A 72,089-nucleotide genomic window follows, 5' to 3' on the forward strand; every position below is an offset into this window, starting at 1 on the left:
TTACAAGTGCTGAGCATGAATAAGCAATCCAGATAGGGTCTTGGATAACATAAACACACTGCCCCCCCCCAACAGGTACACAATCAAATATCCATGTACACAACAGAGCCCATGTAACCACAAATATGCAGGTACAAGCTGCACTCAGGCTGCATGGGACCTGTCCACATCCCAGGTTGTATCATACACATATGGCAAAACAAGTTGCTCTACACATACACATCATGTAAAACATAGCTTCATGTCAGGCTGTGTACACACTGAATGGTGCACACCAACAAGTATCACAACCCACAAAGGGGGAGACACCACTGATAATGGCAAGTACTGCACTACTACCCTGCTGAGTCTGGTCTGAAAGGCCATGAACCTTGATCAACTTATTTGATGTCAGCAGTACAGATTTAGATGACAGTAAGGTTGATTTCACACTGCATATCATAACCTTGCCAGGTCATAGGACATCATCACTCATACTGTGTTCCACCTACATATACCAGATGTACATTCCTATGTCACAGAAGAGTTTTTTGCAATGGGACTTCTGGCAGAACCAACGCTATAGAATGTGTCTGAATAATACATGCACATCACACCAGTGCTAACTACATTAAGACAGGGTTAATTCATTGTACTCCCCCTCATTGTAGTCTATACCACACAGACTAATAGAAGGCATCTGCCTTTTGAAGTATGCGAATGACTATGACCTAGGAGCAATACCTGACTCAGAGTGTTGCGGACAACATACAGAAGGGGCTTTGTGGGTGAGGTGTGTGACATATGGCCACAATCTGACAGCTACATATTGCATTGTCACCCCTATGTTAATAACCCTGTACCCATGAACTACCACCTAGGCAGCGGTCAACATAATGGACACTGTGTGTAAGGGATGCAGCTAGGCAGTTGTCTTTCCTGTGATAGTTATGTCACCACATCTGTCAGGTAGTTGTATGTGGCAACCCTAATCATGACAGAGTGCCATCCATGAATATAGAGATCATTGTCCAGCCATACTCAACACTCAAGTGACCCATATCAGATCACATATTTCCTTTAAGGGGTATTAGCCATGTTCAGATGGCCTACACCAGCATTCCCAAACCCCATCTCCACCATGTAGCATGATGCCTACCCTGAATAAAGCCATGTCCAACCCAATGATGTTGGACATGCTACACGTACACATCCTGATCTCAAACACATACTTCATGGACATCCACCTTCCTAGTACAAGGATCACCACATGCTGGACAGATCCTTGTCCCATACACTTTACATACCCTTGTCATACTATGCATCCCTTTCCAGCAAAGCTGCACATTGCCCCCTCTCAGACATGGTGTGATGACCGCATGGTAAATGTATCATTAACCCTGTGGATCAGTTATGTGGCACTGCTTCACCTGGCCCCAGAAACCCACCTGTCGGCTACAGCTAGGCAACCTTTCATCCTAGATTCATACATGGCCCAGAGCATATAGCCTACTAGTTGACTTTGACCATACATGCTATAGTTGATATCCATCCCTGCAAATACCATCTGGCTAGCCAGTGTCCCATGTGTATCACATGTACAACACAGGTGATACATGGCAGGATGTTGAACAGCTGTACAGTGCTGTGTAGATGTATATGGCAAAACACATACATGTAAAACCTTCCATGAGAAAGTCTGCAGGGTCACAGGTCATGTCTGTTAAGGCAGTGTAAGTCTTTATATGTGACATATACACAGCATCAAGGTCAACTGCATTAATGTGGATACATCCAGGCATGTGCTGATAGGTAAGAACACCAGTACAGGCAAACAGACATGCCCACATCAAGACAGCATCCACATGGAGTATAAGCAATATAATCAGGTGACACACACACATATTTGGTGATAATATCCAATCACCATTGAGTGTCAAATGTGTGTAACACAAACATGTCAGTGGTGTCAGTGTCATGTAGATTTGCAAAGACAACTATTTAATTGTAATACATGTGATACACATGTATGTTCAGCTGTAGCTCTGTACATTTCTGTGAGTTACTGTGACCTGTCTTCATCATTATGTCTTCCAGGTATGCCATGGAGCAAGGCTACCACCTTATACCCGCTTGGAGGATGAAGCCCTCATCCCATACCTACATGATAATCATGATGTCCTGTTCAGCCGTGTGCCATAGGATGCACAGCAGCAAGATGCCCTGTGGAAGGAACTTTGCAGGAGGGTTAATGATGTGGGTGGCCACAATCGCACATACCAGCAGGTGTGCAGACACTGTACAGACCTCATTAGATGGGCGAAAGAGCGTGCAAATGCAATTGCTAGGGAACAAAATGCAACAGGTGGTGGGCCACCAACCCAGCCCCCATTCACACGTACCAAGGAGCTACTGGCCAACCTGGGGACACCTGCAGAACAACATCCACAAGCCTTAGCTGATATCGTGGAGGTGGGTGTCTCTCAATCACCGAGCATGGAGTTGCCTGGTAAGTCACTACTGCACCTATAACAACTATATTCCATATAGTTACATGTGCCACTGTACAATATGTAATGTAACATCATATGCAAGGCATGTATACACACATGCCGCATACCATAGTATGCTACTCTGTGTATGCACACATGTGCATACTACATAGTATAGTCTATATGTGTTAACATGCACATTGCACCCTGTAGCTATCCTACAGGCGTGGATAATGATCATACTGCTGTGTTACTCCTATTTAGGTACCTCTGGCGTTCCACTGCAACAGCAGCCCGTTGCAGGTGAGACTGTTAATATTTATCAGGCATGTTAATACACAGATCTATCTGCCATGTGGCCATTTACCACATGTACACATACTGTATGGTCCTGTCACAATATACAGGTCGGACCTGCAATGCATCACAATGGCTACCCATGTGCAATACTTGCAAACTATGTGAAACACCGACATGAAACCTCACAAACTGTCATTACCTGATGTGTGGACAGCTGTGCATACAATGGTGGAGGTGCTGTTCACTGTAGGGACATGTACTACAGATCAGAACTACACATGTGGGGAATACAAACAGTACTGCACAGTGAGCTGAAGTATGGCCAGCCCACAGGATTCACCCATGTGGATCATACCCCTGCTATGAATGTCACACAATGTGATGTGCTATCTGACATGTCCATGACATCAAGTGGGCTGGCTGCAACACTGCCTAACTATCCTGAAAAACATACCCCACATACCAAACATACCACCCTTTGTCTGCATAACCCTGCCGTCAGTGGATCATATGACATCTATGGGTGTATGTCATATGGGATAACACAGACATGTGAAATAGACACCCATCACGACCCTTTGGCCAACACATGTACACACATGGTCATGGAGGATGGCCAGAGGCATGAAGCAACACAGACAGTAGACATGATGTGCTTGTATGTACACCCTGTCATACATTGGCTCCACATCGTCCAACTATGGCCTTTGTGTAATGGTTATATTGCAGATGTGGAACACTAGACATCCTACAGGCCTGTGAACATCTTGTGTAGGCGTGACATCAATCCACCACATAAGATGTGTTGAACATCTTGAGTGTGTCACGACATGACAGCAGTCAACTGTACAGTATCCACATACATACACAGGCAACCACATCAGCTCACAGATACAATACATTCCCCTTGCTGGTGTTGGACATCAGTGTCATCCTTGCTCCTCATGTGCATGTGTGTGGTACACATATGTCATGAGGGACATGGTGTACCGACGAGTTTGCCATGTCTGGCCATAGTTGCCAGGCAGCAGCAATATGGTTGCAGATGTGCAGGGGTGACATCCGTATACCCTTCAGTGATCTGTGTCACACATTCCACATCATGGTTTAGTGTGTATATATACACCTCAGTGATGTGGGTCACATTCTACAGTATATATGTATTGTATCTGAACACAGTCATGGCTATGAACTGTGTCTGTAACTCACACTGTATAGCAATAGAGACGCCTCATGATTCCCTGCTGCACATCAGCTAAATGTGCAGTATATCTGTAGGGCAGACAGACAACACTGCATTGGGACTCCATTACCCCACTGTATATTTGACAGGACGCCATTGTGTTAAACATGTATGCATGTCATTGCACACATCAGCAGATCACATGTCATACTACATGTGATTGTCAAGGTCATATGCCACACATCAGGCAGGTGTACTGTTAACCTGTGCTGGTCTACATGGTGTAACACAGGGATGTATGCTAACTACTACTATGATTGTGTAATTTGCATGCCTTCTGCTATGACACATGCATGCTGTTGTGTGCAACCCAGGGATGTATGTTAACCACCATTATTATTGTCTGAGCTGCATGCCGTCTGCCATCTCACATGCATGTTGCATGCCTTCTGTCATATCACATGCATGTTGGGTGCCATAGCGTGTGTCTGTGTGCGTGTCTGTGTGTGTGTGTCTGTTGAATAGACTGTAATGTACAGTTCTTGTCTGCCCCTCACAGGTGATGTAGATGCATTCCCCTCCTGTGGTCCATCTGATGTTAGTGTCCCCACAGGCTCTAGCAGTGATGATGAACGTATGATTGAGGTACAGGCAGTGTTATCAGGGGCTGAATCTGTGCCATTGGTTGCCATTCCACCTATATCCCCCTCATCCCCGCACACAGTTCTCATGCCTACACATACCCCATCACCAGTGGCCATAGAGGAAGGACAGTTGGCGTGTGGTGGCTTGGAACAGGAAAGTGTGGAGGCTATGGAAGGTGTGCCTGCACACCATGGTGTCAACCAACTGACTGGTGATGCCCTTCACAACCATGTGACCAGTGATGCTCATAGGAGGACCTCTGGCCAACATGCCCCTACAAGGCAAAGCGCAGCAGCTGGTGTCACCAGATGCATGTTTCAGGCTGTAATGGAGGCACAGGCACATGCTGAATGGCACAACAAAAAAGATCAGAGGCTTCAAAGGGCTGCTGTCATTTCTTTAAACAACAACATCCAGGCAATGGTAAATGCTCAACAGCAGATTGCTGAAGCTTTGGACAGATGATTGGGTGACATGGTTGGAGTCCTTGACCATGGCATGACAATCCGCAAGCATGAGCTATCTGTGCTGGAACATCTGCTAGGAGTGAGGTGCTGGGCACGTGGACTTAGGCCTGCTACATCACCTGTTTCAGGTCTACGTGAACGAGCTACCTCACATGCCCGCTCCCATAGTGGCGGTAGCAGCAGCAGTGCACTTGGTGCTGTGCTGTCCACACCACGACACAGCAGGCCATGGGCACATGGACCTGGATGGTCCCAAAAGGGGCACGGGTCCAGTGGACATGTGTCATCAGACAGTACTCAATCTGCACCTCTGCCTGGTAGTGCCCATGCAACCCCTGGCAGGCACAGATCACGTGGCCAGACACCGTGAACTGTAAAACCTAGTCTGTACAGTCCACAGCTGTTAATAATACCCCTGTGTAGGCCAGACACATGCCAAAACTGTGTGCATACATATACGCACACACCAGAAACATATGTAGGGCACCGCAACACACACATGAATAACATCCACACATGCCCAATTAGATCAAAGGCCCTAACCCACACACATGATTTCATCCAATGGTGCAGCCTAGGCCTCTGGCAAACATTATCACCCTGTGCATATGACGATGCCTGTGTCACATCCCTGTCATCCACACCATCAGTGCAGGGACATGTTCATACGGTCTGATGCACAGGGTGAACAGACTAGGAAGATAAGTGTAGATTACAATTGTTGTGTACTGCTGACAGGCAGCAGACATACCATGTAGTACAGGTTTACAATGCATTTTGTGTTGTTAAAAGTATGTTTCTTGTGTCACAACAGTAACTGCATGTTGGTCATGATGTTCTGCTTTCCTCCTTCAAGTGTAATTGCATGTGCCGGTGGATGTCAGTCTTTGCAGTTAGTGTCCCATATGTAAATGTGGACTACTCACAGGTATGTATGAAAAGACCAGCACGCACTTTGTAGCTTCCACATCACAGTTAGAAAGTCACACGTTCCAAACATATCTACCAATCCAAGTGCATGATAGCTGTGTATTAAGCTACTGTGGCTACAGAAGTGACATCCATACTGGGTGACATCACAGGTACAGTTACATGGAGTTGAGAGGTAAGAGAGCGGTCTAGCTGATGACAAGGGTAGAGGCCAGTGGGAAGTGTGATGCCTCATTGGGAAGCAGTATGCGAACACACAACTGCACCCATACACTCAGGTATTCACACACATGTATTCAGAGACACAGTAACACACCCACACACTCACGGATTCACCGACACAGTAACACACACTCAAACACACAGTTGCTAGTGTTGAGGTCAGGACCCCTGCCTATGTGCAAATCATCATTACAGTACTGTGCACCTACATGACTCGCCACAGAGATTACACATGTACAGGTAGTCAGTATGGCCTAAGATCAGGGACATCAACACGGAAAGTAGATTGCATCGCCTGGATGGGGGGGAGGGGTCTTATCAGTTCACTATGGTAACATACATCCTCACTCCAGGGACAAGACAGCCATACACACATACACACACACTCACACACACACACACACACACACACACACACACACACACACACACACACACACACACACACACACACACTGTGGCATTCACTATTGAATACATCTATGTCACGCACATACAGATACCTCACATGTGTGAGATACACACTCCTGCCTATGTCCTGCTTTCTACATTGCAGTCTGTACAGATGTCTACAACAGTGTACAGGAGAGTGAGTAACAATTGAGATATATTCCCCACCATACGTGACATATATGGACACACACACAACCACACATGCCAGTACTGTGAATCAAACACGTGCCTATCTCATGATATGTATGACAGACTTACAGCAGTATTGCACACGTTACAAAGTGTTCTGACACTTCCTTTAGAAACTGTGCTGATATATGCACACGGGAGGTCTTAACTGTTACAGGTGTCAAGTGATTTTACCTTCGGTGTCACCCTGACCGCTGTCTATGTTGTGTGTGTTCCCCTTCAATTAACAAAACCATAGCTTAGCGGTTACACAGGTTATTGTAGGACTGCTTGTGACACACCTGTGAGCTGTCCTCAGCAAACATCCATCTGCAAAGATGCCCCACCACGTAGTTATGTCCACACATCTGTCCATACCTGAGGTACATCTTTCTGTACTTTCAGCATATTACCATATACAGTTGGAAATGTTGAGGCTGCATTGCAACTGCATAATGTACTAAGACACAAGGCACCTGCATACATCAGCAACTGCACACGCATGGTATCTGAATGCACACCACTACATGTACATGTGTGTAGGTCCTACAATCCTGTCATTTGGGCATGTTTGTAGGCATTGCAATTGGTGAACATGTGTAATGAGATATATGACACATGTACTGTTGTATGATATGATAGGTGTAATGGGTGACCAGTACAGAGGGAATGTTACATCTGTCAGCATTGATATCACACCTTATGTACTGTTAGCATTCAGCAGCCATGAACCTACATTCCATGTGCATGTGTGTAATGGCTGTAGCCACCTGTCTGCACAAAGGACAACAATAGCTATGCTATTTACATATATGTTGTATGTGTGTGGCATGTACATATCCAGGGCAGGTACATGTATGTCATATCCAAACATGAGGGTGTTTACTGGTGCACAGCAACAGTCATCTGTTAATGCTGTAAATAACTAAGGGCCCCTGGTATGTGTACAGCTGACCTGGTTACAGACAGTAGTATTGCATTGCATAAAACATGATGCAACTGTGTCAGTACATGGGTACCCTGCCAGTTGATGTAGAGCTTGGTACAGTCCACTGGTCATGGGTGACATGGTGGTGTACTATTATATGTCCTACCACATGTATGGATGTGTGTTGATAGTCCGAGGGCATGGTGCTGTCTGAGGGTTACATCCTAGAATGCAGCTTTTGACACTGTGTCGTACACCTGACTCATCTGTGATGCCTTTTGTGGGAGTACTGGTCAGTACATGTGAGTGGCCTTTATGTATGTGGGGACACCACCACCTGGAGTGGTCTATACCTGTGTTATGGCCCACATGTCTGGTACTGAGATATATGGTGGTAGTGCTATTGTGCACTACAGTGCCTTCAGCCAGGTGTTCCTCACTGCACAGATGTCAGTATTCCCCATTGTTGGATCTACAGTGAGCAGCTGTGATTACGGATGCTACACATCTAGCACTGATTAGCATAAGCATACAATGCAGTTGTCCTCTAGGTGTCAGGGTGTTATCCTGTGTTTAGGACATTTGCCTTGGAATGGCACTATATGAGCAAATGTGACCTAGGTATTATCCCCACTCCCTTGAATCATGGATGCATGTGATATGTGACAAAGGCCTGTCTACTTTCAGTCATGTCATCCCAGAATGACAAACACTGGACAACCTCGTAATTACTGCAGAACATTGGCTCATTGTGTTAGTCAAGCAGTTGCCACACCTAGCAAGACATCACTGCAAGTGGTAGTATTGTGCTTGGTATAGAATGGTACATCTAAGGTGATGGACAGCAGCAGACGTTGTATATAAGACCGGTGTCAGATGTATGTAGTGCAGTGCTCCTGCTTACAATGACAACTACTAACACCGGAGTCCATTACAATGTGTTATTTACGTCTAACTGTAATAGCATGGCCACTGTGGCCTTCCGTGTTTAGAAGCAGAGTGCATCCTAAAAAGCCCTGTGCTACTAAGTGTGTGAGCATGCCCAGTGACACCTTGTGTCGGGTATGTGCCTCTATGTGTATGGGCATGGCCACTGTAACCCTGTATAGTGATAGTAGTCCTCCATTCCACAGATGGGCATACTCCAGTTCAGGATGGATTCCTACTTTAAACACACAGGTTCACAGGTATGTACATCTTAACTGCCAGCATCCCTGTTGATGTCTGCATTCCTAGAAGGTCATAATGACAGCCTTGAAATGTGTAGTCTCTGTGGTGCGACTCGTAACTATGTAGTATTGTAATAGTGATCTGTAAATAGGCAGGTATTCTGTTCCTACCATTGGTGAGTGTGCGTGTGTGTCTCCGTCTGCCTGAGGACAGAATAATGCTTTTAAACTGCTCACACTCCATACAATTCCTATACCCACTTTTGGCAAGGTTGATGATGTCACCCACCTAGAAATACACCTCTGGGAGTACTGTGACCCAGTAATCTCAGTAGTGCATTCTGTAACTGCGTAATGCTGTAGTGTGATAAAGTAGTTAGGTTGGTGTTCTAATCCCAGACTTGCCAAGTATGTGTGTGTCTCCATCTGCCTAAGGACTGAATAATGCTTTTAGACTGCTCACACTCCATACAATTCCTATACCCACCTTTGACAAAGCTGATGATGTCACCCACCTAGAAATACACCTCTGGGAGTGCTGAGACCCAGTAATCCCGGTAGCACATTCTGTAACTGTGTAATGCTGTAGTGTGGTAAAGTAGTTAGGTCAGTGTTCTACTCTCAGACTTGCCAAGTGTGTGTGTGTCTTCATCTGCCTGAGGACAGAATAATGCTTTTAGACTGCTCACACTCCATACAATTCCTATACCCACCTTTGACAAGGCTGATGATGTCACCCACCTAGAAATACACCTCTGGGAGTGCTATGACCCAATAATCTCAGTAACGCGTTCTGTAACTGCGTAATGCTGTAGTGTGATAAAGTAGTTAGGGCAGTGTTCTAATCCCAGACTTGCCAAGAGTGTGTGTGTGTGTGTGTGTGTGTGTGTGTGTGTGTGTGTGTGTGTGTGTGTGTGTGTGTGTGTGTGTGTGTGTGTTTATCTCCATTTGCCTAAGGACTGAATAATGCTTTTAGACTGCTCATACTCCATACAATTCCTATACCCACCTTTGGCAAGTCTGATGATGTCACCCACCTAGAAATGCACCTCTGGGAGTGCTATGACCCAGTAATCTCGGTAGCGTGTTCTGTAACTGCGTAATGCTGTAGTGTGATAAAGTAGTTAGGTCGGTGTTCTAATCCCAGACTTGTCACCTGTGTGTGTCTGCTTGTGTTAGACAAGTACAGTGCTTTGTAGAGTATGCACTCTCTGTACAAATCACATGACCTTTGTCATTCCTGCTGTTGTCACCCACCTAGGAAATACACCTCTAGGAGTGCTGTAATCCAGTATTCGCCGTAGCATGTGCCCTAAAAGCGTATTGCTGCAGTGTGATATGGGTAGGGAGGGGTTCAAATACAGGACATGGCAAGTGTGTGTGGTTGGCTGTCAGAGCCTGTGTAGAAGGTGGCTGTGAGTGTCTAACCACTGGACATGTTGGGGAGCGGATTTTCTAGTTTTCCTATATGGCATTGGCCACCTCACGAGGAGTACAGCTGTCAGTCAGCCAGGGGACTGTTTTGGCAAGCCATACCCCTACATCTGGCAAAAGGCCTGATGAACAAATTATGCAACCCTGCTAGTACCCGGTATATGTCCTGAACCCATGTGCCATACACAAACACACTTGCCTAGGATATCCCACTATGTTGCTAGTACCATGCACATTGATGACAGATAGTAGGCATGGTGTGAATGCAGTGGGCTGCAGAGGACATGGCACCCTGTACAGCAGTACAGAAGGCACATATTTGCGGACAACGTGCCTTCATTATGTTCCCCACTGGATGCCTGCAACATATGTGGTGCCATCAAATGTGATCCACAGAGGCCATACAATGCCATACACATGTGCCGTGTATGGACCAATGCCACTGACACCAGGGAATACCTGTATCATACTATCAATGCAGGTGCAGGGTCGGCCTGCTCACTATAAGCAGGTTTCGCCACACCAGGCCAGTATTGGCATATCAGGGGATAACAGTCTGTGTACACAACATGTGCCTGCCAAACCAGGTACACCTGTACATGACACTGTACAGTATTGTGGGACATGCACATCCCAGGCAATGTCCATGTGAAGGACTATCAGACACAGACATGGCATGCATTGCAAAGCTATGGCAATACACATTGGTAACCAGGATGTCAGGGCAGGTCATGCAGTACCCATCTGTGTGGGACATTGCAGACACTACACCCCTGTACCGCAGTGCACACCATTGTCAGGTGACTCAATGCCAAGGATTACCCCTCACCCAGCCTTGTACAGCCAACCAATACACACCAGTGAAGCAATGCATACATGCATGTCAGTACTGGCACCTTGTGTCTGCATGTGGGTTATCATGCTCCCAACCACAGTCATTCCCAGTATAACCCTCATTGGCATACCAACAGTTGTCAAACACTTTCACATGCCCTAGCCCATAGAACCTCCAGATATCTCCTGTGGTGCATGTAGTCCTGTGTATTACTGCAGTGTGGCAAACTAAGTAGTTAGGTTGTGTATTTGTGACCCTGGCAAAATGTGTCAATGTGAGTACATTAGAGAGTGTGGTTGTGGTGACAATGGCATCCGTTCACATGGACAGCCATGTGTGCTACACCTAATGTATGTCTACTATATCTCTGTTGCACATGTCTCTTACCTACACACATATATGTTCTTACAGCACAGCAACATGTCGGCTTTGGGGCAGATGTAGTAACTTCATGCACATGTAATAGTGATGACTAGTCAGTCAGGGGTTTGACCCCTGTACTGTTAGGCATGTGACAGACAATATTTAGGGTTTAGTTTCCAAGCCCTTCTCTGGTGTACTTTGCCTGTCCCACCCACACACTCTCTGGTGGATGTGGAGGTGTACACCTGCTCAGCAGCAGCAGCATGTGTATTGTAAGTGATGGACATGATCAGGTGATGGCCTCTGCACCTATTGCAGTCCTCCTCTAGCTGACTGCATGTGGAACAGCTGTGATGGTGTTCCCATAGCCATTCGCATGATAAACACAGTACACTATCTAGGAAAATCATGTTGGTATTTGGCAATGACAGTCACTGTGAATGGTACCTGGATGTGGTGTTCTGAGACGGCATCACAGATGATATCTGGATGTACGTCAAACATCATACATAGTGGGAAATAGCCTAAAGACAGGAGAGTGATGTGCCACACATGACTACAACATGTAAGTGTAGCTATGCTGCATTGAGACAACTGCCTATTTAACATGTTGTGTGTGGTAATGGCTATTCTGCATGTTTTAATACAGACATGACAGTACTCTGTTCATGAGGGACCCCCATCTGTAGGGCCATCTGTGAACTGGTCAGTTTGTGGAACCATTTGTGTCCTGTGTTACACACTGAACACACATCTGTGCACAGCAGGAGCATAGTGTGAGGACTGCAGACAGTACATGATGATAGGGATGTGTTACTGCCATCGCATCCCTGACTGGACATATGTCACATGAAACAATGGTATGACAGGCACTGTCTGGGGCTCTCAGTGACAAGCCAATAATGGGCAACTGTTCATAGCTGCGGTCACATGTTTACTACACATTGTACAGATGTCATGCAGTATATATGCATGTGTTGTGCTCCCTCTGCAAATGTATACCATCTGTTTTGTTGGGTTGACGGTGATATCTATGCATACTGTTGTAGGTAATCCTGAATGCTATTGTCTATCACTAAGCCATATGTGGGTTTAAATTGCAACACCATAGGCTGTATGGGTTGGAGGTCCCAGCAGAACCTCCTGTCCCACTTCAGCTGACCATGGCACCAGGCACCAGCACATCTGGGGCCCAGCATTGGACTGCAACCTTTGTTGGCTCTGCACCACCTTCTGGTGGTACCACCACTGAGGATGGGGCATGTCTCCCCTGGGAGCAGGACCAGACAGGAACATGTCTGTTGTCGTGCGGTCCCGGACGTGTTGCGTTGGGGGCTCACTAAGGGGTTCCGAAGCCAGATATGCAAGCTCAAGGGTGGAATGTCATATTTACAGGGTGATGCTGCCCCTCCTGGATAGCCCCCAGCACTGCCTCCTTTGCAGCTCTTTGCGTGCAGTGGTGGCTGCCCATGGCTGGGGACTTCTGTCCCACTGTTCTCATGGGCTTGTGAATGCCAAACACACATCCCGGTCCGAGGTGTATCCCCCCACATGTGTCATATACCGACCCTGTATGCTGTCTTGTCTGTGATCCTACCCTACCTATCCTCCATGGCCATACTTACTCTCCTTCCCCCACATCCGACCCTCACCCTACGGAAACATAAGGCCAATCGGCTCCTAGGATAACATCTGCCCTATACACAGCTGTCCATTTCACACACGTGCCCACTGGACACATGTAACCCTTGTAATATGCATCACAACATACTCCTGTTATCCTCACCCCTGTCCCTTCAGGCTGACGATCCTGGTATGCACATCACTCATAAATGGTCCATGTACACGTGATGAGGATGACCCCATTGTACACACAACACTACCGGTCCCTCTATGGTTACCCCATTTACCTTTATCATGATGATAATGTTGCACACAACACCTTGCAAGAGTACTGTTCACACATAATGACTGGACAGGTACTGTTGTGTTAATGTACATTACATGCACAGAGTGATGTATACGGCCAATCTACAACTGTTTGCGTGTATGAATGACACATGTCTGTCTAAGGGAGTCTTGAGATTACATAGGACAACACCACTACATAATACAGGTGTCGCTGTTGTTTCCCGTTTCATTCATTTGTAAGGCTTTGTTGCCACATGTTATGTTCCTGATATATCTCTATATGTGTATGTACCTATATGCTGGACATAAACACTCCCATCTCCATCTACATGATGGGATACATTCCTATACTGTTGAATGACTGTGCTGTATGATATGTTTGTGGTACTGTCCATTGTCTGTATATCTGCCATGGTGTATTGGTAAATCACATCAGCTGTGTGTGCAGGGTCCTGGTTCCGAGCCTTGCAGAGGCCGTTTTTTTTGTTGCAGGGCAGAACAAGGCCATTGGATACGGAGGGAGTAAGGCACATTAAAGCAGTTGTGAGCAGGTGTGCGTGGGTTTGCTTGGTGTTAAGCAATGCTAACCTCTGGTTACAGCTTCTTGCACTCAGTTAGCCTCTACATTGCTTTACCAGTGCAATACTCGCATACTGGTAGCCAAAGAGGCTTACACCCGCTCGCTCCCACACTTGCAAATGCACTGACATTGGTGCTTGCATCTGACACTCACACCCCTGGGTGGGAGCGAGGACCCCAATATTACCTTGTGAATGCCTATTACATCGGATTACATGCCTACAGTATCGGGAATGGCTGCCCATTAGGCGACAGCATGCCGTTCGACTGTATGGAATCGGCGGCCTGTCCAGTGATTTATTCATATTATTTGTGTGTTCCTCTTACAATCTGCACCCATCTGGCTGATACATAGGAACCGAGACTCTTCAATACAGACAAGTAATTGGTTTTTGGGACTCACATCCATCAGCCGAGTCATGCTACCGCATACCTATTATAGGGTTGCCACTTTTTCAATTGCCCAAGGTGGGACTTTTATGTAGAAACACCAGATTTTGCAGGGCAAAACATACCCACAGCCAGTACAAAGGAAAGAACTTCACTGTCTTGTCTAAATAAAAGCTTATTCTTGCAGCATTATAGTTGCTTATTCTGTTTCTTATAACATTTAGGTGTTTCAGATACAAAATAATTGTTTTATGCAACTACTACAGACAATATAGGAAAATCTTTGTCCTAAAAATCTCAGGACATTTGGCATATTTTCAATTATTTTGCAGGACACAACGGCCCAAAGGGGACTGTCCCTCACAAAGGTGGACAGGTGGTAACCCTACCCTATTATTCTATCATCTTTCTAAGGTAGTCAGTGGAATATGTGCTTTCTATCACTATCAGACCTCTCATACGAATGGGAATAATGAACACTGAATCAGGGACACGCATAACAACATCAGGGACACATTTGGAAATTTGGTGCTATTAACCTGACACATTGACAGACCCAGAGCATATGTATTCATACACATTGTCTGAGGTACATGCTGTTTATGACTCTTAAATGTTGTCGTTATTCATTACGTGTATTCCACCACCTTTCCTCCTAATATCACTAGTTCTAGGAGGGTTTAGGTGGGACAGAGTTAGATTCTGAGTAGTAATCAGGGACGTGCCTGGTAATCGGGGACAGTTCAATGGTATGGTCCCTATGTGTTCCCCCAATGGTTTACGGACTATCCAGTGTATGTGCTATTAGGGGTTGGGAGGTATGGGCATCTGCTATGCCCACATCGGAATATTACTTACATCCACGGGGCGGTCCTAATATGGCTCTGCCAGCCAACACCTGCACGCCTAGGCCCATAATCATATACCCATAGTTCCCCCACCTGCCACTCCTCTACAGCACTCATCCTTACTGTGGGCGCAGGTGGGGTATAAACACACCACTACACACTGCCCACTCTCCCTGTGTTGGGACACATGTCGTACGTTGTGTCGACCCATGTGTTATCAGGCTTACACAACCTACTGGTCCGTGTACATCTACAGCCTAGTTGGAGAAATCATTATCGGGACTGGCTCTGATCATTAATTTTTGGTGTCCCACAAGGGACATCGATGTCTATGTTTCAAGTGTAGACCTTGCAGATCTCTCCCACTGGTAGTATCCTGCCAGTGGTCTGGGAAGCAGTGGTGTGTTTACCTTTATTGTGTGTCTGTATGTCTCACAGGCCTAGCTGGGGGGGGGGGGGTGATGCTACGTGTTACACGTTTGTTTATTGGACCTCATATGCCCGGCCTGTGAACATATGTTACTCATAACTGCTGTATCATATCCTAGCTATATACATGTGTATATTTACTGTAACATATATATATCTATTTACATTAATATATACAGATATATCTGCATATGTATGCATACATGTATATTTATATCTTGCTGTCTATATATATATATATATATATATATATATATATATATATATATGTGTATTATATATATATATATATATATATATATATATATATATAAAAATCTAATGACATATGGGTCTATGGTTATCTGCATATGTATATATTCATATGTGGGTATGTATCTGTATTCATTCTCTTTATATATACATTCGTACTATGGCGAGGGAGAGGCATATCTCTATCTCTCTATGGGTAGATATACACACACATAGCTCTACATATATACGTCTACATCTGGTTATTCCATTCCTTGCCATATAGATTACACTTTGTTTTAGTGGGTCTCACACTGGATGTGGCTGCTCATTGAGAGACGCCTTTGCCCAATGAACACATTCGCTTGCATCCCTAGGGCTGTCCATATTGGCCAACATCAGCCAACACCTGCACACCTAGAACCAAAAGTAGCTACCCATAGTTCCCCCACCCTCGCCTTCTTGACAGCACCCATCCTTACTCTGGGACCTGGTCGGTTCTGGACACACCACTACACGCTGCCTACTCTCCACTTCACGAGACCCGTTTCATAAATTTATCTCGGCCCATGGGTCATCAGGGTTACCCACCCTTGTATTCCAAGTCTGTATACACCGCGGACAAAACAGATGATCTATCACATTTGTATGGTTTGGTCAGTTTTTGGGGTGTCCTGTAAGGGATGCTCCAGTATATGTTACATGATTAGAAACCACGGGTGCACTGTGTACCCCCCCCCCAGTTGTATCCTGCCTGTGGTCTGGGGAGCAGTGGACACTTTACATTGATTGCGTGTATATTTCCCATGTCTGGCTGTGGGGGGGAGGGTGGAAGGGCATGCTGCGTGTGTCATGTCTCTTGCCTGGGCTCCTCACTTCCATTGGCATAGCCTGTGAACATATGTCATTCCTGTGTGCTGTTTCCTATCATAGCTGCATATCTCTGTATATCTACGCACACGCACACACACATATATATATATATATTTATATATATATATTTATGTATGTTTATATGTGCATATATGTGTGTGTGTGTGTGTGTGTGTGTGTGTATATATATATATATATATATATATATATATATATATATATATATATATATATATATATATATATATATGTATTTATGTATGTATATATATATATATATATATATATATGTCTATACATATATGTATATATATTTATATATGTGTGTGTGTGTGTCTGTAAACCAATACATACCCCGCGCATACGCACTTACACATGCGTAATGGTGTTTATATATGCTTCACATGCATACTAGTGCCTTATTCATTATGACACTGACACTTCACTCCAGTTATCTTGTAATCGGTATTTAGCACATTATACAGTGGACAGATGCCACAATATGTTCACGTGCGGATTATCGATGGTAATTGGAATGTGATACAGTGTGATTCGGTATGAGAATGTCTGTTCATTAGGGGGTTGCTCTAACGAATGCACTATTGCTGTGCCGCTCCATATGCATATATACCCATATACCCATGGCTCCTGGTTCCCCAAACACACCCCAACATCTCCCTAACACTGCTGTCATCCATTTTCCTGTCGGATTTGCGGTGTATCAACACCACTACACACTGGCCACACCCTACTCCTATAGAGCCATCCCATCAGTTTACTCACTCCACATATCCTCAGACCTCCCATACATTTAGTCCATGAACATTGGTGATGTGAGTGACCAAAGGAATACTATTTGCAATTACTGTTAGCATCCTACCTGTGGATGGGGATGCAGGAGGTTTGCTCACCTCTGGGTGGCTTGATATGACAGCACTAAATACTATGGGGGGTTCTGCTGCTGTTTCCCTTCACATTCATTATAACTGCTTTATTGTGTCCATGTTCCTTCTTCATGGATATATATATATATATATATATATATATATAAATATATATATATGTCTGTACATTCACATGCATATACACCTACATGCTTGTTTACATTTCCCATACTGTTGAATGACCGCCAGTTACCATCACGCATACCCGCTTACGTCTGCTTTAAGGCACCATAATCATCCTATTTCTGACTGCCATTATTGTGGGCATCATTTAAAATTAGCAGCCCTTGCATGGCTTGGACCCAGGAACAGGAACAGCATAGTCACTGGTTCTACCACTAAACCATCCATGATACATTCTGTATGGATGGTAATTAGGATATATGACTTAACTACAGGCATTCCACAGTACTGGCAACATATGTGACAGTCGGTTGGTGTACATATGTATAGTACATGTTACTGTTCATATGTTTCTGAGAGGCATATGTATACATTTGCAAGTATACATATTTATGAATAGGACACATACTTGACAACTACTTATATGCATGTATTTGTGATGTGTAGCTATGCGAATGTAAGTATGTACATTTATAGTATATGACTACATATCTGGAGTTATACATGGCCATGTATATGAACAACCGCATACGGGAGGTACCTGTACCGTTTGTATACAGGGGTTGTGTGCATCATTACGACAAGGAACCTGGACGAGGTATACAATTTGTGGACATGTACTATTTGGAAGATGGCTATGGGGAAGCTTCATGGGAACATGTGAAAGGTATATATTCCTGATAATGCATGTGGGGAGACGTGCATCATGGTCAGGTGTTTAATCCCGGGTCACAGGTTCTGCAGGACTGGGTGGAGGCTGAGCAGGGTTGTGGTCAGGTACTGCTAATCTGACTTGTGCCCGGTAGGGTTGCCACCTTTTCAAATGCCCAAAGTGGAACATTTTTTGTACAAACATCAGATTTTGCAAGGCAAAACATACCCACAGCCAGTACAAAGGACAGAATTTCACTGTTTTGCCTACATAAATGCTTATTCTTGTAGAATTTTAGTTGCTTATTCTGTTTCTTATAACATGTAGGTGTTTCAGAAACAGAATAACTGTTTTATGCAACTATTACATTAAATATAGGAAATATGTTTGTCCTAATATCTCAGGACATTTGCCATTTTTTCAATTTTTATGCAGGACACAACTGCCCAAAGAGGGACTGTCCCTCGCAAAGTGGGACAGGTGGTAGCCCTAGTGCCCGGATGTCAATGGGGGTGGACATCGTGTTATGCTACAAAGTCTAATCTTGAGAACAGACACTTATCCCATGAGGGATGTCCAAAAATTGTGAATGAAGGACCCCATTCATCTGGCTATTCGAAAATGTGGTAGGGTTATGCATGCATGGGATACCTAGTTTGCAAGTCTGAGACTGCCTAGGGTGCGACTGCCTACTAGATGTGGGTAGGGGGCACTATGTGCAGATATGGCTGCGCCAAGCTAGCAGCCCGAGTATGGGTGGTTTTGGTGGATGTTCAGCAAGGGGGGGGGGGTACTGTGGAGGGGATGATGGGTATTCAATTATGTATCCAGGTGTGTTGGGGTTGGATGGCTCAGTTCAGGCCAGACCATTATGTGGGTGTGAGCTGGTAACGTTTCTATACATGTGTATCACACATTTTAATGTTCATATGTTTGTGGGATTGTGTTCTGCAGTATGGCCTGCCAGGGTGTATTGCAGATGTGAATGTATATTTTTTGGTTTCCTTTCTGATTCACCCACTGCTCCCTCGTACACCTCCATTTCACCTATTGTACATCTGACCTAGTCTCCCCTTGGTGAATTTTTACATTACCTGTCACCTCCCCATATTCCACACACACCATCCATCCCTTCTCTGGTTGATGGCCCATGGCACAGACAACAGAACACATTGCGTACTCTACATATCTCTGGTACCAATATGGTTGTGAGGACAACCCTGGCATATTTGATCTTCCACATGCTGTACTTCACGCACATAGATACATGCAAATACCTATCTTTCACGACATGGTAGGTAGATCCGGGTAATACCCATTCATCTTTGGGCCATCCAGACAGGGATGACCTGGACCATGAATGGGCAGATATTGAGCGAATGCTCTGACCATTGGTAGGGTTGCCACCTTTTCAAATGGCCAAAGTGGGACTTTTTCGGGACACACATCAGATTTTACAGGCCGACACATACCCACAGTCAGTACAAAGGATAGTACTTTACTTTTATGCCTAAGTGAAAGCTTATTGTTTTAGCGGTTTAGTTGCTTATTCTGTTTCTTGTAACATTTAGGTATTTTAGATACAGAAATAGCTATTTTATGGAACTATTACATAAATTATGGGACATAATTATGTCCTACAATCGCAGGACATTTGCCATTTTTAATATTTGTGGTAAGGACACGACTGCCCAGAGATGGACTGTCCCTCACAAAGTGAGACAGGTGGTAATCCTAACCATTGGGCTAGGCTTAGCAAAGGGCAGCGGCATGCAAACACACTGCGTTTCACTTCCACTTGGTATAACAATCAACACTACAATTGAATACGGACACGGGGTTTTAAGTGTCATTTGTTCGAGGGACGGGGGCTCAATATTCATCTACATGTCTTTGTGTTTACTTTTTATTTTGATGTTCGCAAAACTGTCTTGTATGCTTTGCATACATTTCAGTATCCACAGACACTGACAGGAGTGATTACTATTAGAAGCAGGCTGTACTAGTCAGCATTTTAGGTTGCGCGTCTGCAGCCAACATGTTCACGCCTCCGTGCAGCGCTTAGACACGCCCCTGCACTCGCACACATTTCCTATGCACGTGGATGTTGCGGCAGCACGCCTTCATTAATATGCATGTGGTGCTGCTGCGCTATCTCTACGCCGCATGCCGGCGCAAGGCTAATGTCGTCCTTGTGCCGAGCTTCAGGAATTCCGGGGTTGGTTTCCATACTGTTTTCAAAGCAAAAGTGTTTAGTAATTATAGGAATGAGAACAGTGAGGCATTGTTGTATGTGAAGTACAGGAGGTAGACTGTTTTAAATAAATGATATGCTCAAATATCTAAATATTTTACTAATATCAATGGATGAAATAGTGGCCAGAATAAATTTGGTTTAGACAAGCACTTAAAAGCTAACAATACTGATATTACTTTTATGCAACCTCATATTACTTATAAAGAAAAAATATATATTTAATGTAAATAAAAAGGAAATAATAGCTAGTTTATACTACAAACAAAAAGAAGAGGTGCAATAAAATTATGGAAAAGAACAAAATACCCTAAAATAAAGTGTATTTATGGTGATAAAAGATGGCATATTTTCCATGATAGTTTTTCAGTTTCAAAATAGTTATTACTTTGGCAAATATTTACTGGTTACCACGTTTAGGTGTTAACTATGCAGAAAAACATCTTGGGATGCGATTAAGTAATATTAAGGAAAGACTGATATTAGGAGAAGATTTTAACTACATACTAGACAAAGAAGATGCAAATACCATTAAAACAGTAACAGCAAAGGCATTCCAAGAAAAGCCACTCCCTACAGGTCTTCCTCACCCTGGAGGATGTAGATACCTGTGTAGTGACTAAGAGATGGTTTAAAATGGCAGGGAGCACTCTGGCAGTGCAGGGCTGCAACACCTTCCACATGTTTAGACCAGCCACTGCATAAGAAAAAAAAAGGTGGACATGACTCTCACGCTTCATCCAGAAGACACTCACAGCAAGACTGAGAAAGCAGCATAATGTACTGGAGCTTCTTAATGTTCAAATAACTATTAAAAAGGTCCCAAACCATATATTAGCTAGTTATAAAACTCCATTTATGACCCAAGAAAGCAGCAATGCCTATCTACAGGAAATGTAATCACTCAGTATTAAACTCAATACCATTTTTTCTAGGTGATATACACTATCCAACTATAGACTGGGAAACCTACCACTCTACTAGTGCACAAGTACAGAGATTCTTGGACTTTATCAAAACAAATGCCCTAGAACAATTAGTCGGAGTACCCACTAGGGGGAACAGCATTTTATATCTTGTTCTTACTAATATGGTGGCATCTTGCACTATCCCTTGTGTATCTTCATCAGTTGTTAGGTCTAACCATAAAACCATCTCCTTCTAAATAAAACTGAAACAAGAGACCTCTTCCACCCAAGTTACCTTTAGAGAGTGTTCCTAAGACAAACTACCTACTCCTATGTGATACATTGGGATGCTTCAAATCCCCAACAAACCAGTTAACTCCACTGAACACACAGAAATGTACACTACTATACTGTACCATCATGTAAACAGCTGCATAGATGCAGTGTACCCTGTACAATCAAGGGCAGGGCAAACCCCAGAAACAGCACCCCTTGTGTAACCATAATATCAACAAGCTTTACAATAAAAGGAAGAGAATTTGACCAAATATAAAAAGACTAATTCCTATTCATCACTGAAATAAATAAATTCAGACACTTAATAAAATCCAGCACAACCAGATTTGAGGCTAAAATAGCCATCCACATCAAAGATAATCATAAGGCTTATTTTGGTTATGTTCATAATATCAGAAGCACAGTGGAGTACTGTGTTGGACTGATTATGAACAATGCCACCTACACCGAGGATGAAGATATGGCTAAACTACTGGCTGATAAATTCAGCTCAGATGTTACCCCTCTTTTGACTCTGTCTCTCCGCAAGATATACCTGAAACTGACTCGCCTCCAGCTATCACAAAAAACAAGTCCTGTAAGCACTATCAAAAACTAAAAATACTGCACCACTCGGTCCTTACAATATCCCTGAATGCATCTTAGGTATTATGAAATATAACTTGCCCACTTCCAACATCAACGTTCTACTTCAACCTCCATACAAGTTTTGTAGCAAGCAAATGGAGGATAGTTACAGTCATAGGTTCATAGGCTCATAGGTTGGTACTAGGCTATCGGCCCTAGGGCCTATGCAAGCCTAGGCATAACAATTCACAATTCCCTGGATATTTCTTCCCACAATATTTACTTCTCTGGACCCCTGTCTAGCAGGGCAACTGACATGATCCCCGCGGTGAATTTCCTATCTCCCATCCAATCATCAAGGTTCCTTTTGAAGAGGGCCAATGAGGCACTCTGCTTGACATGTATGGGCAGTCTATTCCAAAGTATGGGGAGTCTCTGGGTCAGGAACCTATCCCTCCAGCATCTTTTGTTCATTGTGATGACAAGGTTTAGATCCCTGGAGCGTGTGGCTCTGAGGCATTGGGATTTCTTTAAGTGGAGCATGTCCAACAGCTCAGGGTTTGACATGGCCTTGTATGTTAAGCAGAGATCACCTCTGAGTAGACGATATGCCACAGAGTATAGCTGGCGTTTTTTTAGACGGTCAGCATATGGCATCTGCTTTAGGCCTGTGATTCTTTTAGTGAGGTATTTCTGTGGCCTCTCCAGCTGTTGCAGATGTATTGTGAGGTACATACCAAATGGGCATTATACTCTATAATGGGTCTAATGAGGGATGAGTACAGTGGGACAATGACCTCCTTTTTTCTGGATGAAAAGCTCTTAGTGATGAGGTGTGCCACATAAAAGGATTTCCTGACTGTTGTGGTGATGTGGTTATTGAAAGTGAGACCACTGTCCACCTGTGTCCCTAAGTCTCTCATCACACTTTCAATGTTTAGCGTCCTCCCACCTATGTGGTAATTCATGGGTACATGTTTTTTTCCAAAGGGATAACTATACATTTCTTGGCATTAAGCTTGAGCCCATGGATCTGGCACCAGGCATCTGTTTCTGTAAGGCCTTTTTGTAGAATATCCACATCATTTGAGGATTCAATAATGGCTCCCAGTTTGCAGTCATCTGCAATCTTTGTTAGCCAGAGTCCCTTAGTGTTGGCCTGTACTTCAAAGAAGTAGATGCCAAACAAGAGTGGTCCCAGGACTGAATCCTGAGGTACTCCACTTGTCACTTGTCTGGAGCTGGATTTGGAGTTGGCTACTTTTACAGTCTGGGTTCTATCAGTAAGCCAGTTGGCAACCCATCGAGTGACGTAGGGATTTATGCCCAGCTTAGTAAGTTTATCTATGATTCCAGAGTGGGGGATGGTGTCAAAGGCCTTGGTGAGGTCCAGATAGGCTGTGTGGACCACCTTACCCTCGTCCACAGCTCTGGAGACTGATTCAAAGAAGTCAATCAGATTCAGGAGACAAGATTGGCCCTTCACAAACCCAAACTGGGTGGGGTCCAGTGTTTGAAGGTTGCCAATGTCTTTGTTTATAAGTTCCATGATAATGCGTTCCATGCCCTTGCAGATCAGGCTTGTCAGACTGATGGGACGGTAGTTCCCGGGATCCAAGGCGGATCCTCCCTTGTGGAGCGGGATAACTGTAGCTGTGTGCCACTCAGTGGGCACGAAGCCTGAGGTGAGGCTTTGATTAAACAAGACACTTAGGTGAGGTGCCAGTTCATTTTGTAGTTCATGTAGTACACATGTCTGGGATGTCATCTGGTCCCATGAATGCTGTAGTCTTAGCTTTGGAGAGTGCGGTTTCTACCTGTGTGGCCGTGATTATCGGAATTTGGCAATCTTTTGGTATTGAGATGGGCCCTTTAGGGGGTGAGAGGGGGGTGAAGTTGGCACTAAATCGATCTGCCAGGATATTGGCAATATCCTTGGGATCATTATATTTAATGCCATTCTGTTGTAGCTCAGAGCAGATCTGAGCATTGCCATTTAGATTCTTGACATAACTATAGAATGCCTTGTGGTTGTCTTTGGAATCTTTGGCAATTTTATTTTCATAACTAGCTTTTGAGGATTTTATGAGGGATCTCAGCTTCTTCCCCCTACATAAGGGAAGATCTTTCATGGACCCTGGAAATTATAGACCCATACTCTTGACTAGCCTCATATGCAAAGCCATGGAAAGATTTATCATAGAACTAATCAATAAGGACAATGGGAACCTCCAAACACTGGACCCATCTCAGTTTGGATTTGTCAAGGGCAGATTCAGTCTGGTAGACTTCTTTGAAAAGGTCAACTAAGCAATGGGCGAAGGTAAAATGATATATACTGTATACTTCAACCTGACCAAGACTTTTGGCTCAATTTCCAGCCCCCCTGGGCATAGTAGAAAAGCTAAATAAACTAGGAATAAATACCTACATCACCCACTGGATTGCTAACTGGCTCACAGACCTCACAGCTAGGACACAGGTGGCAAAAATAGGCAAAGCTACCTCCACAAAGAGATTGATCACCTGTGGTGTCCTCCAGGGTTCGGTGCTGGGACCTCTCCTGTTTGGCATCTACTTCTCTGAAGTAAAAGCCAAAACAAAGGATTCTGGCTGACTAAGTTTGCAGACGAATGCAAGCTAGGAACAATTACTGAATCCACAAATGACTTAACCAACCTGCAGGAAGATTTGTCCCAAATAAATAACTGGTGCCAGAATCATGGACTGAAACAAAATGCCAAAAAATGCATTATCATATCTTTTAGGAAGCCATTTACCCTGGGAAGCTACCACATTGACAATATGCCCCTGAGAGCTGACCCAGTTGTCTGTGACTTGGGGACTTATGTGGACAGTGACCTAACCTTCCTCCACCATGTATCCACTGCCGTAAGAAAGTCCTTCTATGTTGCATAGCTTATAAACAAAGGGATTGAGACTAGATCTAAAGATGTCATTGCTCCCCTTTTTCGGGCCTCATTAGGGCAAACACTGAGTATAATGCCCATTTTGGCATGTATCTATCCAGATGCATGCAATAACTGGAATCCCTACAAAGATAGCTTATTAAAAGGATCCAAGGCCTAAACAATATATCCTACATGGATTAACTCATGTCTGACATACAAGGCATCCTCTGACCCAATACTTATGAACCTACTGCACAACAGAAAGTCACATAGCATGAGAAATACTCAGGCTAGGAATCTAAACCTCGTCTGCAACATCAACAGAACATTTTGGAGGGACAGGCATATCTTGTAAGGGATACCATATAAAACAAGGCTCATCCCTTGTCCATATTCAAGTGTAACTTGGATCTAGGAATGGATAATAGAAAAGTTACTCCAGGACTGCCCTCAATACTACTAATAAATAGAGGCAGCTCCTAATAGTTTATCCCATAAATAGGTCCCCTGAAATTATCTCTATGTGGTCCCATTTATTCTCAAATGGGGTTATCAACCATGGGATGGGTAAGTCCAATCAAACACAAAAAAAAGTTAATTCAAGCACTAAAAGGGAACTAACTAGGATTTAAAATAACCCACAAGGGCAGCTAGCTTAGTACTTACCTATGAACCTATTAAAATGGCTGAATCACTTACTGAAGGGATTTGAATGATAAGTTTCATTACAATTTAAAATATTGTTCATATATTTTGACACATAATCAACTCCGATAAGATATTTATTTCAAATAATTTAACCTCTACACATTTCCCCCAAAATAATAGCACATTCGATATTAAGTCACAATGTCTTTCTTTTCAAATTAACATTAACAGTAAAAAAAACTACCAATACATTACAGAATTTTAGCATATATTATTAAATTGAATGATTTTAAGAACTGGATTTTAGATGAAATAAATACTTTTCTGAGTTTAATAATAATAAGAATACTGCATATACAGCAAAATAAGAAACTGGACCAGTAATAAATATGAGTGGGATAAAGAATTAGAAGATATCCAATGTAAAAGAAGTATTCCAAGCTTAAAGTACAGGAAAGAAAATTGTCCGATTCCAAAAGACTTGCTCTCAGTGTAAGTGACTTACTCCGATGTAAGTCAGCCCTGATTCTGAAAGGCTTGTTCTCATTGTAAGAGACTGACTTTGATTTAAAGCCAGTCTATAAAATGGGGGGCAGATTCCAAAATATTTGCTCTTGGATTAAGTGTCTTACTCTGAGAGCAAATGTCAGAGTAATTCACTTACTCTAAGAGCAAGTCTTTTGGAATCTGGCCCAGGATAATTTTTTCAAATATGGGGGAAACATTAAAAAATAAATAAAAATAAATCTTAGAACATAAGAAAGAAATTATTTTAGAAAAATGGAAACACATCTCCTATAATATTAACCTTAAGAGGTTACATAAATTAATTTATAAAAAAAATGGCTAAAAAATAAACCAGATTAAAGCAATTAAGTACTTAGAAAATAACAAAACAGTAATAGGCACAGAAGTCATTTTAAAAAAGTTTAAACATATTATGGGATAATTAATTAAGAACATATATTACTGTCAGATAATAATCAAATGCACTCATTCTTTGGTAATAATGTACTTAAAATGTATTACCAGGAAGTGGTAAAGAACTATTTTTAAAACAGATTGATACTCATGAGGTCATAAAACAGATCAGAAAATTCAAAGAAAATAAAGCTCCTGGTGTACAAGGGTTTATACCTGAAATTTAGAAGATGTTTTCTTCCAAAGTAATACGTTTATAACAAACATATATTAATGGTGAAAGTTATAACAATATTTCCATGTCACGAGGATGCTTATTAAGTACTAAAACAGGATAAAACCCTACTGCGTGCTCATTTTGACAACTAATCACATTATTAAATATTGAAATTTAAGTGTTTCTCTCAACATTTGCAGACATATTAAAATGCTATTTCTTTGGTTAATAGATGAGGACCAGGTGTGATTTGTTATTCACAGAACACTCAAGAAAACACAAGAAAACATAAAGAGAATAAAGATTTTAATTAATTATGCTAATAACACTATTGAACAACTAGTATTTTTTATTCTTGGCATTGAAATACCTTTTGATACTGTAAATTGGGAACAGAAAACAAATATTTTTAACCCTAGATAATTTTGAGTTTCCTTAATCATGTATTAACTTTACTGAGTGATTTCATCTGACAATAACCAAGACTTCATCAAATTATATGGATATATACTCTGATAATGATCATTGTCAGATGAAAGTGCTTAGTAAAGTTTTGTTCTTTAGCCTGCAAGTGTTTTTTTGCGTTTTTCAGTTTTCAGTTACCACTTGGGCCACTTTTTACTGTTTTTGTTTTCATTTATAAACTTATTGCGTTATGTCATGCTAATATAACATGTTTAACATGGGACTGTTTCTTTTAGAAGTCATACATGTTAAGAAACATACTACAAAAGGATGTCCTTTACAACCAATGCTTTTTTGCTTTAGCCATAAAGCCTTTAACCAATATTATAACACATAGTCAACATGCAAAAGGTTTTCAAATAAATAATTAATGTCACATACAAATTCTGTAGTTTACTGATGATATCTTATTAAAGCTCACAGATATAAACATGTCATTTAGATGTATTCAAAGTATAATTACTAAATTTAGGGATATTATCCAGTTTAAAATGTAATCATAACAAAACCAAATGAATAATTCTTAATTTTTAGGAGAAGTATAATATAAATGTCATAATGAAAATAGTTTGGTTAGGAATAAAACTAAAACAAAATCCATTGATCAAATAACTGAAGTATATAAAAGCACACTATTTGAAAATCTAAATAAAACCATTAATAAATGAGGTAAAATGTTTGTTGCTCGAAGATAGATTACTATTGATTAAAATTATTTTGTTACCAAAGATTTAATATTTTTTCAAACAATGGCTCAATTAACTAAAAAGGTAGAAATTAAAAAGATGGAAAAAAATTGGCAACTTGTCTTCTGGCATCCTAACAAGCTTAGAATAGTTTACAGAAGTCATATCCAAGCATGGAATAACAGAGGTTTAGGATTTCCTGATAAAAAAAACGTATACCACTGATTACAATATTAAAACTACTATATATCATTTAAATAATGAATAAACTGCAAACTGGAAAACAAATGGCATTTGAGTCTCTGTAACAGAAATAGACCTATATGCCCTTTGTAGAAAAAAGGTCAGCTGGAAACCGCCAATGAAGATAAAATGTTAAAATGGAAAGGGACCGAAGTTAAAACAATTTAAGAATTTGATATATGTAGCATGGCTTGGCTTAGCCTGCAAGCAGTAAGAGAATACAATATAAATAAATTGCAATGTTTTATTAAGTCTTTCTTAAAATATCCAAACATTTGGATGTTATCAATAAGATAACATATTTTAGAAATGCTAATAAATATTTATTATCAAATCTATATAAAATAATTACACACCAGGCTACGTGTACTTTAGACATTTATTGGGTATATATCTATCTATACATTTATATATCTATATCTATAGCTCTCTATCTATATATATATATATATATATATATATATATATATATATAAATGTGAAGAAACAAAGTTTACTCTGGAATAAAAAAGTGAAAATCCATGAAATTCACAACTTCCTTATTTTGGAGACTATATATATATATATATATATATATATATATATATATATATATATATATACGTTTTTAAATAGATCATTTCCCTCCCAGTCACATTATTTAAAATGCATAAACTTGGTATTTACTATACATGGTAGAGAGGCAAAGCTAATAAAATCTGGAGATTGGAACCACATGTTTATAGCATGAAAATGATAAAGAACAACTGGTAACAAATACAAATATTTTGTCAGGCATTATGGATAGATTTACATGAAATAAAAGTGTGATTTTTATATAACATGTCTGTGCCAACCTGTATTAGCAGTTACTAATATCTTTTCATTTGAACTATTCTAGTTGTAGCCAGGAAACTAATAACAAAAAAATGGCTGAATGTTCAAAGCTAAAATTTACAGAATTCTTATGATTAATCAGAGAGGTTCATGATTAAAAAATATTTGCAATAATTAAAAATCAGAAAAGCTGAAAAGATATGCTTTAAGCTTTGCCAAAATGTCTCATCACTCTTAAATGTATATGATAGCAATGACTCATTAAATTAAAGAAAAATCTAAAATGTAAATAATAAAATGTTTCCTGTAATACTCAACTAACATGTATGTAGTATAAATTTATTTTATTTTCCATCTTTATTGAAAATTGGTTGAGATTTAAAGTATTGTCTACATGAATGTAACAAACCTGATTGGGCTATCAATATGTATTAATAACTGTTAGATATGTGATGTTTATGCTTATCAAAACTAACAGGAATATCTGAAAAAAATAATGAAGGTGTCAAGGAGGACAGAAAGATTACTCTTTTTTGGGTGGACAATTAGCAATACTCCAGTCCACTTTTTATCTATTGCATGTGGACGTATACTTTCTGCAGGGCATTTGATAAGGACATTAATTTTCGAATAACAGTTCCAACAGTACAAAAGGTATGACTTTCTTTAAGGAAAGTGAGCAATTATGGGGACCTCAGTCCTTCTTGTTTCTGAACTCTGGTGGCACTGTCTCATGGTTAAATCCAACTATTGTGCCATGACAATGGCCTACCATCCATTTGTCCTACTGCTGTGCCCATAAGAGAAATAAATATCTGTTACTAATGTCATGTTTCTGGGATATGATTTTTACATATGCCAACTCTTAACTCTGTCTTTGAGGTATGCTTGATACAAAATTACTATTTTTTCTGAAGGTACAGACATAAGCCTTGAGTTCACACAAATGCCTCCCACAATATATTACTCTGAACTATTGAACTACAGATCAGCAAGCCAAAACTACTCAGGCAGCTATGACACATAGACAAGCATACACGCACATAGACAAACACACACACAAGCATGCAAGCACATAAACAAAAACACACACACGCACACAAACACACATAGACACACACACAGACACACACACACACACACACACACACACACACACACACACACACACACACACACACACACACACACACACACACACAAGCACAAGCACTCACACACAAGAATACATACACATGCTCCAGATTTTCTATACAGGCTGATTTTGTACTTCATTCATTCATTCAGTCAGCTATCAGTTAAAGAATATGCTATTTCATTAGCATTTACACCAACATGCCATGTACATCCAACTGGAAGTGCTGAAGTAGAAATGCTCTATAAGTCATCTTAGTTGCATAATCATATGTAGTTTGAAAAAAAGGCCTGAAAGCTAAATTGCATTGCACTGACCTTACTGGCTTCCAATACTTTTCTAATACCTAATGAGTTCTAATGAAGCAAGAATCATAAAAGTTATAATAGCAGTTAGGAGTGATGACCAGAGCTCTGTCTCTAAACCTCAGGTTGATAACTGCATACACTAATTTATCATTGCAGCTGGATTCTGATGCCAGCCATATTAACAATTTTATAGGCTGTTAAAAATATTGATTTACAGAACTTTCAATGTAGAGGCTCCATTTATAATTGTTTGTTTTGAGGTTAACTTGTATGTTGAAAATGGAAAAAGTAAAAAAAATGCACTGCAGAGGTAATCATCATCATAACAGATCAAATATATTTTAATGGGAAATAATTCAAACATAGATGAGGAAATAGAACACATGCAATTCTTGAATATATTCATGTACTGTGGCTTAACTAAACTAAACACTTAACTAAAAAGTGTCAGTTTTAGCAAATACTTAAGCATGCCTTTTTGTGGGCTATAACAGATATCCAACAATCTGAAGCAGACTTTTCATTAGCAGCACGTTCCTACTCTAATTAGTAGAACAAAGTCAGGGTATGGCAACTTATCTTATGACTGTCTGAGTATTCAAGACTGAAATATTTCCAAGGTGAGTCATCTGTCCTCATGGAATATCAGAAATCTTGTAGGCCAGTTTTCATGGTACCACCTTATCTATTCATGGTCATGCTTGCACTGCATTCATGCTATATAGGATTGTGTTCCTGTATTCTTAAAACTTATTCCACAGCACCGTTAACCTTTTCGATATGCAACATTTCCCTAAAGAAGAATAAATTATATGATGTCTCAGTCAAACACTTTTAGCATTCTGGGACACTAGCTTTATAAGTTCATATTCTGTAAACACAAAAGAAAAAAAATATCAGAAATCATTATTATTTTTTTATAAAGCATTTATTAGTTTTTATTAAAATAATAAACTTTAGACATTTTATTTAATTCATTCATTATTAAGCATTACCTTAATACAGCAATTCTTTTGTATTAAAAAAAAACATGAAATCCCTGTTCAGATTTTAAATGACATGATGGCAACCACTCTACATAGGGATAATAACCAAAATATGAAAGAATTCCTACAATTTACTTGTGTGGGTTCATACGATTCAGGTTCTGGGACCCAGCCAGTGTCTTGTTGAAGGTTACTTCTCTTTAGGCTCTGTGGAGGCAAGGCACTGATCCAAAGAAATTCTTATCCAAGTGGAAACCAAAATAAAACACTCAGGAGCTGGTTCCATTGAATTCAGTTCTTTTATTAAAGCTTTAATAAATAAAGTGCTTCTGAGCTCAGAAGATGACAGGTTTCCCAAGCAACTAAGAAGGAGCAGCCTGCCTTGACCTGAGTATTAGGAGTATTGTTATCCAAGCTGAAACCAAAATAAAACACTCAGAAGCTGGTTCCGTAGAACTGACTTCTTTTATTAACGCTTTAATAAAAGAGCTGAATTCTAGAAACTGGCTCCTGAGTGTTTTATATTGGTTTCAACTTGGATGAGAATTGCTTTGGATCAGAGCCTTAAGAACTTGATAGAAAAGGAATGAATCTGGCTGCTGATCCAGGTTTACTAATGAGACAGACTCCTATGAAACTACGCAGATAAACATAGGAATTATTTCATATTTTAATATAGCATATCCTAATGAACGCAAACTGTGTATAGTTCCTAAGGATATGTAAACCTGGTTATTACTGTAAATATATTTTCATAGATTCATAGATTCATAGATTCTTACTAAGCTAACTGCCCTTGCGAGCCATTTTTAGCAGCCAAATTATATACTTTGAGGGCTCAAACCCTGCACCTTGTGTTTGTAAGGCAAACACCTTAACCATTAGGCCACCCTCCCTATATAGTTACAGGTCATAAAAAGTGAACACTTTATTCCATATTTAGTAAAGTGAATGCTCAGGAAACTGAGTATACTATTTACTTGTGTTTCAACCTACCTGTTGCCTTATGTGTAACCCTGCATTGCAGTGGGGTCAGGGAATTTGCAATAATTTTGTACCTTTCAATCATTTTAGATTCACTCTAAAATGGTTGCTCTTTTTTATTCATGCTGCATTCGATGTTTCAGGATATAATTATACATTATATATATATATATATATATATATATATATATATATATATATATATATATATATATGGGTCTGTGATATATGGCCGTAAATTAATTTGGCCAAAAATGTGTTACATATGGTCAAAATCGCCGAAAATCCATTTGGCCGAAAACACTAATGACAGTGTATATGCCCTGTTCCCCACTGTATTGCGATCTTGGAGTGAGAATACTAAAGTAGGGGGAGTGGGGGGCACAGTTACCCACAAGGGGGGGTGTGGGGGGCATAGCCTCCACCCAGTTCAGTTTAGTAATGTCTGCCATTATTTAATATTGTCTAACTGCTATTCATACTATCAGGAAGTAGTTTTAAACCTAATTAGGTGGGGGGCTTTGCCACTCACACCCCCCTTGTGGGGGGCTGTGCCCACAACACCCTCCCTACTTTAATATTCTCACTCTGAGATAGCACTACAGTGGGGAACAGGGCATATACACTGTCATTAGTGTTTTTGGCCAAATGGATTTTAAAATTTCGGCCAAATGGATTTTCAGCCATATATCCTAGACCCATATATATATATATATATATATATATATATATATATATATATATATATATATATATATATGGGTCTATCTCGACCCAACAAAATTACATTTCAGTGAAATGTAATTAGGCAAGCTCTATTTCACAAAAGTGCATTTTTGCCGAAATGCATTTTTGTGAAAAGTCACCTAAGCGAACAGCAATGGGGGCTGTTGCTTAGATCATGGCACAGTGGGGATAAGGGAATATTCCCTTTTCCCCACTGTAGTGCGATCTCGGAGTGAGAATATAAAAGTAGCAGGGGGTGGGGGGAACATCTCGCCCATGGGGGTGCAGGGGGGCTTGCTCCCCTGCATAAATATGGTTAGTGTTGTGTTATTTTTTGTGTGTTTGTTTTCATTTAATTTGTTTTTCACAAAAGTGCATTTCGGCAAAAGTGCACTTTCACGAAAAACAGCTCGCCTTTTTACGTTTCATTGAAACGTAATTTCGATGGGTCAAAGTGGACCCATATATATATATATATATATATATATATATATATATATATGGGTCTACTGCTTTTAATCGAATTCCACTTATTTGAAAAAGAGCAGTAGACCGTTCAGTTACGCGAAAGTGCACTTATTCAAAAGTGCACTTTTGCGAAACTCAGTTCAACGAACCAGAAAGAATACAAAACCAATGTTTTGCAGGGGGCAAGCCCCCCTGCGCCCCCTACTTAAATATACTAACTCCAGGATCGCACTACAGTGGCGAGCAGGTACATTCCCTATTCCCCACTGTAGTGTGCCTCGGCACTTCAGTGTCCCTGAACGGTTCGTTGAACCATTATTTGCGGAAATGAACTTTCGACTAAGTGCACTTTTGCTTGAGTGAGGGTCTACTTCTCTTTTTCGGAGAACTGTATTTTCAATAAAAAGAAGTAGACCCCTATATATATATATATATATATATATATATATATATATATATATATATATATATAAATTGCATGGTACTTGTGCCTCCTGGCAACCAAGGATATTATCTGTACCATATGAAAGAACTGGGGTGGTGTTTTCCTGTAGGACAGGTTACTGAGTGGAAATACAAAGTGTTTCTGAGCTCAGAAGGAGACAGTTTTCTAAAGCAACTAAGTGAAAGCAGTCTGTTTTGACCTGAATATTAAAAGTATTAGTAGTGCATTGTGGTAGACCACTGGGCCAAATAGAACCCATTTTCACTGGAGGCCCGTGGAGAAAATCTCCATAAGAAATGCAATTAGAATGTAAATAAGTACACAAACACAATTAGAATATAAATCAGTGCAAAGGATACACTAATTTTCAAAGTAAAAATTTTGAAGTAAAGAGGGAACAAGATAAACTTAATACAAAAGAAATTCAAGTACCGTTAACAAGTAAAATAGGTACGATATATCAGATGCTTGGCAACCATAATGACAATTGACATAGATGAATAGGAAAACATTATATTAAATACATAGCATACATGTTATAGTGGACGTTGTAAGCTTAAACTTATTAGGAAGTTTTGGCACACAAGTTATAGGAGTAATAGGCTATAAGAGGACAAACTGAGGTGAAAGAGTAGGTATGTAAGGATGTGATATAGAAAGTACAAGAGATGTGGGACTGGTGAAAAGGTTGCTTAATACAAAAAAGCTGGAGTGAGGAAGTATAGTAGGAGTGAACGTAGAGTGAATGATCTGGGGGAAGAGAAAAGACTAGGTCACAGGAGGAGAAGGCTGAGTACAATTACAGATCCAGGTAGAGTGGAGGTGATTACAAACAGAAGTTTTGAAGGAAACAGTGCTTTGGGTTAGGTTTCAGACTCGTGTGAAGTAAATTTTAAAAGTCTCAAATAAGACACTTCAGTGTAACTTCAGAAGAAAGAAGAACTCTGACTTCAAGAAGGAAGACAATTGGGTATTTAATCCAGGAAAAGCTGATGAGGGAGTGTTGTGGACCAAGAAAAGAAGCATGTTGTTACTATTAGTCTATAGAAATTGGAAGGATCTGTGTCAACAGTATGCTAGTATGCTAATGCCTCTAACATGAAAAGAGTAACAGACTGCTATCCTGTATATCTTAATACCTTCCTGTAATTAATGTTGTACTTTTGGAACTGCATAGTGACAAAAATTACAGCCTTATAGTAAAGCTATAAGTGAGTGTGAACTATTTGTCTAATTTTGTTATACCACTGTCTGAGTTTAAAGATGAAGAATTTCTTCTTTTCTGTTGATTTTTGTAAAATAAACCTAATGCTAATCATTTTCCAGACACTGTTTTCATTGCCAGTAGAAGTCTGCCTTTGTCACACTAGTGGAAAATGTAGGCAGATAATAAATGTTTCCCTTCAGACAGATATTTTTCCATGCAAACTCTAACCTCTAAAAGAGTCATGGCTGCCTCTACTCTACTTCGGTAATTCCCCCTCCTGTGAATGGATTACTGCATAAGGAGTGGGCAGTTAACTCTGAGGACTGAAGACTGCCTCTTTTTAGTTGTTGTTTCCTCTAGGCACTGCATATGAACAAGCTGTACTGCAACTTTGTGCAAGTACAGGTAGGCACTCATTTGACAGCTGGACAGGTTGCTGGCAACAGACTGATAAAACACCATTCTGCCAATATGAGGATTTGCAAAATAAGAATCAAGATGACCACCATGACTAAAAACATGCACTTTAATCTAATAAATAAATAAATAAAAACATACAATGGAGGCCTAAAAGAAAAAAAATAGCTCTTTCACGCAATAAGTGCTTCTTCAGATCTACTCCATCAAGAAAATAAACCTAATTTAAAAAGACCAGCAGCCAACAGGATAGTGAAATCAATTACCTCTGATATGAAAGCCTGCAAGCTCTTAGAGCAGGCCTTAAAGGTACAGCCCAATTTAAACCAGGGTCTTTATCAGCCTGTAATTTGGCAATCCACTTCATTTCTACCACTTCAGTATGATTCACAATGTCTCCACTGCTTAAAATTTCTTCACCTACTTCTAACACCAGGAGAATTTCAACTACTTCCAACCCCATGAAGGTAAAATAATGCCCTGGGTTATTAAAAATATGTATAGCTTTTATCTTATTAGATTTAACTCGTTCTGCCTCCTTGCTGCTCTTTGTTAGATATTGATAGTTTTTTCCCCTTTAGTATGGCTTTTGCCGTCACTTTGTAGGCCCTTTTGGTAGCCTGTGTAGTGGTTGTTGTTAGTCTGTTAGTCTCTTTATAGCTTGTTTAAGTTAGAGAGCTATTGCCCATTTAAGTTAGAGGGCTTGTAGTGTTTTATTGTCTTGTCTACAAAATAGAACCATTTGAGTTAGAGGTTCTATTTTTCTTCCCCAGGTTGTCACTTCTTGTGTTGTCCTGTAGTAACTTTTGGTGTAGCTTTAACTATATTAGTCTTATCAAAAGTTTGTCTTGTTGTTGTTGTTGTCCCCTTTAAGGTCTTACCTTGAAAATGTCCAAAGACCAAAAAGAGAGAGAACATAAGCCTTCGGGCTTTAAGAAATGTCAGACGGGCTCTCAAAAAATGTCCATCATGGATGGACATGTTATCTGTGTTTATTGCCTTGATGCCATTCATCTCTAAGAAGACTGCACTTTTTGTCATTCTTTTAGTGATAGAGTACGTCAGGAAAGGAGAAACAAGTTGATTCTGAAAGGGCTCTTAAAGCCTTCTTTTGAGGAAGCCATCCATAGTTCTTCTTCCTCTTCTTCATCTCCTTCCTCTAAAAAGAATAAGTCTCAGAAAAGACATTCACCTGCAACATTGGCTCAGTCGGTGCCACCAGTCAAACTTCCTAAAATTTCAAAGGCCACTACTTCCTCGGCTTCACAGTCCTTGGAGCCATCGGAGATCCTTTTGGTTGACAGGCCTGGTACTTCAGCTCTAAAGCCTTCAGAGCCGCAGGATAACTCTGCTCAGAGCTGGCCCATTGAAATTTCACTGGTTTCTCTGATGTTGAGATTGCCATTCCTTCATAGGTCTCACTCTCCTTCCCTGTCTTCCAGGTTTAACTAGGAGCTTATCAGATGATGACATGGAATGGGTGGTGTGCAGACTCCTGAGGTCACCGGCACTGACTAAATTATTCTCGGCTCCCACCCATTTGGTCTTGGAGCCTATGGTACCCACTGTTGTTCCTCCTCTGAGCCAAGCTGGTCCTTCGGAGCCGGGGTGCTTGGTACTGCTTACTGTGGACCCGTCGGTCCTGGGACCCCCTTCGGTGTTCACGAGCCGACATCTGCTCCAACTCTCTTGGCTCCATCCGGAGAGTCTGGGAGCTGGGGTTCCCTGATCAGCCCCAGGGGGATTTTCAGCCCCGATCTTCCTCAGTGCTGAGTCTATCCCTCGGAGCATCAGCCTGGGTTAGCTCGGCTCCCACATCGGCCTTGGGTCTGATCTCTTTGGTTCCATTGCCTTCCTCTGTCTCTTCGAGACAGGGGAGTCTTCGGAGCCAGGGGGATCAGCCTTTGAGCTGATGAGGAGTGTGTTGTCTACCCATTCAGCACCAGAGAAGGATACCAGTACTCTTCCCCCTAAGGCACCAGTTACTGTCTCGGCACCACCTATTCCACAGGACAGCAGAGATCCAGAGCCTTAGGATCCCCCAATGAGTGAACCCCTCTCCTCTGAGGCCTCCCCAAAATATCCTTCTGAGGAGCCACCTGGAAAAGAACCTGCAAGAGGAAGCATGTTGACTCCCCAGATGAGTCCATCACTTCAGACAGTGACCTCGATGAGTCGGAAAGGTCTCCATGGTCATCATCTGATGATATCTCATTTGCAAATATTCTAGAGATCCTCAAGCAAAGAGGCAGCTGGCAGGCCACCATCCCTTCTGATGAGGAGTCAGTGTACCTGAAGGCTTTTGGGTCTCAACCTTCAGCCTCCTGGGTGTCTCCACCTTTTGATGAGCTAATGGACCTGGTTAGTCGAAAGGCATGGGAGTCACCTGACACTACGGAACCAGTCCCTCAGAGGCCAAACAAATTTTTGTCAGCTCCTTCAGGCAAGGATTTTCTAACCAAGGGGGTACCTATAGATGCTATGGTGGTGGCAGCAGCCACCAAGAAGGAACATGCAGAGACTTCCTCATCTCTTCATCCTCTGAATAAAGACTCTTGAACGATGGACAGATACAGGAAGCGTGTCTTTTCTTCAGTGACTTTTTCACTGCGATCGCTGAACTATTTATCCAACTTCACAAGGCTACAAAGAGATCTCCTGAAAGAGCTAGGAGATACTCTACAAGGTTCATTAGCTGCAGGGGTGAATGAGGTCTCCTCCCAGCTATCCACTTTAAATTCCATTGTCAACTCCTCCATGAGGCTCATATCCTGTGCAGCAGATGGACCGAGTAGGGCAGCAGGTTCTGGAGTTTCCCTTAGTAGACACTCCTGGATGCACGTGTGCAATTTTGCAGAGCCCTTTAAGTCTACCTTTACTAATGCCCCTTTTGATGGTTCCTCACTCTTTGGACCCAAAGTAAAAGACAGTCTAACCCGGTGCGAGCAGGAAGGGAAAACTCTCTCTGACATTGGAGTACATTTTTCTCTACCTTCAAAACCTTATCCTAAAGGCCAGAAGAGCAGAAAGATGTGGTTCAAAAGATCCCAGAGATTTTTCCAGGTTGCACGGGGTGATACCTTCCCTAGGGGCACAGGGGGAGGTAATAATGGTAGATGCCGCCCCAGAGGCAGAGGGGGCCCACAAAACCAGTGTGACCGTAATTTCTTTTATGGATGCCCTTATCAGTGCTCCTGAAAGGAAGCCCAACTGCTCTACTCAGAAGGCAGTTGGGGGACATTTATCAATGTACCCAGAAGCCTGGCAAAATATCACAAATGACAAATGGGTACTAAATATAATATCCATCCCTTTTTCCCAACCCTATTCCACAGACCAAAACAATCCCAGATGTTCCACCCAACCTAAGGGAACAAACAACTATAGAGATTCAAAAGTTGTTCCACAAAACAGTCATCCAAGAAGTCCCCCCAGACCAAATAGGATTTGGAACTTACTCAAGATTCTTCTTGGTGCTAAAAAGAACAGGGGACTGGAGGCCCATATTAGACCTAAGCAAGTTAAACAAATCTGTCAAGAAGTCAAAGTTCCTAATGTTGACACTGCAGTCTATACTTCCCTTTTTAGGGAAAGACAATTGGATGTGCTCAATAGACCTTCAAGATGCTTACTACCACATAAAAATGGGCAGGATATCAAGAAGGTACTTATGCTTACAGCTGGGAGCCAGCCATTACCAGTTCAGAGCTCTGCCCTTTGGCCTCACTACAGCCCCCAGAGTGTTCACTAAATGTTTGGCAGTAGTCATGGCTCACCTGAGATGTCTAGGATTCCATGTGTTTCCATATCTAGATGACTGGCTCCTATCTGCCACCACCAAGCATCTACTCCCACAAGCCAGGGACCTAACTTTGGATATCTGCAATCAGCTGGGCATTACAGTAAACTTTCAAAAATCTGCCTTGTTGCCCTGTCAACATATTACATTCATAGGTGCAAATCTAGACACTTCATCTATGGTAGCACGTCTTCCAACAGAAAGAGTTATAGTACTCAGACAGCAAATACTTCACTTCCTTCTCAAGACCAAAATGAAAGCAAAGATAATCCTAAGATTACTAGGAACAATAGCCGCCATGATTACACTGGTCCCTCTTGCCAGAATGCACATGAGGATCCTTCAGTGGCTATTGTTCTCCCAATGGTCACTTCAAGAGCTTCTAATGTCTCATCTGATCAGAATAACAGCATCTTGCAAGAACGACTTAAGATGGTGGATATGCTCCACTCATGTGACAACAGGCAGACCCTTTGTTCCACATCAACCAATAGCTACAGTGACCATGGACGCTTCCCAGATAGGGTGGGGGGCATTATCTGGGAAGAACATTCCAAGGTACATGGCAAGAACATGAAGCACACTTGCATATAAATGTTCTAGAGATGAGATCCATGCTTCTTGCATTGCAAGCACTTCAAGACTCTCTCCCTCTAGGGACTTTTGTGATACAGTCAGACAATATGTCTGTGGTTTGGTTCCCCTTCCTTTGGCCTCACCTTCAGGAGAAGCCTTGGATTCTGGACCCAGTGCCAGATCTGCTGACTCATATGTCAGGGGAGCTTCATCCTTCTCTCCACACCCTAAAACTGACAGCTTGGCTGCTCCACTTCCCAATTTAGTTAGGCTTCACAATTTTACTCCTACTGTTAGACATATCTTATGTGCTTGCACAAAGCTTCCACTAGAAAGCTGTATTCTGGTAAATGGAACAGGTTTTCCCTTTGGGCTCAAGACAGGAACATCGATCCTTTTACTGCACCTATGCATTCTATTTTGGAATTTTTGGTGAAACTGTTTCAACAAGGCTCAGCTGCAGCAACCACCAGGGTTCAACTCGCTGCAATCTCACATTTTCACATTGGTGATTCTACTTACAACTTAATGTCACATAGGTTGTGTAGAGCCTTCTTAAAAGGTGCTTCCTTATTAAGACCTCCCTTTAAGGAACCCCTTTCTCCTTGGGATCTAAATTTTGTTTTGTCTCATCTCACATTACCACCCTTTGAGCCCTCTTCATCTGCAGACCTCAAGTACCTATCCTGGAAGACCTTGTTTCTAGTGGCTATAACTTCTGCTAGAAGAGTGTCAGAGTTGCAATCTCTTTCTATTAAACCACCATATTTGATTTTTCATAAGGATAGGGTATCCTTACGTAGAAACCTAACGTCTCTTCTCCAAACAACATAAACCAATCCATAGAACTTCCAGTGTTCTTTAAAAATCATAGCAACAAGGCAGAGTACAAATTACATCAACTGGACAGGCATAGACAACTCAGATTCTACTTACATAGGACAAAAGACTTCAGAAAATCTGACCAATTATTTGTATCCTTCTCTGATGCAAAAAAAGGAACCTCAGTCTCAAAAACTACTCTTTTCCATTGGCTTTCAAATTGTATTACATTCAAAACTCAAACAATATCAGTCCAGGAAGACCTCAACCACTCACTTTGTTAATGCCAGTAAGTACAAGTACAAAGTTTTCGTCAAAAACACCTTGACTTCATCAGACACTTAATGGTTGATAAAAGACAACTTATATACAACACCCACTTCAATTAAACAATTAAACAATTAAAATTTAAAAAGACATATAGATAAAGAACAAAATAAAACTTCCAGTGTTAAAATACAATAAAAACCATCCCAAGTAATATTATAAATGTCATAAATCATATATTAGCGTAAAAAATGCATAAAAAAATACAAGAATATAAGTAGTAACCTCAATGAATTGTACAATGAACAATAAGCACTTAGAATTATATACAAAGCAGAGTTAATTCAATGAAAATAATTATAATTTCCCTGCCTTTAATTTGAGATATGGTGCTATAGAGATAGTTTCATTTAAACCTGAAGTTTTATTAGCTTCCAGTAAAATCTGCCAATACGTCTCCCTATGTTCTAGCTGTATTTCCCAGGGACCTCCCCTGTTGTCACGGGCCCAAGACTCAATCACAAAGAATACAAAAGTGGCCCCAGAGCAAACCAAGGTGTGTCTATATAGGGCATTGTTGGAATTCTGTTTTTCCATTTCATAATGGTGTTCATATATTCTCCTTTTAAGGGGTCTCTTGGCTTTGCCTATATAAAATGCTGGACATATCTGACAAATAGCCAGATAAATGACCCCTATGGTGTTACAATTGGAGAATGTAGTAGCCCTGATCAATCTATTTCTGGAGGAAAGTAATACTTTGTCAGTGTGCATAATATGTTTACACTGAGAACAAGAACCGCACCTATATGTGCCCTTATGTGAAATGGAATACCTGATAGTCCTAGGCTCATATTCAAGTATATTCTTGATATTATTGCCCTTTTTGTACACTGTTCTGTTTTACCTTTAAGGTTACTCAAATCTGTAATATCCTGAAAGGAGTTCCATTCACGCTCAATAATGTTCCTAATGCACCCAGCATTTGCACTATATTCAGTGATGAAAGCCTTGTTGAACCCAGAGCGTGAATCACCTATTCCACCATTATTTTTGGATATATCCAATTTACCGGTTCCCAAAATGGGTCAAAATTTGGTTAACCTACCATCCTGTACCTCCTGTTTGACACTAGCTATAAGGTCATCCGGGTAACCCCTTTCCTTAAACATAGCTGTAAGTTTGACACATTCAGTTTGATATTGTGATTCCTCTGAAGTCATGCGGGATACCCGGACAAGCTGACCCTTGACGATACCCTTCTTCTGATACCTAGGGTGTGAACTCAAAAAATGAATATAACTATTTGTAAATGTAGGTTTTCTATAAATGCAAGATTGAAAACCAATGTCACACTTATTTAATCTCACATCCAGGTAGTTGACCCTTTCAGAATGTATCTGATAGGTGAAGGTCAAAAATTCAGTGGTAGAATTAAGATAACCAATGAATTCTTCTATGGTGCTAGTAGAGCCCGTCCAGAAAATACAGATATCATCCAGGAATCTGGAATAAAATATCCAATTACTCCTGAATCTACTGTTGACAACAAACTTTTTTTTCCATACTGATAAAACGATATCAGCATAGGTAGGGGCACAATTGGCACCCATGGCTACACCTGTTAGTTGTTTAAAATATTCTCCTGCGAAATAGATGAAATTATTGTATAACACCAATTCAATCAATTCCAGAACAAGAAAAATATAATTTTGACTGGCCTGGGGACATTCCCTAAGTGCTTCCTCCACCCATAATAATCCAATATTGTGAGGTATTACTGAAAAAAGATCAACCACATCAATGGTAAGAAATTGCAAATTAGGTACATTAAACTCAGGATTAATCTTGCATAAAAATTCCCAAGAATCCTTGAGTACATGATGTTCCCTTCCCCACAAATTTTTCAATTTCCAATCCAAATATTTGGATAGGGGCTGAGTCTTTGAACCCTGAGCTGAAACAATGGGCCTCAAAGGTGGATTACCTGGGTCCTTGTGAATTTTTGGCACCCCAAAAATCGTAGGCACTCTAGGATTCTTGTTTTCTAGATAAAATAAGTCCTTGATGGCCAAGTCTATTTTCTTGTATGAAATGTGAATCTCACTAATAGAAACCGGTGTATATCTAGCTACATCATGTAGTATAGCATGCATCTTACTTTTATACAACATCTTATCCATAAGAACCATACCACCCCCTTTGTCAGGTTCCATAACCCTGACATTAGGATTGTGACCTGGTTCATTGAGCAATTCAAATTCTGCCTTTGTCAAGTTGGGGGAAATTTTGTTGTTTGATATAGTTGTTCTAATTTGTTTTTCCATTCTGTTCTCCAGATTCCTCAATTGAGGATGTAAAGGGGGGTTGAATGTGCTAGATCTATTGGGAGTAGAATCCTGACAGTGTACAGTAGTACCAAAGATATTTTTCAAATTGAGCTTTCTAATAAAAAGTTTAAGGTCTAAAATAACCTTAACGATGTTACTACTTCTATTAGGTACATATCTGAAACCCTTAGTAAACAGGTCAAAGAATGTGTCGTTGACTAAAAGGTCACTATAATTGTATATGTGATACCCTGTTTTGGTGCATATACTACAATCACCCACCTGAGTTTGAGTAATAATAGCTGGTAATTCATTTACCATTTCTGGTTCTTGTACTGCCTCCTGTCCCTGTCGTACCCCCACCTCCCCTGTGGGGGTGATAGCCCATGGGAAAAGGATTGGGACCCTGGCAATTACGTTGATTACGTATTCTTTCAGACCTCCTAGGTAGGGGTTCATGTCCTTGCTCATTGTCCTGTGTTGCTACCCCTCCCTCAGCTACCTCTTCTTCATGTATTGTGGATTGCTGTCGTTTGCTACCTGAATAATCGATTCCCCCTCTAATAAAACCAGAACGAGTGGGTGGTGGTACTGGATATTGTCTACCTTCCTGATATTCATGAATGTCTCTATTAAGTTTCTTATACTTTCTACAGAGTACCACTTCACATTTCTTATCAATTTGTGATCTTATATCATAATACTTTTTCTTCTCCAGTTCTACAGTAAACATAAGATCAGAGGTTACATAATCATTGTATTTTTCAATTTCTTTATGCAATGCACAAATATCTTTTTCATTTTTATTTACAATAGCTTGAACAATCTCGAGTCCACAATTATCAAAGGCTCAAATTAAGTTTTTATGAAAGTCACTGCCATTGATCACACTATTGGGATATTTACAAATGCGAAGTCCCTTAGGGACTATACGCTTGTTTAAACATTCGTTGAAATACATATTGTCAAGTTGTAAAGTTTTGTACCTGTATAAGGCAGATTCCAGTACAGCCAAGCTTTCAGAAAATGTATGATTGTCAGCCCTGTTGTTAGAATTATTATCCACATATTCAAAACGCGGTTTGGCAAGAAACCAGTCCTCAAAAGAAGACGACGGCATGTCCAAGCTCGTATTATCTCTGGAAGTAGAGGAAAGCGTAGTACCATTTCCGTGAACCCATAAAACTGCAGGCGTTAGTAAAAAATCACCAGAATCACCAGAATCAGCCTGAATACCTCTGTGAGACAGGACACAGAGAGGTATCTTCCGTTGGAGCTAATGCTAAAAGTGGTCCACCTACAACTGAGCGGAATAATGGTATGAACCAGCAACCGGAAAGAGCCTGATAAAGGTGGGGGAGTGGTTCTTTACAACAATGAGGAATATAAAAATGTTTTAACTAATATTTTGCTGGATTCAAACACCTACACCCCAGTGTCATATAATGAGATACAAATAGCTTATAGGAGGATTGACTCCCTTTTGGATGAATACTTGATAGAAAATAGAGTGGAAAAATCGACATACCAATTTTTGAGGCAATTACATCCTATTATTCCCCAGTTTTTTGGTGTACCTAAAGTCCACAAATCTACTGTTGAGCCCCCATTTAGGCCCATAGTCTCAGCAAAAAATTCAAAAACACACCCTCTACCAGTTTACATAGACAGAACCATTAAAAACATTGTTACAAAAAGGAACATTTAATTAAGGACTCATGGGACTTTCTTGGTAAAATAAATAATGACCTGTGGTCGGAAGAATGTAAATTTTTAACCATAGATGTAAAGGACTTATTTACATGCATCCCACGGGTTGAGGGTTTGGAATTTTTTGAAGAAAGTATTTATAAGCATTCAGATTTATCCCATGACCAAAAACTGTTGATTGTGGAACTTATGGAAGTCATATTAGACAACAACTATATCGGCTTCCAAGGAGAGTACTTTCGACAAGTTAGCGGCGTAGCTATGGGGGCAGCTTGTGCCCCCATCTACGCCAATTTAGTGATGTTAGAATGGGAAGAAAGATATATATTAAAAAGTGAATACAGGAAGCAAATTAAGTGCTATCTGAGATTTTTGGACGACATTTTTGTGATATGGGAAGGTTCAAAAGAAAATATGGAGGAATTTATTGATTATTTAAACACCACTGATTTCCTTTCATTCACACATAATATCGAAGACAATAGTGTCAACTACCTTGACATCACTATTAGTAAAGTATCACAAGGGTTCAAGTCCAGGATTTTTCGTAAGAACACATGGTGTAATGGGTATTTACACCACGATAGTTTTCATCCATTTCATCAAAAAAAGAGTCTTATTAAGGGACAGGCTGTCAGGTTAGCGAGGATGACATCTGATTTTCAGGATTTATTTTATGAATTTAATTTCTTGGGTGAAAAGTTTGTAGAGAGAGGATACCCAAGAGAGATGGTTGGTAAACTTTTAGAGGAAGTCTATAATGGTTGGGGGACCAAATATAAGGCTTTTATTAGGTCAACCTTTTATAAAAGTAGTGGAATCTGAAAAGGAAACAAAAAACTATCAAGGGGCATGTGTAACTGAGTACAATGGGTTTTTTGACTTGTTTACACATATAGTGGAAACTAATTGGTCTATATTAAAAACCAACAAGGAAGTTTATGAGGTGGTAGGCAATAGACCTCATTTCACTTACAAGACAGAAATTAATTTCAAAAGGTTATTTGAGAAGGGTGACAACCTAGACAACATTAAAAAAGCAACTAGCTCATGCGGTAGGTGTGGACAATGTTCACACATTTACAAACAGGAATTTATAAAATTGAAAAATGGTTTAGGTAGTATAGTTAAATTTTGTAAGGGTAATTGTCATACTAAGATGTTGGTCTATTTGGCTATTTGCACACAGTGTTCATCTTTTTATGTAGGAAAAACTGAAAGGGCACTGAAAGATAGAATATATGAACATATATATGACATTAGGACTAGGAAAGAAACCAGTGCCCTATACAAACATTCAGTTTTTTGTACTTCATTCAGTGGTTTCAAATTTGGGATTATTGATTTGGTTAAAAATAATCCCAGAGGAGGTGATATGAGGAATATATTACTTAATAGGGAACTTAGATGGCAATTGAGGCTTAAGGCTAATGTTTATCCAGGCCTGAATGAATACATTAGTATTAAAGCTATTTTAGCAGAGAGAGCAGGCAAAGTGTGATTTATTATTTTTTATTTATATTGTTGTTGTTATAACATTTCAGTGCAATAGCGTTATATCAAATATCAAAGTATTACATTTTCACATATTTATTCAAATTTTATTTATTTTAAATCAATTATTTTTTCAAAGATTTTTGGTAGTTGTGTTGTTTGACATATTAACTTTTGAGCCACAAACCATTTGTTGGTGGCGCTTTAAATTTTAATTATTAGATAATTAAGACAATTATGGTATTATATATATTAAGAGTGGCACTAGTATTGTTTTATCTGAAGAAGTCTCATATTGTAGACGAAAGCGCTCATCTGTTGGTGGATTTATAATAAAGAACTACAGAATTATCTCACTGGTGGCTTGGAACCATTTTTTCATTTTACATTTGTTGGATTGGACTGACTTGTTTGGTTTGGAGAATATTTTAAACAACTAACAGGTGTAGCCACGGGTGCCAATTGTGCCCCTACCTATGCTGATATCGTTTTATCAGTATGGGAAAAAAAGTTTGTTGTCAACAGTAGATTCAGGAGTAATTGGATATTTTATTCCAGATTCCTGGATGACATCTGTATTTTCTGGACGGGCTCTACTAGCACCATAGAAGTATTCATTGGTTATCTTAATTCTACCACTGAATATTTGACCTTCACCTATCAGATACATTCTGAAAGGGTCAACTACCTGGATGTGAGATTAAATAAGTGTGATATTGGTTTTCAATCTTGCATTTATAGAAAACCTACATTTTCAAATAGTTATATTCATTTTTTGAGTTCACACCCTAGGTATCAGAAGAAGGGTATCGTCAAGGGTCAGTTTGTCCAGGTATCCCGCATGACTTCAGAGGAATCACAATATCAAACTGAATGTGTCAAACTTACAGCTATGTTTAAGGAAAGGGGTTACCCAGATGACCTTATAGCTAGTGTCAAACAGGAGGTACAGGATGGTAGGTTAACCAAATTTTGACCCATTTTGGGAACCGGTAAATTGGATATAACCAAAAATAATGGTGGAATAGGTGATTCCCTCTCTGGGTTCAACAAGGCTTTCATCACTGAATATAGTGCAAATGCTGGGTGCATTAGGAACATTACTGAGCATGAATGGGACTCCTTTCAGGATATTACAGATTTGAGTAACCTTAAAGGTAAAACAGTTAGAACAGTGTACAAAAAGGGCAATAATATCAAGAATATGCTTGAATATGAGCCTAGGACTATCAGGTATTCCATTTCACATAAGGGCACATATAGGTGCGGTTCTTGTTCTCAGTGTAAACATATTATGCACACTGACAAAGTATTTCTTTCCTCCAGAAATAGATTGATCAGGGCTACTACATTCTCCAATTGTAACACCATAGGGGTCATTTATCTGGCTATTTGTCAGATATGTCCAGCATTTTATATAGGTAAAACCGAGAGACCCCTTAAAAGGAGAATATATGAACACCATTATGAAATGGAAAAACAGAATTCCAACAATGCCCTATATAGACACACCTTGGTTTGTTCTGGGGCCACTTTTGTATTTTTTGTGATTGAGTCTTGGGCCCGTGACAACAGGGGAGGTCCCTGGGAAATACATCTAGAACATAGGGAGACGTATTGGCAGATTTTACTGGAAGCTAATAAAACTCCAGGTTTAAATGAAACTATCTCTCTAGCACCATAGCTCAAAATAAAGGCAAGGAAATTATAATTATTTTCGTTGAATTAACTCTGCTTTGTATATAATTCTAAGTGCTTATTGTTCATTGTACAATTCATTGAGGTTAATACTTATATTCTTGCATTTTTTTCATGCATTTTTATGCTAATATATGATTTATGACATTTATAATATTTCTTGGGATGGTTTTTATTGTATTTTAACACTGGAAGTTTTATTTGGTTCTTTATATGTCTTTTTAAATTTTAATCATTTAATTGTTTAATTGAAGTGGGTGTTGTATATAAGTTGTCTTTTATCAACCATTAAGTGTCTGATGAAGTCAAGGTGTTTTTGACGAAAACGTTGTACTTGTACTTACTGGCGTTAATAAAGTGAGTGGTTGAGGTCTTCCTGGACTGATATTGTTTGAGTTTTGGTTATTTTGGTTTATTTATCAGCAGAGTCTCTTTTCGGGTATTTTTGTATTACATTCATCTATAACTCAAATCACAAAGATTTACCTTTCAAAGTAAAGGCTCATTCCACTAGAGCACTGGCTATGTCATCTGCATTTCAAGCCAGAATTCCCATGGATAATATTTGTGCAGCAGCTACTTGGTCTACTCCTCATACATTTATCACTCATTACGAAGTGGATTTGGCTTCCAGGGACAGGGCATCCTTTGGTTCTATGGTGCTTAAAGGTGTACTCCCGTGAGCCACCCAGGGTAAAGGTACTAGGGACTCTATCCCATCATTGTAAGAATGAAGGCAAGATAGGACAACATAACATAACTCATCATAACGTTCCATGTTTGTTGTCCATCTCACCGTTCATTCTTACGAACCCTCCCTCCTTCCCCCTGCCAAAGACTCCTTGTGGACCTGGTAGATTTTTTTACTACTTTCAGGAGCTCTTTGTCTCAGCTTGTTTCTCCTTCCAGTACTTATACTATGGACTTGGATATATGTATATGTTTGTAGATATGTATATATTGTACATATCGCTCAGTAGTAGCAGCAAACAAGATCTGGGGAATTACACCAATGCATAGTGAGATACCTTATTGCCGTGAGCCAGGTATCAGCTAAGTATTCGGCCGAGTCAGAGCCACCATCATTGTAAGAATGAACGGCCAGATGGACAACAAACATGGAACATTATGGTGAGTACATAACTTCTTTTTATATTTTATTGTTTGCCAGCATTTAAGTAATCACTGTGTTTGCTGCTAACTTACTTAAAGCATCAAGTTTGTTTTATGTGAACATTGATGGAAGTTAGTTTTAATTATCATTGCATCCCTTTTCCCCCATTTCCTACACATAAGGATTTTCATATCTGTCATTTCTTATTATAAAATGAGTGAAATTATAGGTTAAAAACAACAAATTCCCTTATTGTGATTAATGATTACAAGTTCCCTTTCCATATTCATAAACTGACATTGTATGGCATATACTGAAAAGTTTTTAGATTTAAATGGCAACATTCTATTTTGCATAATCAGAAAAGGTTAAACTGAGTGATGATTGTCAATTTAATACTATTTGTTCAGAATGTGATTGTTACATTCTGTGACATTCCTAGCTCAGGCTTCTATTGTTTCCCTTGAACAACTTTATCAGTTTGATGTCATGCATAAAACATTAGTTACATTGGTAACAGCTTAAGTATGGTGCATGGTCAAGATGGGTTACAAAACCACAATTCAAGTTAAAGCAATTATATGGCTTGTTATGCATATTTACTTATATGAGAAAATCATCATAGGTTCATAAGTTCATAGGTTGGTACTAGGCTATCAGCCCTAGGGCCTATACAAGTTTAGCCATGACAATTCCCTGGCTATTTCTTCCCACAGTATTTACTTCCCTGATGCTTCCCCTTGATGTTCAATATAGTGTATGTCATGTATGACAAGTTAAAACAGTAGTGTTATTATACACAAGCCCATGTTATTAAACTAAGTGTCTATTGTCAATTTAATACTATTTGTTCAGCATATGATTGTTACATCCTGTGACATTTCATGTTCAGGCTTCTGTTGTTTCTCTTCAACAGCTTTGTCAGTTTGATGTCATGTATAAAGATTAGTTACCTTGGTAACTGCTTAAGTATTATATATGGTCAAGATGGGTTACAAAAACTACGATTCAAATTAAAGAAATTACATGACTTGTTATGCATATTTACTTATATAAGAAAATCATCATGTTTCCCCTTGAAGTTCAATGTAGTGTATGTCATTTATGACAAGTTAAGTAGTGTTATTATACACAAGCCCATGTTATTAAATCCTTTCTTTAATATCTAAATTCAGCAGACTGTTTCATCTTATATGATGATTATATATTTTATGTCTAGATTTACTAAAATCATACATTACATAACTATTGTGTGTGTTTTTGTTTTTTGTTTTTTTTTTTTTTTTTTTGGCTGTTGCTTAGTTATTTGAGAGGCCACAGGCTGTAATGGTTATTCTTATTATTAGCTCCTTCCAAGCATATTTATACAGTCCATAGACTTTAAATTATGAGACCCTTATAGTTTCTTATTTGTTATATTTACATCCTTACATACACACATATCAGTACTTCAGGCACGAGCAACAATGCCCATCCAGTTTTGCCAGAATATCATTCACTAGTTCATGTAGTGTGCTTCCAGGCTGTTCTTAAATATCCAAACCAATATTTGTCCTGTTCCATTTTACCAGGCTGTTCCATGCAGTGGCCATGCTGTCAGTGAACCACTCAACACACCTTCCATTCCCACAGATATTTCCACGAAGGAAATCTGATGACTCTCTAGCACTTCCTGGTAACCCCAAACACCCCTAGAATCAGTTATCCCTATATGCCCAACACGTCCGAGCAAGCTCACCTCCCAGACCACTGCAAAGGGTACTGCACAAGAACAAGTGTTCTTAGTCTTTAACAATAACTCAGACTTCCACTCTTATGTAAGTCCTTAATGTGTTTGGACCAAAATACATTTTAAATATAAAATTACGCTTGTTATTTATTTTTTTTATCAAAAATCAACTTAATGAGCTAAACGAAGTGTTGGGAGATCATCAATATATGTACATGTGGTTTAAAACAGCCCTTTTATTATACATATATATATATATATATATATATATATATATATATATATATATATATATATATATATATATATATATATATATATATACATATATATATATACATATATATATATATATATATATATATATATATATTTTTTTTTTTTTTTATTTTTTTAAACCAAATCTTCATTGCCGAGAATCATCTCGGAGGCTCCTCAGAGCCGTTAAGCATTATCGTCACTCTGTTTCCATTACCATAGCAACCAGGGAGAGTCTGTTTCTGTTAGTGTGTCTGTGTACTGCATATCAAAGGCTCACGATGCACCTAAAGTAAAGCTTCACTTCACTGCAACTTTAAGCCTAAATTCCCTCCCTTTCAGTGAGGCAACAGCCAGGAAAAGAACAGAGAGCAAACAGATAAAAAAAAAAAAAAAAAAAAACTCCCAACAAGCCACCACAACAAGAGATAATACATTCTTCCAGCCTTCCCACCTCTCACTCAGCAGATGTATAAACAAAGCATTCTCTGCCAAAATATCCCAAATCACAGTTTTATCCACCCCTTCCCCTGGATCCAGGCTAAAACACCAAATGTCTCTTCCTAATACACAAGCATCAGTAAACGGCAATCACAAGCCACAACCCGCAGCTTCCCGGAGACAAAAACGGCAACATACAACACCTGCCAGACACAGCTGCATCCACACACACACCATATCAGGCTTAATCAAACAGCACGCAAAGTTATGATACCTGCCATAATTGATATTAACTATGTTTAAACAAAATAATAATGACATTTGTACTAGTTGCCAGACACGGCTGCATCCATACATATCATATCAGGATTGATCAAACAGCACTCAAATCTATGATACCTGCCATACTATAGTAATAACCCACATCTGGGTGTGGATAATGCTGGATTTACCCATGGTTGGTGTGGTTTGGTCATGAGGACGAAGCCCGAGTGACCAAACAAAGACAACTGTAGATAGATCCAGCATTACCCACACCCAGATGTGGGTTATTGCTATTATACAATGACATTATTTAAGAAAAAAAATACTTACTTTTCTTAAATGATGTCCTTGTATAATGGTTCTGTGCTGTCCTTCAGGAGCTTGTAGAGATCCTGTTGCTTTTTTTCATGTACTGCACATGCGTATGGGACTTCCGTCCTCATGCATACCCAGTACATCAGTGTTTCGGAAAGTAAGCAATGGAGAAAAGAAGATCTCTGTTGCTCCATTTTTTTTTCTTTTTTTTTTTTTAATTAAAAAAATAGTTTGGGGAAATTCAGGGGTAGGAGAACTGCAGTCCCGACTCCGCACATACAAGAAAGACAGCTTGAAGAAAATACAAGTGAAATCAGGTACGTGTATTTAATTTTATATAACGTATCTGATTTTCCTTGTATTTTCTTCAGGCTGTCTTTCTCGTATGTGCAGAGTTAGGACTACAGCTTTATTTTTTTTAAATAAAAAATATTAAAACTTGGACAATATACCAACAGAAAAAAGTCCGGGTAACCAGACATTTTCAGTTGGTATATTGTGGGATTTACAATGGGCACGCTGGTTGAGCTGGCCAATCAGCGTGTGCATTTTGGAATACTAATGGCCAGTCATTGTATAATTAGTATTAACTATGTTTAGACAGAATAATAATGACATTTGTACTAGCTGCCAGACACAGCTGCATCCACGCACACCATATTAAGGATTTATCAAACAGCACTTGTAGATGTGATACCTGCCATAATTGATATTAGCTATATTTAGACAGAATAATGATGACATTTGTACTAAGACCTTCCTACTATTATTTAACCAGGATATACATGACATTTCTAAATCATACTTAAACTGAAGAAGGCATTAGTCTCCATGACAGAGTTTTTTTTTTCAAAACACTCTACTGTTACTGCTATTATACATGATGTTAATTTGTTACATTTGAGCCTGAACTCTGACAAATGGTGCATTGTTGAATTAGTTAATTAATTACTTAAATTATTATAAGTAAAAACAATGAAAAATGAACAATATAAGTATTCCTTGAGTTCAAGTAGGGTAATAGAAACTTCTATGTTTGTATTATATTATATGTTGCTTTGTTTGGCTTATATATAATGTAAATAGTAACCCATCATGGGGTACCTGTCAAATCTTCAAACGCTCAAAATTTCGAATGTTACATGGTTGAGGCCAAACGTTTGAAATTTTGAGTGCTCAAAAATAGACTTTAAACAGCATCATACAGTGCAGATAGGGAGAATTTCCCTTTTCTGCACTGAAGTGCGGTCTCAGAGTTGGTATATTTAAGTAGGTGGGGGTGTGGGGGATGCAGTGCCTACACTGTTAAAGTGTTTTTTTCTGTGTTTTCTCTTTTTTTTATGTTCAAACATTCAAATGTCGAACATTTGGTCTCAACCATGTAATGTTGGATATTTTGGATGTTCGAACATTTAACATAGACCCTCCATCTTGACCTACCTTTGTTTGTGAAGAATTATTGGACTCTTTGAACATTCTGAATAAATCATTACTGTTTCTCAGTTGTTTAAGAAACCCTCCTTTTTTAAAAATAAAAACAGATGACAAGTGATGTACCATACCAGTTGAAGATGTAGTTGTAAAAGTTATTTTTTTGGGACAGCTATCTTGGAATCAGTTTTTTGCTTCTTCTTTCTAGCATCAGTCCAAGGATTAGTTTATTTTATTCTTTTAAGAGTAGGGGCCATCCATTCCATTTCTTCTGGGATAGACACTATGTTGTTGTTTTTGATGAATATAGTAGTTTATTTTAAGTCATTAAAGGTTCTCATCTCATTGGCAAAAAGTATTTTTGTCTTGGCTGGAAAGGCCAACTGTGCTTTAATGTTGTTTTGTTTCAACAGTTTTATTATTGGCCAGACTTTTTTCCTTGGTTCTAGTATTCTGGAAGAATAATCATTGTCAAACCTTTTCAGGCTTTGATTGTATTTTAAGGGTGATTTTCTCCAAGCATATTTTAACATTAGTTCCTTGTCCAGAAATTAAAGAAATTTTATAACTATGGATCTAGGTGAAGGATTTGTTGAGTTAGAAGCAGGTTTCCTCAGTGCTCTAAGCACCCTTTCAATTCCAAATGAAAGTCTCTCTTTCAAGTCTAAAAATTCAGGAATCCAGGTTGTTAAGAATGAAATAATGCCTTCTCCTTCAGTGTTTTCAGGCAGGCCAAAGATCCTTATGCTGTTTCTCCTTTTCCTGTTTTCTAAGTCATCTAATTTGTTAAGCAGCCATGTATTCTGTTTAAGAAGAAATTCTTTTTGGAATTCTTCCTTTTTGAGTCTCCATTCAAAGTCATTTAGAGAAGTCTCTATATTTGTTATTTTTGTATGGTGTTCCTTAAGAGTATCAGTCTGTTTTTGAGAATTTAATTTGAGGTTTTCTAAATCATTTTTTAAAGCCATCCATCTTCAAAGATAATTCATGTAAGATAGATGTCATCAATTGCAGTTCTTTTTTCAAAGCAGCATCCGGGCGATAATTCCTTGAGTTGTTCATATTCAGTGACTCAATATATCTCCAATTTACTTGAAAGGAACATTTTTTGTATATCTCCACCAAAATTGATATTTATGTAGTTTAGTAGTTTATTTATAGATTTCTGACATTTTAAACTGGAAAATAATACATTTTCCTATATTATTATACTAATTTATGGAGCTCTCAAAATTCACTGATCTCAGTTGGCCATCTAGGCTCTGCCCCATCAAACAAATTCTTAATTTTACAGTCAGCATATGTTTTTAAACTATATATGGCGTGTGCTAAAGGATGTACAAATGATGCACAAATGAATTAGAAATGGTGATCATACTGAAAGCTTTACAGGCTCTACAAGGAAAATTACCAACCCTACTGGATAAACATTTCTTCTTTATCTTGGGTCCACAACAAAATTGTTGTTTCTAGGATGGATAGTTCTTTAACCCAAAATAGGGTCTATCACTGACAATGTTCCTAATATTATCATCTGACAGCAGGCTTGGCCAATTTCTTTTAACAATTTCACACATCTTCCCACAATCACTACTATATCTCAACATTAATCTAGTGGTAGAAGTGCCATTATAAGCGGTATTATACAGCACAGAAGGTCTACTACAGACTGAAGTGGTTTATCGAAATAAGGTTGACCTTTCATTGTCATTTGTCTACTAACATCGTAGCAGGCATTCTCTACCTCCTTGGGGTGATAATTACTATCCAAAAAATTATTTACGCAAGCTCTCAGTAGCTTCCAAAAATTCAACATCACTAGTATGCAGTCCAGAAATCCTAAGAAATTGTCCCTTAAGGACATTATTGTATGCATGGGACGGATGCATACTCATTCTATGCAACAAGGTGTTTTTACTGCACTTCTTCCTAACTAAGGGAGTGTCTACCTTCCCATCTTCTCTGAGGGGCAAATGAACATCAAGGAAATCTATGCACTGCTTAGAATAATTCCCAGTAAATTTAAAATAATATTTATTTCAAGCTACATCATAAAATCATAAAGAAAAGCAATAGGGCCATTTCACAACATAAAAACATTGTCAACAAAGCGCTTATAATATAAAACATGCTTAAAAAATCTGTTATTGGAAATGTCCATCACATATTCCGCCTCCCAAATGGCCATCACTAAATTGATGTAGTTATTGGTACATGACACGCCCATAGCTACACTTAGCTTTTGCAAGTAAAATACATCATTAAAAATGAAAGCATTATTAGTAAGAATAAGATCCAGTAAAGTGGAGATAAGATCAATTACAGCCTGATAAAGACCCTTGTTTAAATGGAGTTATACCTTTAAAGCCTGGTCTAAAAGCTTGCAGGCTTTCATATCAGAGTTAATTGATTTCACTATTCTATTGGCTGCTGGTCTTTTTAAATTAGGTTGATTTTCTTGATGGAGTAGGCCTCCATAGTATGCTTTTATTTATTTATTGGATTAAAGTAAGTGTTTTTAGCCGTGGTGGTCACCTTGATTCTTATTTTGTTGATTTTATCTGTGGCAAGGACAACAGTCATTAATAAAGACTGGCCTCTAAGTTCGTATCTACTACAACTACTGCACTTTTATTGTGTATATAATATCACTATCTTTGTCAATACCTAAACTGGAAAAACATTATGGATGCCCTGGTAAAAGCTATCACACTTATACTGATCAATAGCTACTCAATCTGTAGTAATATATAGTCATTATGGTGAACCAATCCACCACCCCAATGGATACCATAACAATCATGTTTCTAAACAACAGATGGGAACACAAGACAATACAAAATAACTATCTCGTGGCTTTTGAAAGGTGTGCAACTACAGAACACTAACCCAAGCCAAACAGGACAGAATGTTATCATTATACCTGAATGGAAACTCCCCAAAAGCCTACATTAATTTTTGAAGACAATGTTACACATGACCACAAGATGATAAGGAAAGAAATGTTGGTAAGGCTGGGTACCTCGCAAGAAGCACTGGTCCTTAAGTTCTTATCTGGTCTTGCTTTTACCGGACTCTGCTTTAACCGGCCATCAAATTTCTGCCATACTCATAGCAACAGACAACAGAGAAGAACAACAATTCCGCCTCCTCCAGGCACTTCAGAACATTTCAGCTTATCGTTTTAATTATAAAATGTTAAAATATTGAAACAATAATGAACTTTCAGTTTTTATTTTATATAATGCAAGTTCATTTTTGTTTTAATATTGTAACATTTTAAGACTAAAACAATAAAAAAAGAAAAAAAAGACAACCAACTGAATTCCTACAAAAAGTGAGCATTTATTTTGGCAAAAAAGTGAAGTCTAGTCCTTTGCACTGGATGTGAATGTGGTTCATCATGGAAAATCTAATGGAAAAAAATGTTCCTTTATGTATCAGAAAAGGTGGCTCAAAGAAAGAAACCAGTACAACTGGACACACCCCTTTAAGAAGTGTCGTGCTGCAAAGAGACCACCTCTGTAAATACGGTTATAGGATGATACATGAAAGTAAGGAACGGTGGTTCATTTTACTTGTCATATAGTCTCACATAGACCAATCGTATCAGCAAACAAGACACATAAACTCGCAAAAACATACTCGGAGGCGCTATATAAAAATCTGCCAAAGCAGCAGAGACCTCCAAAGCAGACATCCAAGCAACCTCTATCACCTAATAACTCTCACGTATCACATATTTCACAAAGTCAGTGTGCCACATAGTCGCAGCCCTTAAGGCTAAATAACACACCAAATACACTAGTAATAGGAGACTCTATTATCAGGCACACTGATGCCCCGCTCACCAGACTGAACAAGGAGAAGGTCACCGTAAGCTGCCTGTCGGGTGCCAGGATCCGCCACATAACACAAGCACTCAGGTCATTCCACAGCAGGAACAAATATGACTCTGTCATTGTCCATGTTGGTGTGAATGACCTGAGACATACCTCCTTGGAAATGAGACATAGAGGAGCTCTCAGATCATGTAGCTCAGGCCGGTATGACCCTCACCCTGAGTAGCATCTTGCCCTCACCAAGAATGTTGCTACAGTATAAGGACAAAATGATCAATTTTAACAATTGGCTAAGCTATTGGTGTCATTAAAAGGGGATCCAGTGTCTGTCAGTCTGGGGTGACATGCTCGACAAGCCATGTTGCTTCGCTAGGGACAGCTTGCACCTGACACCCTTAGGCTTTTGAATACTGGCTAAAGCTCTTGCCACCCACATAGTGCCCTTTTTAGGCAAGGCTCAAAAGATAAACCCACCTCCATAGAAAATACAAGAAAGAAAAAACTAAGGGTAATGCTACTCAATGCCAGAAGTCTAAACTTCAAGATGCATGCACTTGAAGCACTCCTTAGTATGGAGAAAATCGATATCTGTGCAGTAACAGAAACCAGGTTCAAGGCTCCAGAGAGCACCGCAGCACTACCAGGATATAACTCATACCATTCTTTTTGGCCCCAGAACTCCAACCAAAATACTAAAGGTGAGGGAGTATCCATTTTCATCAAGGATACCCACACCTCCAGGTTAGAGGCAATGCACAAGGCATCGGAAAGCATTCATGTGCAGCTAACAGTGGGCAAAACTTCTTTTCAGTTTATAGCCTGCTACAGATCACCTACCTTGTCCCAGGACCCCCACTCAGCATTCCTGAGAACATTGGATAATATGAAGGTCTCACCAAACACCATGATATTGGGGGATTTCAACTACCCAAACATTGACTGGGAAAACTACTCAAGTCCCAACTCCTTTTCCCAATGGTTCCTGGAGTTTATAAACTCAAACGCCATGGAACAACTGGTCACCACTCCCACAAGAGGGGACAACATATTGGACCTGGTCATCACCAACATGGGGGCTCATTGTTCCACACCAGAGGTAAACCCCTCGTTGGTAAGATTAGACCATAAACTAATCACTATGGACATCCACATCCACATCCCGACCCCCACCCCCAGCCAAGGAAACCACTGTGAAAATCTTCTCAAAAGCAAACTTCACACTTCTCAAAACCGAGGTGGCGAACTTCAAAGCACCTGGGCTAATGGAAAATGCTACCCAAAATGCAGAATCCTTTACAAATGCATTCTATGAGCACTTACAGAAATACATGGATTGTGCCATCCCAAGTAAAACCAAGACTCACTCCTCCAAAAACAGGAGGCCAGTCTGCTGGACCCCAGCCATAAATAAACTTTACAACAGAAGGAGGAAACTATTACATGATAGGGCAAAATCCCAAAAAGGGGAGGCATCCCAGATCAGTACTAGCAAGAAACTTCGATCCCTCATCAAATCATCAAAGGCTAGCTTCGAAAGAAAAATTGCCAAAGATTCTAAAGATAATCACAAGGCTTTCTTTAGCTACATCAAGAATCTGGGTGGTAACTCCCAAATCTGCTCTGAGCTGGTGCAAAATGGCACAAAGTACACTGAACCTACTGACATTGCCAACATCCTGGCGGACAGGTTCAGTGCAAACTTTACCCCCCCTTCCCCCCCAAAAGGACCTGTGTCTATCCCAGAAGTATGCAGTCCTCCTGACATCACAGACACACAGGTGAAAGCAGCCCTTTCCAAAGTAAGAAACACAGCATTAATGGACCGGATGGCATCCCGGGCTGCATCTTACACGAGCACCAAAAAGAACTAAACCCTCACATAAATTCACTGTTCCAACTCAGCCTCACCACAGGTTATTTACCCAAAGAGTGGCGTACAGTAATGGTAATCCCACTCCACAAAGGGGGCACCACAATGGACCCCGGGAACTAATCCCCTATAAGCCTGACTAGCCTGATCTGCAAGGCTATGGAGCACATCATCATGGATCTCATAAACAAAGACATTGGGAACCTCCAGACACTGGACCCTACCCAGTTCGGCTTTGTTAAAGGCAGATCTTGCCTCCTAAAACTAGTTGACTTCTTTGAAACAGTTACCAAAGCCATAGATGAGGGAAAGGTAGTCCACACAGCCTACTTGGACCTCGCAAAGGCCTTCGACACAGTACGCCACTCTGGTATCATAAATAAGCTTACCAGCCTAAATATCAACCCATTCATCACAAGATGGGTTGCAAACTGGCTCAGGGATAGAACTCACATGGTCAGAGTTGCAGGTGCCATGTCTGACTCTAAACTGGTTACAAGTGGCGTCCCACAGAGCTCTGTCCTGGGACCCCTCTTGTTCGGTATATACTTCTCTGAGGTACAAGCAAGCACAGGAGGACTGTGGCTGACCAAGTTCACAGATGATTGCAAACTGGGAGCCATAATCGACTCTCCGGCTGACACAAGCATCCTCCAGAAGGGTCTTACAGAGATGGATACATGGTGTTAGAACCATGGCCTCAATGCCAAAAAATGTATAGTCATCCCCTTTTAGAAAAACAAAGTGCCCACAAACTACCACATAGGAGGTAATCCACTAAGTATGGAAGAAGTAATTAGGGATCTGGGGACCCAAGTAGATAGTAACCTCGCCTTTGACAATCACATTGCCAAAGTGGTTAGAAAAACCTTCTATATAGCTCACCTAATCACAAAAGGGTTCACATCTAGATCAAGAGAGGTCATTGTGCTCCTCTACTCATCACTCATCAGGCCCATAATTGAGTACAATGCCCCATTTGGGATGTACATTACCCGACACCTGCAACAGCTGGAGAGATCTCAAAAGTACCTCACCAAGAAGATCGTGGGCCTCAAACAGATGCCCTATGCAGCTCGACTAAAGAAACTCCAGCTGTACTCAGTTGCTTACCACCTACTCAGAGGCGATCTCTGCCTGACGTACAAGGCCATGTCTAACTCGGAACTAATGGACATGCTCCACCTCAAGAAAACCAAATCCATTAGAGCTACATGCTCCAGGGATTTAAACCTCAGCACAGCTATAAATAGGACATGCTGGAGGGATAGATTCATATCCCAGAGGCTTCCCTCGCTCTGGAATAGAGCTCTGGTCCATGTTAGGCAGAGGCCCTTGCTGACCCTCTTCAAGAGAAATCTTGATGAGTGGATGGGAAATCATAAATTCACTCCTGGGATCACTTCTATGGCCCTGCTGGACAGAGGCTCAGGAATCTAGTCTAAAAGGGAGGCGAAAGCCAACACATTCTGGCTAGGCTTATAAATGCCCTAGGGCAGATAGCCTAGTACCTACCTATGAACCTATATACTGTCCACCTGCCCATGGATTCCTTTACTCTGTACTTTCCCTGTGTTCTCAGCAAAACCTAAATGGAAGTATTTGTCTGCTTTCATTAGTAGCTTGCGCACACAGATTATTAAGGAAATCGCATTCACAAATGAGTTTTACTGAATTCTCATAATAGCAATTTTCTACAGTTAAATGCATCTCTGCTATGTTTAATGTCATATAATTGGCTGCCATGCATGCAAATGCCTTGGAAATGGTAAATTCAATCAGTTTTTTTAGGAACAGATTTATTCTGGCCATAGGTAGTGCTTAATTATAACTTCAATGAACTGTGACCATCACTTATTGACAAAGATTAAACGGATATATTGTTGTGTACTGGCTCACCTTCAGTTTCGTGCAGGAGTGGGCATGGTCCGTATGATTGAGGAGTGAACCTGAATAAGAAATGAGCCATGATTGGCATGCCATGCATATTAGCCACTGACATCATGCATACAATGATTGTAGATGAGCAGCATTTGCAAGGTTTGCTAACAGATTATTAAAACAAGTTCATTGGAACGTTCCCTAGTAACAGCTGCTTAACTCAGCTGCTCATTGTATGCATGGTGCCAGGGGCTAATATGCATAGCATGCCAATTTCAAAATATACCCTTCCTTTTAGGGAAGAATTACCGTTATTGTTTCATGTAGCATTACACTACTCTTACTGGTATTAATGGAAAGCACTGGGTCATGTGTAAGCCGGAGTTGGTATATCCAAGTGGCAGGGGGTGTGGTGGTGCAGCACCCCACAAGGAGGTGCAGGGGGCTTGCCCCCTGCAAAAGTAAAGGGAAAAAATGTAATTGCTGTTTCTATAAAAGAAAAGAGGTGGAAATCACGTTAAAATATTCACGCCTTGGACATTCTTTTCTCGCTTGAAAGTCACGTTGTGTTAGGTATTCATGAGAACAGCAACAGGTCAACCAGCTGGGGTAGGGTTTGGGCGGTGCTTGCTATTGCGGAACTGGTGAGCCAGTACAGTACAATATCGCCAATTAAACTGTAAGGTGGGGGGGGGATGGATAGAAGTGTGTGTGTTTGTTCTGGAAATCAGGTAAAGCCATTTCAGACATTTCCTGATAATAATATTCGTCTCATTCTCCATTGCAGTTTTATTTTATATATATTGCAAGTTCATTTTTGCTTCAATATTTTAACATTTTAAGATTAAGACAGTTAAAAGAATAAGCCAAGACGTTCCAAAGTGCCAGGTTAAAGCGAGACCAGATAAGAGTGACTTACCTGTATTTACAACCTGTAAATGCTATTTTGCATGCTTTTTCCTGATTATTTTATTGATATATATATATATATATATATATTTTTTTTTTTTTACATTTGTTAACCGGGTTAGTCCAACTGGATATATGTCCATTTTCAGCGGAGGCCCGGGAAGAAAAGCTCCAAGGTACATTTGCACATACAATTATAGAACTTTCAGTACATGGTAGTTACATATAGGTTACAAACATGAACAATACAAGTATTTATTTACAGGCAGTATCAGCATATTACCTTCAGGGTTCAGACACATTGAGTAGCATTTTATACAATTTACCCTTCCTGATATGGAGAAGGTAGATATTAAAGAAACATTTGTAGATTAGAGGAAAACAAGAAATAGAGAGGACACCAGTCAGGGTTAGAAAAAGGACATAACCAGTGCAATTTCAGGTAATTCTTAAGTTTGTTTTTGAATAAGGTTAATGAAGGCTCTAGCGTCAGGTCAGCCGGTAATGAGTTCCATGTCCTTCCAACAGAGTTGGCAAAGAGCACATCACCAGCAGAGTGGTTGGATTTGACTGTTTGAACTAGGAGTTTGGTGGATGAGCAGAAGTGGGCAGTTGTTACTATAGGGGCTGGTCATGTTTTTTAGAGCAGGTGTATTTTCTGGCTGGTAGAGGACTTTATGGGCTACTATGAACTGATTCAACTGCAGAAGGTAAGGTAGTTCAGTCATTCTAGGAGATTTAGGTTGTGACAGTGGTGGGTTCAGTAGGGTGTGCCAGTAGCAAATCTGGCGATGTGGTTGTAGCATGATGATAATTTATTAAGATCTGTTTTGTTCAAGTTGGAGAAAAGAGGAGAGGCATAAAGAAGGGTAGATAGTAGATGGAAGTTGGCAATTGCAGTTCGAGCAGGTGGGCTGAGGAAGGATTTGATCCTGTAAAAGGAGCCGAGTTTTTTATTGATGGTTTTTATAGTTTGATTGATGTGCATGTCAAACCTGAGGTTGTTATCAACTATGACACCCAGTAGTTTAGTTTAGGCTTCTGGGGAGATAATGGTGCCATTATTTGCTGTTATGTTGAAGAGTGGTGGGGTGGTCTTTCATGTAGGGGAGAAGAGAAGTTAGTTTTGTTGGTGTTAAGGATCAGACGTTGGTTTGAAATTATTTTTCTACTGAGCTAAAGGTGTTTTGGGTTAACATGGAAAGGTTAGCTGGGGAGGTGGCAGAACAAATCAAAGTGGAGTCATCCACATATTGAATGCAGGTAGCATCTGGGATGACTATATGAAGGTCATTTATAAAGATTGAGAAGAGTAGTCATCCTAATATAGAGCCCTGGGGGACTCCCAGCTTGATGGGGAGGCATGATGATAGCTTGTCCCGCCATAGGACTGCCTGTTGCCTGCCCTGCAGGTAAGATTCAAACCATTGAAGCGATTGATTGTTTAAGGTGAAGGCCTTCAAAGTGTTCATTAGCATTTTGTGGTCAACCATGTCAAAGGCCTTGGAAAGGTCTAGAAAGAATGCAGAGGATAGTTTGTTATTGTTACGGTTATGGTTTATAATGTTAGTGAAAGAGAGGAGGGCTGATGTAGTGCTGTGATGTGGCCTAAAGCCATGCCGAGAGTTGGACAATAGCTTGTTCTGTGTGAGATAGTGCATGAGCTGTATATGTACACCCACTTCTCCATAATTTTAGCTAGTGGTGAAAAGATAGCTATGGGCCTAAAGTTTGACAGTTTGTTGGAGCTGCCCCCCTTATGAACAGGTATGACATGGGAGAGTTTCCATATAGTGGGGATGGTAGCTTCAGATATGGTGCGGTTGATCAAAATTGAGATGGGGTATGCAATAGCGACTGCAGCCTTTTGTAAGTATTCTGCAGGGAGGAGATCAGCAGCCTATGTGGTGGGGCTTAGTTTCTTAAGTAGGGTCATAATGACTTGAGTGGACACTGGTTGGAAGCTAAAGGCTGCATTGGTATTGGTATTGGCTGCATTTGGATTAGAACCACTGGGAGTGAGTTGGATGGCCAGAGACTGGATAGCCTCTGTGAAGAAGGTGTTAAAGGTGTTAGCAATATCTTCTGGGGATTTATGTGTGGAGGCAGATGGTGGGGTGGGGGTGGGGGGGTAGTTTGGCCTGTGTGGAGGAGTTTGTTTATTCCTGTCCAGAACTTCTGTGGTTTATTCTGGTGTACTTGTTGTAGATGGCAGTACTAGTTCTTTTTATCTAAAGTTATGGATTTTTTGGGTAATTTCTTAGCTGTCTAAATCTAAGATGGTCAAGTGAGTTTTTTGTTGTTTGGTAGGTGGCCCACACTTTGTTTAGTATCTTTAGAAAGCCACGGGGCAATATTAACCTTGGATCTAATAGTACGGCTGGGAGCATGAGAGTCGAGAACAGCAAGGAATTTGGTGTTAAAGTATGTGACAGCTTCATCTAGGGGGAGTTTTTTTAGGGCTGACCATTTACATGCCTTTAGTTTATTGTTAAACTTATTGAGATCAAAGTTCTTGTTGTTTCTTATAGTTCTATAGGTGGGATGGTGGGAGTATTTTACCTTAAGCTTGATTGTATAGGTAAGACAGTGATCACTTAGGTCATCTGGTAAGGTGCCTGATGTATAGTAGTATTATTGATGGTTGTTGATGAGTATCCAGTCTAGGGTACTATCTTTATTATGGAATTTACTTAAGGGCCGTGGTGGTGCAGTGGTTAGCGTTGTCACCTCACAGCAAGAGGTTCTCCCATTCGATTCTCAGCTGGAGCACCTTCTATGTGGAGTCTGCATGTCCTCCCCATGGTCGAGTGATGTTTAAAGACACGCAGGTAGGTGCGTGCATGAATGGGTGTGCCTTCTTTGAAGGCTGGACATCGGGCTGGCAACTTGGCATCGTAAAAATCCACTGCCATTCATTAGCGGACTGGAGTTCCACTGTGGCGACCCCTAACTGGGAATAGCCGAAAGACAAACAACAACCTGACCTAGTGGGGGGAGGATATGGTCTGGGTAAACCCATAGAGGTTTACATGGGTTGTGGGGGATTCAGAGGAACAGGTGTTCTAATCAATGTTGAAATTCCCGAGAACAATGGTTTCTTGTGGGTGATTATTATACAACCAGTTTAAGAAATCTTCTAGGGTATCTGTGTTCCTCCCTGGAGGAATATAGACACAGACAATATTTATGCTTTTGTTACTATTAATATGTAGTTTTGAGATGATAATTTCAGCATTGTTGATCTGGGGGGTTGTTGGGTGTCCGTGATTAACCAGCCATTTATTTATCCAGCCTAAGGTCCAGTCCCAGCGAGACTGGATAAGAGGGAGTCTTCTGTACCATAACTAGGTATTATGTATGGACAGAGCTGTAAGGTCACAAATGGTTGATTTAATTCCTGTTTTGAGACTGTGGATACAACCTAATACAGACAATGTAAATACAATATTAGAAATTCTACCTGCAGATAAAGGTCAGTGAGTATTCCATAGCCACTTCAGAAAATATGCATCTCAGCATGTCCATATGTTTTTTCAACAATTTGTTGCTTTTGTTGAATGTTTAAGTGAAACTGCAGTCTATAAAGCTGACTTGCCTACAGCAATGGCTAGTAACAAACTTACACCTATGTATGTGTCAATACCCATAAACAAACAAAAGTATTGGCATCTTAACTAGTTTCTTTTAATGATTCTGAGACAGGACATGAAACAAGGTTAATAGGTAATGATAGCCATGTTTACCTGTAAAAACTAATAATGCTAATAATCAAACTGTTAAACAATGTATGTCTGAAAATATATCAGTGGAATGCTGAACAGTTAATTGATAGTAATATGGAAACTACCTTCTGTATTGTTCTGACACCAAATGTGTTAAATATACTGTTGTAGAGCAAGGGAAGGAATTCCTATGATTTTTTTGGACAGGGGGAGTATGATTATACTAGTTACATCACAATATGCATGTAGGCACAAAATTAGTAGTGATCAGAAAACTGAAGAAATGTATATACATGGAGACAAGACAGAAAGTAAACTATAACCCAAGTACAAATGTAAATTCTTCTAGGCAAAGTATTATACTCACCAGCTTTATATGTTCCTATGTAAATAGTAGGCATGCAGTCCTGGAGACCACTTATGATATGAGTTCAATTTAAGAGACTTTCTCAGGTCAGGCACCAGCAAATTAATGCTAAGGAAATCAAATTACGTACCACAGGTAGCACCTCATTAACAGTTCACAGCCTTAATCCTCTTTACCAACGAACAGACTTTTTTTTTCTAAAACATATTACTGGTACATTCTGGATAATAAAGCGAAACCCCACACCAGTTGTAGGCATGCAATGTTGTGCCTTTTTTCTGAGCTCTTCACTTCAGCATAAGTGGAGTGCCTAGTCTAATTCATGATGTGATAAATGGTTAGGACTTTCCTCATTTTAAAGAATAATAGAAAATATGGTGTGAGGGGTACAATCTGATATGGTGTCAAAAATGCACAAACTCAGTAAAAGCAAAGCAATGGAACTAGAAGTTTCCAAAAGAACCAAGATTTGGGTTTGGATAGAAGAAATGGGCAAACCTGATGGTGAGACTCTAGTAATCAACACTACAAATTAAATCAGGATTAATACTGATATAAAAAGACCTATAATTATACAAATATAAGTAGTATAGGAACTGAAGTAGCTGAACATAGTCTTAAACTTCTCTATTAGAGCAGAGGGCCAAATAGATATCATATTAAGACTCTAAGTCTACATTAGGAAGGGATAATACTGAAGTAGATAAAAGAAAAAGGCCAGTATCTCAAACAGAGGAAAGTTACTTTCATGAGATATCCATTTTAGAGGAAGAGTTAGATGAAAGAGGAAGCTGTAGCTGCCTATGTAGGAGAAGAAGACATACCGTCGACTTCATATCTGGATCCTGTGGAATGAAACATTGGCTTAGCAGATCTGTAGATAAGCCATATTAATTTTAAGAGAGCCTCAAGGGAGGACACTATGTCGATCAGGGTTAGAGAGAATACAGCATGAATGGAAGATGAGGGAGGACACTATGTCGATCAGGGTTAGAGAGAATACAGCATGAATGGAAGATGAGGGAGGACACTATGTCGATCAGGGTTAGAGAGAATACAGCATGAATGGAAGGTGAAATAACTGATCAAAATGCTTCATTTAATTTTCTTACTTTGAACTAAGAAATAATTTGCTTTACAGGGTTACCAAAGAAAGGAAACAAATATTAAGGCTATTTTACTGCCAAAGTATTTCAGAACACTTATAATGAAATTGACTCATGGTCACATTTGGAGAAGAGGGGTGTCATCTGGGGATGGAAAATCTTAGACTAGAATTCTAGCTAGACTTCATTGGCCTGGTACTATGAATGGACTAGAAATGTTTCTGCTGCCTGGACAGAATGTCAAAAAACAGCACCTAACCCAGGCTGCAAGAATGTTCTGGTACTCCTACCTATAAATGAAGTGTCATTCAAGCTGATCAGCAATGAATAGCATAGATCCACTTATAATGTAAGGAAGTAAGGGTCCTCAATATATACATATACACACACACAGACACACACACACACATATATATATATATATATATATATATATATATATATGTTTGAAGCAATACCATTATGAAGAGTTGAAGAGTGAATGCCAAAGCTAAAGCAAAAAAACAAGTCTACTTTATTTCTTAATGTACACCCCAAGAAAGTCTGTCTAATCAGGGCACCCCATTATGTCTAAAGTAATACATGAGCTTTCACTGTTATTTAAAGAGTAACAGTTAAGGATGTCTGTATTCCACCCTGAGAGAGACAGGCTTGCTGAATGTTTTAAAGGAATTGTAAAGTCTTATTGAGGAAAGCTATAGAACAGCATGGAAAAATTATGACCAACTACTTCCCTAGCTCTTTTTGCTGTGAGGGAAGTACCCAAAGCGTCAACTGGGTTCAAACCATTCAAACCTTTATATGGCAGACACCACTGAAGCTTGCTAGATACAATGAAAGAAACGTGACAAGAGGAAAGCACTCATTTTAAGAGTGGGATAGGACACTTTACTGAGTTTCAGGGGTTGTAAAATACTGTAATGCTTATAGTAAAGAAGCAAATGGAAACAGCACATGAAGCACAACACAGGCCATATTATCAAGATGCTCATCTTAGAGAGTTCAAAGCAGAATATAAAGTACTTGTCTTGTGCCAAATGCAAAAAACAAGTTCCAAACAGGGTAGAAAGGATGTTTTGAAGTTACAGAAAAGCAAACTATAAAGTTAGACAAAGTGGAAAAAGGAAACGAGCAGATATATCACATAAATGTTTTAAAATCTTTGAAAGAAACTGTGGCTTCTGTAGTGTTAATATTCACAGGGTAACCATTTAAAATGTTGGGACACAATATGCTGAGTCCCAAAATGTGGACACTGAATGACTAAAAATTCATACTTATGTATACTAAATCAGAGATTGCCATTTCTCAGAATATTCCCTTTTCTAGCAATCCTGAAGTTGGTATATACAAGTTTAGGGTATATGTGATGCTTCCCCCCAGGCTGGGGGATACGGGAACTTGTTCCATGCAATAAACAAGTTTAAAGAAGTAGACCAATGTTCGACATTCACTCTTCTCCTGTATTTTGGTCTTTTTTTTCCATCATTTCAGGACTTGGCAGTGGGACTCCTGACATATCAATAGGAAGCATATTCACAGAAGAAGTTAATGCTCCCACTATATGTCCTGAAGTCAAATTAAGTGAATCCTTGTCAATATCACAGAAATACATTACAAAATTTTACTTAGGCAAATGGGATATATTTCAGAGATATCTGGCAAGATCAATTTAACCCAGCACAATGCTGAAACTTTCATGAAAAAGTAAAGCTAAAGCCACGTCAGATACCAGAGTCCCAATGCCAAACAGTTAAGGATGAGGTATAGAAAATTATAAAATTAGTGGCTATAGAAAAGTCCTAGAGTGAGTGAAATAACACCAGTGCACTGGCTCCCAAGCCTGATGATGATGATGATGAGGTAGTGACTGCAGAAAACTAAACAGTATTTCCAAATCCAATTCATGCCCCATCCCTTAAGTGGATGAAATAGTTGAAATATTATGGTTCATAGGTTCATAGGTTCATACTAGGCTATCTGCCCTAGGGTGTTTATAAGCCTAGCCAGAATGTGTTTGGCTTTCGCCACCCATTTTAAATTTATTTTGCTATGCCCTTTTTCGAGGTTAGTATACTGTGCCTCTGTCTAACAGTGACACAGAAGTGATACCTGGGGTAAACCTACGATCTCCCATCCACTCATCAAGATTCCTCTTGAAGAGAGTCAATGAGGGACTCTGCCTAACCTGGACTGGGATTTTATTCCAGAGTGAAGGGAGCCTCTGGGTTATGAATCTGTCCCTCCAGCATGTCCTATTTATTTCAGTGCTGAGGTTCAAGTCTCTCGAGCGCGTAGCTCGATGGGATTTGGATTTTCTGAGGTGCAGCATGTCCATTAATGCAAAGCAGAATTTCTATCCACTTAGTAAGAAAGGGATACTGGCAAATCATTTTAGCCCCTGAAGGGAAGGAGAAAATGTTTTTCTCCACCCGTGATAGCCTCTTTCACATACATATCATTTGGGCCCCGTAAAGTATCATAACATTCCAGAGACTAATGGATAGGGTGCTTAAACTAGACATCAGGTATTCCATGGCCTACATTTACACTGTAGTGATCTTCTCAGAGGACTAGGAATATCACTTCTTAAAGATGCAGGCTGTATTAGACTCCTTACATAAAGTTGGACCGATGGTCAACTCAGCAAAATATAAGTTAGGGATGTCAGAAACCTATTATTTGGGCTACATAATAGGTAGAGGCATAGAAAAGTCACAGATAGAGAAAGTGAAAGCAATAAATAACTGGCCTGCACCTACTTCCAACAGACAGGTCAAGCCTTTCCGGGGATTGGTCAATTAGTACCATAAGTTATTCTCAGGCTTTACCACCATAGCTTGCACCTTAATGGACTTACTCAAATGTGGGGCCCCTCCAAATCTCAAGTGAATAGACACTACAGAACAGGCATTTAAGAAATCAAAGTGCATATTATGATCTGAGCACATATTATTAGGTACAAATTTTGCTAAGCCATTTACTGTCTTCACTAGTGCCTCAATTTGAGCATCAGGGCTGTCCTATTACAAACAGCTGAGTAAGATGAATACCCTGTTTGTAACATTAGCCATAAACTTAGTAGTGACTTGTGGTGTAACATAGATGGGATGCTTATTTATGAACTGAGCTTTCAGTGTATTAAAAAATCTGTTGGAGAGAGAGAGAGAGAGAGAGAGTGTTTACACTGTTCATGGACTGTATTGGTTATACAGGTAAACAAAACTGTAAAACTGAGCTTTTTTAGCACTTTAAGTATATCTTTTTTCATCATCCTGACCACTGTCATCTCATCATATAAAGGATGTCTCTGGCCTTTATTCAGTCTTTTGAAGCTAGAACTAGGGATGGGGATTATGTCACATGGTGACTGCATGTGGATGTCAAAAGGCAATATTACTTGTTTGATACAGAATAAAGGGGTGATGTTTCCCAAAGGACAGTTTATGAAGGGAAATGTAAAGCATTTCAAAGCTCAGAAGAAGATGTATCACCTAAGTAACTAATTGGGAGCAGCATGTGTGGAGCTGAATACTAGAAGTGTTGGTAGTGCAGTGAGTTAGATAACCGAATCCTGGGTAGTTTTCTAGGGGAGTCTCAACTAAGACACCTAGGTGGAAAATTGTAATTGCTAAAGTCAGAAGGAGCATTCTGCCATCAGGAAAGAAGCCTGTTGGTTGCTTAATCCAGGAGAAACTGGAGAAAGAGTATTCTGAATTAAGTAGAGAAGTCTGTTGTTACCATTAACCCAGAGAGACTGGAAGTGACAGCAAAATACAGCATGCAGTTATGTTACTGTCTCTGAGCTGGCAAGGATACTGAACTATTTTCTGCTGTAACTTGCTAATATTCATAGACTTACAGAGTCATAGACTGTTACTAGGCTAATGACCCTGGGGTCCTTTCTAAGCCTAGCCAAGTTTCCCTGAAAGAATGATGATGTCCTGTATCCAAATAGGACATTAAGGGACAGCACCTATAAG

This window comes from Protopterus annectens, chromosome 9.part0, assembly GCF_019279795.1.
Source record: "Protopterus annectens isolate FY-2018-M chromosome 9.part0, PAN1.0, whole genome shotgun sequence".
Classification (NCBI taxonomy): Eukaryota; Metazoa; Chordata; order Ceratodontiformes; family Protopteridae; genus Protopterus; species Protopterus annectens.